The sequence below is a fragment of the Nicotiana tabacum genome, chromosome 1, assembly GCF_000715075.1.
Source record: "Nicotiana tabacum cultivar K326 chromosome 1, ASM71507v2, whole genome shotgun sequence".
Lineage (NCBI taxonomy): Eukaryota > Viridiplantae > Streptophyta > Magnoliopsida > Solanales > Solanaceae > Nicotiana > Nicotiana tabacum.
This window is the reverse complement of record NC_134080.1, coordinates 199478819-199550907: the sequence shown is the minus strand read 5'-3', so window position 1 is coordinate 199550907 and position 72089 is coordinate 199478819. Positions and strand designations below refer to the sequence as shown.

The 72089-nt window shown below is 40.9% G+C and overlaps 1 protein-coding gene across 1 annotated transcript; it reads left to right on the top strand.

The window, feature by feature from the left end:
* Positions 1–36993: 36993 nt before the first annotated feature.
* On the top strand, positions 36994–39524 carry LOC107816925 (protein CURVATURE THYLAKOID 1B, chloroplastic). The gene is made up of 6 exons (XM_016642672.2): positions 36994–37387; positions 38281–38414; positions 38511–38597; positions 38706–38768; positions 39145–39182; positions 39290–39524. The coding sequence occupies exons 1-6, from the start codon at positions 37219–37221 to the stop codon at positions 39345–39347; spliced, it is 549 nt and encodes a 182-aa protein (XP_016498158.1). The 5' UTR covers positions 36994–37218; the 3' UTR covers positions 39348–39524.
* Positions 39525–72089: the final 32565 nt, after the last annotated feature.

Below are 72089 nucleotides of genomic sequence, written 5' to 3'. Positions count from 1 at the left end.
TTGAGGCAAAATCATAAGTGAATTTTCACTTGAGGCATGATTATAGGCTTTCCTTGATCCAAATGATAGTTTGAACAATTCCATAGCATACCAATGATATGATCCTTAGTTAACCCTTTCGAGCCTTAGACCTTTTTCTTTCAAGAACCATGATACAAGCCTATACCCGTTCTAAAAGATATACTCTCTTTGCACCCGATCTTTCCTTTAGCACATAGAAAAAGTATAAGTTTGGGGAGAGAGATAAAGATTGCAACAAAGTGGTAAAAGGGAACAAGTGAAGAAAAGAAAAGGTAATGAAAAATAAAAACAAAAAAACAAAAAGACAAAAAGAATGTTCAAAGTGAAAAAGAATAAAAAGGGATTCAAGATAAAACAAAGAAAGGTGTGGAAAGTTGAGAAAGGAGAAAAAGGTTTGAAATGCATAAAATAGAGTGATAGTATGTCTCTCTAACCCCTTCAAAAAGAAGTGAAATAACTCAAAGAGTCAAGAGAATGTGTGCCAAATGAATCAAAAGAAGTGCTTAAGGGAAGATGGATACCTACTTAGACCAAAACATGTCTTACCCTGAACCAAAAGCCTTCACAATATCTCCACAAAAGCCCTATATGATCTTGAGTTGAATGAAGCTTACATTAGTGGATACTCACATAAGGGGCAAGCATATGGTACTTAGAGCCGGACTTGTGACTTTTTCTTGAGAGAGATGAGTGAATTTCCATTAGCCTCATTTTGCGTGCCAATATTCTAAAGGTGAGGTTTGCTTAGGGAGAGTTGAGGATGTGTGAGTTTGGGTTCCACAATGACCAAAGTAATTGAGAGAGTTCTTTGATGTGTTGAGTCAACTCTTGAAGCTCTTGTGTCGCACTTGATCCATGGTTTTTCAAAGGTTAAATGTTGTTAATAACTCATTTGTATTGAGGGAAATTGTTAGTCCCAATTGATGCTAGTGAGGTTGCTTTAGAACATCTGAAAATTTCATGGATTTTTCCTTAAGGGGTGGGTCTTATTTTGTTTGCTTGAGGACAAGCAAAAGCTTAAGTTTGGGGGAGTTGATAACTAGGGATTTTGATGCATTTTATACTCCTTCTTGCTTACGCTTTTATTATAAATTCATACAAAATAGTTCCAAAAGGCTCATAAGTTGTGCTTGATTGCAGGTTTGATCAATAAAGTGACAAGATGTCAAAGATCAGCTCAAAAGAAGTGAAACTTGCACAAGTACCAAAGACAAGACAAACTCAGGAAAAAACAGGCCTAGTGCGGCCGCACTACACTTTGTGCGGACCTCACTAGGGAGATTCAGAGAGCTGGTACTTCAGGAATTAAAGCGGTGTGGCCGCAGAAGGTTTTGTGTGGTCCGCACTGAAGGCAATGTCGTCGCACTACAATTCTGTGCGGTCCACAAAGCCAAGGTTCAGAGAAGGTGAAGTTGGAGCTTTCAAGCCTGTGCGGTCCACGGTCCAGTTTGTGCAGACCGCACTAGAAGCCTCTGCGGACGCAATCCATTATGTGCGATCCGCGGAGCCGGAGTTCAGAGGGCCAAGTTTTCAAGTTCAAGAGCCTAGTGCGGCCGCACACTATTTTGTTGTGCAGTCCACACTGACCCTGTAGGGGCATTTTTGTCCAGTTTTTTCAGCTTAGTATAAATAGAATCGTTTTCCATTTTTAGGGCATCGGACATTTTAGAATAGCTGCTGCGCTCGTGGGAACGTATCTTGTAGCCATTTTGGGCATTTTTACTTACTTTTTATCATTGAATCTTTGTATTTAGCTTAGCAATTAATTAATATGTGTTCATCTTCATCTATTTCTCTATTTTTCTCTTCAAGCATGAGTAGCTAGACCCATTAGCTAGGGTTATGGCTCAACCCTAGTGTGGGTAATTGATGGGTGTTGTGATTTAGGTCTAGATTGATGTTGGGTGTTTGTTATTTGGGTCAATATCATGGTGTAATTTATGAATTAGTGGTTGCAAACACTAGTTTGTGCTAAGTTGACTTGGGCTCTTCTTGAGAAAGAGAGCCTAAGTCTCCAAAATTGATCCAACAAGGAATTGGTAAGGACTCAAGAGAATTGATAGTCCCAATTAAAGGGTTAAACCTCGAGAGAGTAATACCCGACTTGAACCCTAGTTGCTTGAGCAAATATGCATACCCAATTGGTCTTGAAAAAGTCAATTGGGCAAAATCATTCTTTCTACCGAGAGGTGTGAGAGTAGGTAATATCGAGCAACGGTTATAACACATTCCCCAATCATGTCAATCGTGTCTCAGATATAATTACCTGTCAATTGGCCACCTAGGTGAAAGTCACTACCCTAGTACCTTTTAGAATATTTGAATAACTTGTAGCATTTTACTCTTATCTTAATCTAGTTGTAATTATAATTTGTAGTTTGATAATAGTAGAATTATAAAAGAAAACCCAAAAATGAATAGAAGTGCAATTTGGAACCAATACGCAATCCCAACCTAAATAGATACTCAACTTCGTTTCTAGCTCTCTATAGAAATCGATCCCGACCCAAAATCGGGTAAAAGCTATTGCGACCCTCTCTCGCTACTTTTTAGTAGTACGGAGTAGGCAGTGATTAGCTATGTACGCACGAGGTGATAAGAGTCCGTACGTAGCTAGATTCATGTTATGTCCAGGTAGACTTAAGTTCACGCCATGCGATAACTGTACCATTTGAGTTGTCCCTTGCCTATTAAATTCATTTATTTTACATTACAACTTGAGACTGAGCTTGCGTACAGTGATAGACTTGCTATTGTAGAGATTTAATGAGCTACATGTTTAATCGCGGAATAATTGTGCTCCTCTTACGAATTTCTCCCGCGATATGTGTTCTCATTGAAAAGTGTTCCTTAAAAATTCATAACTAAAATGAGTAATTAAGTTGATCAATCACTGTTGGCTTGCCTAACGACGACGTTAGGCACGATCACAACCTATAGTGGATTTTGGGTCGTGATAGGCGACTGCTGGCCTGCCCCGTAGAAATAAGTTGTACAAGTTATCCATATGTATTGGTTGTTTCTTTTTTTTTTTTGCTTTTAAATATAAAAGGAATAAAATAATAAAATTATTTGGTTTTTATCATGTTTCTTGTCCAAATAATGAGTTGATTTTATCATTTAATAGTTAACAAAAAACTTCAAATGCTTGTGCCGAAATAAACAGGAGATAACCCCTTCAAGAGCACTGTAAAGATAAGAGGGCCCTCTCTTATAAAATCCTTATAGTAAAGGGTTGATTATGAAAGAGCTTATGCCCGAAATTGGATGCTATTGGACGAAAATATACCTGAAGCTTTTTTCTAATTCAACGCAAAAGGAATAAATTTTGCACAATACTTAAGCAAAAATCATCTTCTTTTATCAAAATTCCAAAATCAATGAAACGTTTGGCATAACTACAAATTACAACAAAAAAACACAATGAAGAAAAAATCTAAGCATTGTCGTTGTCGGAGCCCAAAGCGAGAGAAGGATCTGCGTCTCCCCCGATGAACGAGGGACGATCAGATGCCAGTTCTTCACCTTCATCCTCATATTATTCAATCTCTTCCCCAGTACCCGAGTACACGAAATCAATACTTAAAGAATCAGCTACAGCAGCAGGCAGACGTTCTCGAGTAGTTAGCTCTAGTTCTCAGGCCTTGACAATACAATCATCAATATCAACGATGCTCGCTTTGACCTTATCTAAGGTTTTCCTCCTCATTTTATATTTGCATACGTCTTCTCAAATATGAGGAAATCCTTTTGGAATTGGAGTTTTGCCTTAAGACTATGAACCTCGACCTGAAGGTTGTCCCTTTTGGATCTTATGGCACCGAGGCTCGAGTCAAGATCACGAGTTGTAGATAGATGAATATGGTTTTGCTCGATGACCCTCTTGAATATTTCTTCCATTTTAGCCCTCTTCTCCTTGGCGGCATTGGGCTCCTCGGTTTGGAGTTCAAGGCTGCCTTCAAGTTATTTACTTATTCCTCAGAGGCAGACTTGTGCTCGGCAGTAGCAAGTACAGTATCTTGGAGCTCGGCCCACTTAGCCTTAGCCTCTTTGGGTTGTTCGTGTAATGAAATGATTTCTTGGCTATGGGCCATTATCTATTGTTCATTTTGCTGCAGTAGGGCCTTAAGCTCACCCGCCTCAGCAACCTTTGCCTCCAACACTGGAAGGCATGCAGCAAGTTGGTCCCTTTTGACCAATAGTTGATCCCGCTTGGACGAGAGTCCTTGCTTATCGAGGATTGATTTTTATAGGTCCTATGAAGCAAGGAAGATGGCCTGTAAAAATGGAATATCAAGATTAGAAATCTCACTGTAGTAGATAAATGGAAGGGAAGTTGTAAGAAGACAAGTACGGTATTGTTGTCGTGTTGTGCATGGCATTATTCAACAAGCACTCCCTCGAGAGGGAACCTATTTTCTTCTTATCTTTCTCTAAAGCCAATGACTTCAGATAGTTCGCAAGTTCTACCGGTATGTACAGCAGATGGCACTCCTTCAAAACCAAAAGAGTAGCACTCCTCCTTCCTTGGGTATTTAGGAAAGAGGGTAAGTAATTATGCCCCAAATTCCCATGGTCGGGAGATTCGGGAGGAGAAACACCCTTCTCTCGAGTGTTTGGTGCCGGTGGAGGAGATGTAGTGGGTATTGGTGGCGAAGGTACAATTGGTGTTGAGGGGTGTGAAGTTATTGGTGTTGAAGGTTGAGACACAGCTATGACATGGGCAGTGCTGGTTGTTGGTTTCTTGGTGGCCGAAGGTAGGAGAGGCCCGAGGTCCGAACTTCTTGGACCAGAGATGATAATGGGTGCCAAAAGCGGGAATCGGCATTATCTACCAGATTTGTCTCACCCCAAGTACTTAGACCTCATTTGCGGACGGACTTTGAAGCTCTCTCGGTTGAGCATTTGGTTGAGCTGATGAAGATTTTCTTTCCTTTGAAGGGGAGCCACTTCATCACCGACTTTCCCGTCCTCTACAACAATTACTATGACTTGCTCAGTCGCTGCGTTCTTTGCTTTTTTATTTTGAGCCTCAGCTGAGGAAGAATGTCTCCTTTTTTGTTTCTTGTTCTCTGGATGGGGACTCCGAGAGGAAGAACCCTCACCAGAAGTAGGTCTGCATGGACTACTTCGAGCAAGGGTACTTTGTAGCATCCTCTTAGCCTCCTCGGGGTCAATTAAAATGTCAAACTCGGGGAAGGTGACGTAGCCCTACGAAAGTCCAGAACCAAGAAAAATGGGAGTTAGTAAAGTTATCAAAGTTCATACAAAGATAAAGTGAAGAAGGACTCGGTTTACCATGGTTCTTGGACTTCTACCCATATTTGGGGGTCATTTCCTTCTATCGGCGGGATTCTGGTGTTGTAATTTCCAGAATCTTCTGAACCTACTGGTCCAGGCCTTTAACCCGTGTTGGTTTTCATCGAGTAGCTGAAACAAAAGAAACTAAGAAGTTAACAATAACAAAAAACAATCCTTTCACAAATGAAGAAAATAAATAAAATAAACTTAAGAAAACGGTTCCACGACTTTGGAAAAAGCAGAGTTGCGGCCGGGATGATATCCTTGGTGGCGATGCTGACAAATCGCTCTATCCACCCGCGATCATTGTCATCGTCCATGCTGGTGAGAAGGGCGTGATGGTCGTGTTTGCTGAAATTTATTACTTCCCTACAAAACAATTGGGGGAGTAGAGGTTCATCATGTGTGCAAGGGTTAGGGTTTCTCCAGTCTCCATGCACAACTGGTATAGGCAAACCACCGTTTCCATATAGACGGGCCTACTTATGCCAAGAAGGTCCGGTACCGGTGGCAAAACTCCAAAATTACAGGGTGGAGCCCTTCACTCATCTTCAAGAAAAATGGACCCAATGTAAAGGGATACGTGTAGACATACGTAAAACCCTCCTTGGTAAAGGTAACTCGCTCTATCATATCTGGAACGAGGATGTTGAGGTTAGGGCAGTTGCAGTCCTCCTTCACTATAAGGATACTAGAACGGCGAATGGAGGAGTGCTACCTACTAACGACCCAAGTTCGTGAAGACGCAGCTGGAGCCTTCTCTTAGAAGTCATTAATAGTACTCTTGTGTTTGGGTATAATGGTGTTTACAGTAGGAGGCTCAGACTCAACGCCAACTTCTTTATCTTTGTTTCTTTTGGGGCCTCCACCGAAGAGAAGACCAAAGTTTTTACAAGTTGCAGTAGAAAAAGCCATGGTAGTAAAAAGGCAATAATTGTTTTAGAAAAAGATAGAGAAGATGAAAGTTTCTAAGCATGAGGAGATTGAGTGCAAAGAAGATGATAAACTTATGAAAATTTTTGAAGTGAAAGAGGTAAAATGACGAGAAGTAGTAAAGATATAGATAGTAAAAAATCGTGGTCATGATTACCTCAAGAACCAGCAAAAATATTGTTAAATCATGAGGTAACACGTGTCCGGAGTATTAAATTCGAGAAGACGTGCGTCCTTTCAAGCGTCAGAGTCTTTTAGGAGGTTTCCTGCCAAGAAAGGGATCTTCACCAACTTTCTAGTGACATATTCAGGGGGACTATCTGTATAGAGAAAAATTAGTTTATAATATATGGTCGAATAATAGTATGATACGTGGAATCGAAGACAAGTAAAAGGCGAATCAAGTAACAACTAGGACCGGGAATAACAGTTGCAGCTGACATCGGATAAACCCCGAAGGGAGCAGGCCAATGGGAGTAGGTCGAATATTTGTCATCGGATAACATCAGTGAAGAATATTCTCTAATATTAAATGGGCAGCCGTTGCAGAGAATATTTACATTCATGGCCTGCCGTTACATATTCATCAATGACTCCTTTATTATCATTCAAGTGGGGTTTGATCATAGGATCTTGTTTTCCTTGATATAGCTATAAATAGCAAGCTCAATAGCCATTATAAGACACGAAAATTCTTGGAAAAACTTAGTTTGTTTTTCATCTTCATGCTCAATTAGATAATTTCGTTAGTTCTTTACATTGCTTTCATCTCTGTCCTCGAAGACACTGCACTCGAAGTCAGGCTTGCCATCTTCTTCAATTTCAATTGCTAAGTTTTATTTTCAATCTTATTTCTTTGCCATTTTTTGGATCAAATTAGTTCGCTTGTCTATAAATCACGTAACAAATTTAATTGTACCATTTTACGGGTAAACAGATCCTACGATGAAAATCATGACCGAATAATTCAAGAAAGGCCTATGAAAAAATAATTTCCAAGCAATCTTCTAAGATCACAAATAATGAGAATATTTTTCCAAATATGTGATACCTTGATTATATGAGTAGTAAAGTAAGAGTTTGATTCATATTCTAATATTTACAAATTCGAGTTTTTTTTTAACTCATTAAGTTATATTCTTATGGCGAGTGTTTTTATATATGCTATAAGTAAACTCGAACATATCACTTTTTCTATTAGCCCGAAAATAAAAACTTGTGTACTTGAATATCTTGGAGTTGGAGAGACTTCTGTAAAAGAAATATTGATAGACGGGATTAAATACGTGCGTATCACCACGCCACAAATACTAAAAAGAGAAAGATCACTGATATTTTGTATAAAATTTATTAATATATAATATGCAATTAATTCCTAATTAAATTGATACTTCGTACCAAGTTTCCTTTGCAAGCACATATTCTTCAATCTCGTTCCATCACTAAGTTTTCCTTTTCAAGCTCAGATTGCCCAATTATGTTAATATGCAATTAATTCCTAATTAAATTGAGAATCCGTGCAAAGTTTCCTTTGCATGCACAAATTCTTCAATCTCGTTCCATCACAAAGTTTTCCTTTGCAAGCTCAGATTGTTCAATTATGTCAGTACAAAATTTGTAGTAAAATTTTAATTGATTTTAAAGTCCTTAATATTATAAAGTAACGTTCTTAATTTTACAATTTTATCCAACATGGAGTTATTTATAAGAAAAAATAATTTTGTTCTGAAGGGTATAAAAGTCGATCAATATTGTAAGGATATTTTGGTCTTTCAATAGTTAGCATGAAACATTCATGCTTTTATAATAAATATAGATAGATATATATAGATATAGATGTTGTGAGTACGTGATTTTTACCCTATATGAATTACTCCCATAATATCAAAACAAAATAATTTCTTTTCATTATTTGCAATTTTATGAATTTTCTTGGCATTTTATGTTAAATGTTTGCATTTGTCTGTGCATATTTATTTTATTTAACTAATGAAAAATACAAAAATACGTACATTTGCATTTAGGATTTAATTTGATATTTTAGGATTAATTAATTAATTAAGTTATTTTATAAAAAGGAAAATCACAAAAATAGTTTATTTTTGAGCGTTTGAATTTCGTCGCTTGCTTTAATTTGGGAATTAAATAGTTGTGATAATTATTATTTAGAGTTAGTTAATTTAATTTGATAAGGATTATTTGATTAGGGATTAATTTAGGTTTTATTTTTAAATTTTAATTTAAAAGCATTTTGAAAAATTGAATTGAAAAGGAAAAGGGAAAAAAATAAGAAGAGAATCAGATCTGGGCCATTAATTCGAAGCCCAAATGTTACCCATCATGCCTTACCCGGCCCAAAACCACCCTGACCCGGTCCAGTCTCCCCCTTAATCAAAACGACGTCGTTTCATTAGCTTTGATCTGAGTCGTTGATCGTTCCCAATCCAACAGACGAGAACTGGGTTCCCGTCAATATTTATAGGTCCGAACCCCTTTCCCCCCTAGCTCAGTCGTCTCTCTCACACTAGAGACCAAGCGTAAACCCTAATAGTTGCCACCTTTTCCCACCGTCCTCCGGTGGCGGTGCCAACACCTTTCCCCACCAAATCAATACCCTAGTGCCTCTTCGACCCCCTCTCCCCAAATCTGTGACCAACTCCCCTCGAATCTGTCTGGAACTCGTCGAATGTTGAATCTGAAGCCCGAGCTTTTGAAGCCAAATCCAAACCCGTACATGCAGAGTTGTTCCTTGATAAAGAACAAGTACTTGACGTCATTTAGGAGTGCCAAGCCCTAGGTTCGAGTTTTAGTCGGTGAGTCCTTCCTTCATTTCTTGGTTTACCTCTCCTCCTTTTTCTGGTCGATTCAATTGAAACTCGGTTAATTGTGTTGTTTGAGAGTTGGTTATGTTCTTGTGCTCTTCGTTAAGTTTTATTTTCCCAAATTGGTTTCTTTAACTGTTTTGATCCATTAAGCACGACTTTGTTAACACCTCTGTTTAATTATTCCAAACCCGCTAAGGGTTGATTTTGCTGTGTCAACTTTGTTATTATTGATCTTGTCTCCTTTTAATTCATAATTGTCAAGGTAATAGTCAGCACAGAGTCAAATTGTTTATTCGTGTTACTGTCACATAGTTTTGTTGGGGATTTTCGGTCAGAATTTGAGTTTCTGAATGTTCATTTGGACTGATTTTGAACCAGCCTTGGGCTTTTTGAGTCATTTATGACCCAATTCAAGATGCCCGGTTGTTTTGAGCCCAAGTTTGTTTGGTTAGCAAGGTAAATAACAGGGGCATGGGGGTAGTTTGGGTATTAGGTTGAGGGAATCTTTCTGATAACAGAAATATGAAGCTTCTAGTAGGGGTTTTAATTTGAATTTCAGATTGTTAGTAAGTTAGCTTGGTTAACAAGTCAAAATTTTAGGGATCTCTAAGCTAAAAGCAAATTTGAAAAAGGCTTAAAGGGTAGAACTAAAATCTAAAAGATTGCCCTATTTGCTTGCCTAGAAAGGCACCTTTTCTTGACTCAGAAGGCAGACTTGAAGAGATAAAATTCTGAAAATACTCACGGCTGAAACTCTGAACCTATTCCATTGATTTCTCGGCTTTGAGTATTGAAGTTTTCAGTGATTGAAATATTTTCTAATTCTTTCTAGGTTTGAGATGGCTTAAATTTGGATTTCTTAAAATTTTGGGTTGAATTCTGTTGGGTAGCTACTGTTCCATTGGCTTTCGTTGGCCATTTTTGTTGTTTTATTGAGTTTGGGTGTTGAATCCTGTTGCTGCTCTGCTGCTATAGAACACTGACCCCTTACATTTTGATTTCTTTTCAATTTCCAGGTATTGTTCATTCCTTTGACCTATGAAATGAAGAAGCCAAGAATTTGTTTGAAGATGGAAATACATGAGAATTAGTTTTCAGCATATGTTTTGTTTTTTTAAACTTCTGAAAATCATCCCATTTCAATTTTGAGATCATTTGCAGTGTTAAACAAATCAGGTGCTCCAAATTATTAGTGATTGGCATGAATCTTAATGTTCAGATTTGTATAAAAGGACTCCAAAGGACTATTATAGTGTAACGTGGATCAGAATGCTTAAGCTCTGGGTATTTTTTTTTTGCTTATTATCTATTGATATCAACATCAGTATGAGTTCCATTTGGAGAGTGTAAATCAGACTCTTATTGTTTCTTAGATTAACCTATAGGATTGATATTTACCATTCACATTTCTTGAGCAAAAATGCCCAAATAGCATGAAACTGTCTGTTAAAGAACAGCTCCAGAAATTTGAGTTAAGCCTATGGTTACTCGATGCTTGTTTAATTCTGAATCTCAAAATGCTTCTATGTTCTTCCTGTTGTAATAGTTAATAGAAGGTAAATGGGAAATTTGTGTGCATGTTTCATGGGACTAATTTTAATTCCATGCTTGCTAAAACAAAATCAGATTTTCTTTCAGTTAGTTAATTTTTGCCAATTGTTTTAAGCCATGGATTAAGTTGTTCACGCGGCTCAATGGTCTATGGTGATATTATGTTGATCATCTCTTATAGCTAACTAGACCAGCTTGGCAATCTCAGGGCTGCTAAATTTGGGGCCATATTGGGCCTGAATCTGAAAGCTTGCCCAGAATTAGAATTCTGCATATGGCATCATTTGGGTTTAGCTCAATGTCGCTGGTCCGTTTCTCTTGAGTGTTGATTTGTGGGTGTCAAATTTGGTTCGGGCCTTTGGCATAATATATATTTTGAACTGCTGGGGGTTGATTCTTTTCCTTAATTAATTAGACTCTATTGATATTTTGAGGTGTGCCATTCAAACCAATAACGACTTATGACCCTCATGTATTAATTTAGAAATGCTCTAATTAGAGTAAGTTGAGGTGCGTCATGCCAAACAAAAATGACAATTGCATGGCCCTCATCTAATTCATTTTTTTTATCCTTAGAACTCGAGGCGTGCCATTTAGTAAATTTCATGGCCCTCACAAAGTTGCAAACGCGAAATTTCTTTAGGCGCGTTAGTTTAATAATATTACTTTCCTAAATTCGGGTGCGCATTTATGTGACCCAAATCCAAATCACTACGATGTTAAAATATGTCAAAGACCACGGGTGCATTTATGTGACGCGGTTTGAGACGTGTTTTAATGAAGTTGCAATTTTCTCTAAAAATGAATAAAAGCGGTTAAAAAGTTAAAATTTGCGTAGGTTCATAATTGTTTAAAATCATATAATTAAGCCGAATATAATAGTTGAGCGACCGTTCTAGAACCACGGAACACGGGAATGCCTAACACCTTCTCCCGCGTTAACAGAATTCCTTACCCGGATTTCTGTGTTCGCGGACTGTAATACAGAGTCAATCTTTTCCTCGATTCGGGATTTGAACTAGTGACTTGTGACACCATAAATTATCCTAAGTGGGGACTCTGAATTTAATAAATAAATAATCCCATTTCGATTGTCACTTTAAGTTGGAAAAAACTCTCCTTTATACCTTCCCGGGGGTGTAGGAAAAAGGAGGTGTGATAGCTCTAGCGACTCTGCTGGGGATCAAACCTAGAATCTCTGGTTCAGGGTTCAGAATTCGAGCTTAGATGAATTGCTGTATTTTGTTTATCTATTATCTGATTTTATTACATGTTTGGGCCTAATGTGCTAAATGTTATTTTTACCACTTTGATATTATCTGAACTGTATATAAACTGCTACGAAACCTTCTCTTCTCATCTTCGGGGATTTGCTCGCTGGTCGAGACTCCCTATTCTGTTAGTGTCATACCTTGAAATAAGAAAGAGGGTCGGACAAGTTACTAAGCCGGATGGCCTTTTGGTTCCCGGTATGTAACCCCCTCCTCGGCTCGAGTTGTCCGCTCAGGTACACAAATCTAGAACAAATACCCAGGTCTTGAACCTAGAATAACTCAGCCTCATGCCGGATCCCTACTAGGAAGGTATGTTTGCATCATGTGCATTTGACTTTGGAGACTCAACACAAGGGTTGGGTCTGTCTAGGACAGGTGCACCCGAGACGAAAAGATCATCCTGATGCATCTTACTTGCTACTTGTGCATTCATTTGCTTCGGATTTGCATGTTGACCGATTTATAGGGAAATTTAGAGAAAATTAATGAGGTGGTTGAGAGGGATAAGTGCATGTTTTGAAAAACCGATGTCCCAAAACATACCGAAACTCTGCCAAAATTCCGAAAAAAAATTAAATTTTGTTGTTTTTAAAGAAAAGAAAAAAGGGGAAAATCTTTTTAGAAAAAAAAACTAGTTGATTTTATTTTTGTCAAAATTGCCCGAACTACGCCAGTTTGATTCTCACCGGATGTGGGATACGTAGGCAACCCCCATCGGGTCCAATGTTCCTTTTGCAAAATAGCCTAAAAGAACAAAAATCTTATTTTATTTTAAATAAGTAAGGTGATGCCATTCTTGTCAAAAATAGCCGAATGTCCCCAAAAGGAAGCCGAAAGGCTGTTCCTACAAGGACATTCACCTTTGGTCTCTTTTTCAAATTTTGGCCGGTTAGCAAGCACAGCCTTAAAATCTCCCTCCGGAAGTGCTGAAAGCCCGTATTTGCAAAGCCGGGTTTTTACTTTTGAAATGAAAATCTAAAAAAGTGTTAGCTTTGTTTTTGAGTCAATTGAATCATGATTTTTGCTTAATCACCCTAATAAATGTGCAGAATGAGCACAAGTCAGAATTTGCCAATAACAATCGTGAACAAGATCCCATTGGAGTTGCATATGTGGGGGGATGATCTGGGTAAATCGGGACAAGACACGGTCAATCTATACCTGGGAAGCCTCACTAGGCTGCTGAAGATCAATCCTAGGGGAGACATCATAAAGGCGTTGGTTACATTCTGGGACCCGGCCCACAACGTATTTCATTTCTTAGATTTTGAACTTACCCATATATTGGAAGAAATAATCGGATATATTGGGGGTCCCAAAGTTCCTCTGAGACACCAGTACCCGATTGCTCCAAGGGTAAAGAGAACATTGTTATACAGCATTGGCACAATTAGAAATGGATTTGCAACAACTTCAGGAGCAGAATCATGTGGCCAAGCAAACTTTGGAAGCTAGGGCCCAGCAGATCGGGTGTTTATTGCAAGAAAAAGGTGTCATAAGAGAGAGAATTAGAACCATAGCCGATTACATTGTTGTGAAGTGCCAAGCCGGTGAGGATTTGACTCGCACCACCTTCTTCGCGGTAGTGATGACATTTATTAAACAGATAATGAGTGACTTGGATAGACTTCAAAGGGATCTTCCATATAGGCCCGCGACGAGACCGAATGATGTCCCGCGGGTACCAGGAGCATTAATGTATTCATGATTTTTCATTTGAGTCTGTATTTCCTTTTCCGTTAGAGTTTGTTAGTTGTTTTGAGTCTGTATTATCTTTCTGCTGGAGTCTGTCAGTTGTTTTCGGGTATGTATTTTCTTTTGTTAGAGTATGATAGTTTATTTTTGAAGTCTGTATTTCGTCTTTGCATCAGAGTCTGTTAGTTTCTTTTGGAGTCTATTAGTTTTGAATCATTGCAATCAAAGCATTTGCTTTTTATAAAAATTAAAAATCCCAAAATGTTTCATTATTTACTTTCACACTTATCTCCCAGAACTACGTTCGACCTGATTCCTTTTAAGGATACGTAGGCAGCCTCATGGTTCGGTCCCATCAAAACAAAAATCCAAAAGTCTCCAAGTAAAGAAACTAGGGCAGAATTTGTGGTTGTTGGAAGAAATCTGATTCCAAAGGTTCTAATTTTGAACCCATTTGAATTGTTTTGAACCTTTGAGACCCAGTCTTTCTAACCCTATCCAAAAACCCACATTACGGTCCAAAGAAAGACCTTCCAGTCAATCTTCGAAAAATGTCAAGTCAAGCAAGTGGAGGCGATTCATATCAGAGGCAACACTTCGGCCCAAGCAGGAAAAATAATGATAAAAATGAGAGTCTTATTGGTGAAAACCTTCACGGGCACCATAAGGCGATGTGAGCTGAGAGAAATCAAAAATGAGAGAGTCTTATTGGTGAAAACCCTCACGGGCACCGTAAGACGAAAGTGAGTTAAGAGATGAAAAAATGAGAGAGTCTTATTGGTGAAAACCCTCATGGGCACCATAAGGCGACGGGAGCTGAGAGAAATCAAAAATGAGAGAGTCTTATTGGTGAAAACCCTCACGGGCACCGTAAGGCAAAAGTGAGTTGAGAGATGAACAAATGAGAGAGGCTTGCTGGTGAAAACCCTTCAAGGCATACAAGGCCGAGCAAGGTCAAGGTTTTGTCGAAGAATTCGGGTTGTGGAAGCTCCGGGGCAACAAAGTATGGTAACTAAAAGTTGATTGGTTGGACAGATTGGGCCGATTAATCCGAAATGCATGTCATGGTCATTGGTGCCAGCTGCTCCACTCAGATAAGTCTCTTTTATTTTTCCCTTCAGATGGTCTTCCCGTTTTGGGCTTTGTTTATCCTTAACTCTGAAAGTCATTGCATTTAATTCTTTTGGGTTTATTTCTCCAAGATGTTACCAATGTCAGCTCTGTTTAAGAAAATAAGAAGGAATTTCAAAGTTTACTACCAACTTCCAAAGTTGCATAAGGCGCAGGGCAGACAAGGTATTGCTAGAGGTAGTATGATGTGAAATGGGGTATAAAAGGTCAAGTGGAAGTTCCATCGGTGAAATGGTTTAGCAATTTCGTGGGAAATGCAGAGGGTCAAACAGATGGGTAAGAGATGTAACACAACGGTTTGGGTATAAAACACTCGGGTCATCCAAGGTCATGGGGTTTGAAAGTCAGTTGGGAAGTCAAGCGGTTCTTGGCTAGTTCAAGGGAAAATCAGTCGAAATAGAAGACCTTCAACAAGAATGCCATCAACTAACCACCACATCTTAAAATGACAAGATTTTTCTTTGGTTGAAATAGGGGCAGAAAATTTCATTTGTTCTGGAGAAATCCTCCGCATAGGAAAGGCAAGCATCAAACAGGTTTGATTTTTGATTCCCAGGACCCACCTGGATAATGGGGTTTAATTTAAAGTCTTCAGGACTCTCCTAGAAAATGGGACCTAGTGTAAAATTCAGAAATAGCATAATCTAGCATAAATGTACCCCAAAGGAATATAAGTTGCCTTAGAAGTTTGCACGTTCAAGATAGGACTCAATTAGGAATTTTCAGGACCCTCCTGAATAATGGGACTTAGTTTTAAGATTTCAATTAGATAACAACAACTCTGTCGTAGGGTAGTCTAATTCGGCCGTAAAAGTTGTCACTCTCAAGATAAGACTTGATGTTTGATTTTCAGGACCCTCCTGGATAATGGGATGTAGTTTTAAGACCTTCTTGCATAACAAGATTCAGCGGAAGTCACACCTTTAGAGGATATAATTTAGATTTTAAACCCATCATTTAACTAGGAGTTTTCAAGACCCTCCTGGATAATGGGATTTAGCTTTCAAATTCATAGAGATATTTGGTAACATGATTCAATTAACACACACAGATGCGCCTAGCACCAAACTGGGGCATAAAATTTTCTTTGTTTTTGTCTATTTTTGTTGAAATCAGGCGTCCACCTGGAGAACAAGGGAATACATTTCAAATTCAACAATCAGGCGCCCACCTGGAGAACAAGAGAATACATTTCAAGTTCAGCAATTAGGCGCCCACCTGGAGAACAAGGGAATACATTTCAAGTTCAGCAATCAGGCACCCACCTGGAGAACAAGGGAACACATTTCAAGTTCAGCAATCAGGTGCCCACCTAGAGAACATGGGAATACATTTCAAGTTCAGCAATCAAGCGCCCACCTGGAGAACAAGGGAATATATTTTAAGTTCAGCAATCAGGTGTCCACCTGGAGAACAAGGGAATACATTTCAAGTTCAGCAATCAGGTGCCCACCTGGAGAACAAGGGAATAAATTCCACCTGGAGAACAAGGGAATACATTTCAAGTTTAGCAATCAGGCGCCCACCTGGAGAACAAGGGAATACATTTCAAATTCAGCAATCAGGCGCCCACCTGGAGAACAAGGGAATACATTTCAAGTTCAGCAATCAGGCGCCCACCTGGAGAACAAGAGAATACATTTAAAGTTCAGCAATCAGTTGCCCACCTGGAGAACAAGGGAATACATTTCAAGTTCAACAATCAGGTGCCCACCTAACAAGGCAATACATTCAAGTTTCAGCAAACGGGTGTCCACCTGGAGAAAGGGAAACATCTCAGATTACAATTCAAGGCGGCAACAAGGGGATGCCACAAGGATAATACAAGTCAACAAGGCAACAGGAACCACAAGGGCAAGTGTGAAGATATAGATAGGATCTTGTAAACTCACAGATCATAGTCTAGTCTAGCTTCTTTTATTTTTGACATGCTGTAATAAGGGGGTTTAGTAAGCAGTAGCAGCAACAACAGTGAAATCACAGCTTTATGATAGTCCTAGCTACCAGACATTCCTGAACTACACTGACCTGATTCCTTTTTAGCCAAGGATATGTAGGCAACCTCAGAAGCAGGGCGTGTCAACTCTTTCAAAAATGCTTCCCACGGAGTATTCAAATGGGCAAAAATCGCTCGTATCCGCTCACTTTATCTTTTCCCGAAAACTCTGCGTGTTTCCGAGCAAAGAGGGGCAGCTGTGAGCACGTAATTTTTGCCCTCTATGAATTACTCCCATAATTTCAAAACAAAATAATTTCTTCTCATTATATGCAATTTTATGGATTTTCGTGGCATTTTATATTAAATGTTTGCATTTGTTTGTGCATATTTATTTTATTTAACTAATGAAAAATACAAAAATACGTACATTTGCATTAAGGATTTAATTTGACATTTTAGGATTAATTAATTAATTAAATTGTTTTATAAAAAGGAAAATCACAAAAATAGTTTATTTTTGCGCGTTTGAATTTCGTCGCTTGCTTTAATTTAGGAATTAAATAGTTGTGATAATTATTATCTAGAGTTAGTTAATTTAATTTGATAAGGATTATTTGATTAGGGATTAATTTGGGTTTTATTTTTAAATTTTAATTTAAAAGAATTTTGGAAAATTGAATTGAAACGGAAAAGGGAATAAAATAAGAAGAGAGTCAGATCTGGGCCATTAATTCGAAGCCCAAACGTTACCCATCATCCCTTACCCAGCTCAAAACCACCCTGACCTGGTCCAGTCTCCCCCTTAATCAAAACGATGTCATTTGATTAGCTTTGATCTGAGCCGTTGATCATTCCCAATCCAACGGACGGGAACTGGGTTCCCGTTAATATTTATAGGTCTGAACCCCTTTCCCCCTAGCTCAGTCGTCTCTCTCACACCAGAGACCAAACGTAAACCCTAATAGCCGCCACCTTTTCCCACCGTCCTCAGGTGGCGGCGCCACCACCTTTCCCCACCAAATCAATGCCCTAGTGCCTCTTCGACCCCCTCTTCCCAAATCTGTGACCATCTCCCCTCGAATCTGTCTGGAACTCGTCGAATGTTGATTTGAAGCACGAGCTTTTGAAGCCAAAGACAAACCCGTACATGCAGAGTTGTTCCTTGATAAAGAACAAGTACTTGGCGTCATTTAGGAGTGCCAAGCCCTAGGTTCGAGTTTTATTCGGTGAGTCCTTCCTTCATTTCTTGGTTCACCTCTCCTCCTTTTTCTGGTCGGTTCAATTGAAACTCGGTTAATTGTGTTGTTTGAGAGTTGGTCATGTTCTTATGCTCTTCGTTAAGTTTTATTTTCCCAAATTGGTTTCTTTAACTGTTTTGATCCATTAAGCACGACTTTGTTAGTACCTCTATTTAATTATTCCAAACCCGTCTAGGGTTGATTTTGCTGTGTCAACTTTGTTATTATTGATCTTGTCTTCTTTTAATTCATAATTGTCAAGGTAATAGTCAGCACAGAGTCAAATTGTTTATTCGTGTTACTGTCACTTACTTTTGTTGGGGTTTTTGGGTCAGAATTTGAGTTTCTGAATGTTCATTTGGACTGATTTGGAACTAGCCTTGGGCTTTTTGAGTCATTTATGACCCAATTCAAGATGCCAGGTTGTTTTGAGCCCAAGTTTGTTTGGTTAGCAAGGTAAATAACAGGGGCATAGGGGGTAGTTTGGGTATTTGGTTGAGGGAATCTTTCTGATAACAGAAATAGGACGCTTCTAGTAGGGGTTTTATTTTGAATTTCAGATTATTAGTAGGTTAGCTTGGTTAACAAGTCAAAATTTTAGGGATCTTTAAGCTAAAAGCAAATTTGAAAAGGGCTTAAAGGGTAGAACTAAAATCTAAAAGTTTGCCCTATTTGCTTGCCTATAAAGGCACATTTTCTTGCCTTAGAAGACAGACTTGAAGAGATAAAATTCTGAAAATACTCACGGCTAAAACTCTGAGCCTGTTCCATTGATTTCTCGGCTTTGAGTATTGAAGTTTTCAGTGATTGAATCATTTTCTAATTCTTTCCATGTTTGAGATGGCTTAAATTTGGATTTCTTAAAGTTTTGGGTTGAATTCTGTTGGGTAGCTACTGTTCCATTGGCTTTCGTTGGCCATTTTTCCTGTTTTATTGAGTTTGGGTGTTGAATCCTGTTGCTGCTCTGCTGCTGTAGAACACTAAACCCTTACATTTTGATTTCTTTTCAATTTCCAGGTATTGTTCATTCCTTTGACCTATGAAATGAAGAAGCCAAATATTTGTTTGAAGTTGGAAATACATGAGAATTACTTTTCAGCATATGTTTTGTTTTTTTACACTTCTGAAAATCATCCCATTTCAATTTTGAGATCATTTGCAGTGTTAAACAAATCAGGTGCTCCAAATTATTAGTGATTGGCATGAATCTTAATGTTCAGATTTGTATAAAAGGACTCCAAAGGACTATTATAGTGTAACGTGGATCAGAATGCTTAAGCTTTGGGTATTTTTTTTTGCTTATTATCTGTTAATATCAACATCAGTATGAGTTCCATTTGGAGGGTGTAAATCAGACTCTTATTGTTTCTTAGATTAACCTATAGCATTGATATTTACCATTCACATGTCTTGAGCAAAAATGACCAAATAGCATGAAACTGTCTGTTAAAGAACAACGCCAGAAATCTGAGTTAAGCCTATGGTTACTCGATGCTTGTTTAATTCTGAATCTCAAAATGCTTCCATGTTCGACCCTGTTGTAATAGTTAAAACAGAAGGTAAATGGAAAATTGGTGTGCATGTTTCATGGGACTAATTTTAATTCCATGCTTGCTAAAACAAAATCAGATTTTCTTTCAGTTAGTTAATTTTTGCCAATTATTTTAAGTCATGGATTAAGTTGTTCACACGGCTCAATGCTCCATGGTGATATTATGTTGATCATCGCTTTTAGCTAACTAGACAAGCTTGGCAATCTCAGGGCTGCTAAATTTGGGCCCATATTGGGCCTGAATCTGAAAGCTTGCCCAGAATTAGAATTCTGCATATGGCATCGTTTAGGTTTAGCTCAATGCCGTTGGTCCGTTTCCCTTGAGTGTTGATTCGTGGGTGTCAAATTTGGCTCGGGCCTTTGGCATAATATATATTTTGAACTGCTGGGGGTTGATTCTTTTCCTTAATCAATTAGACTTATTTTGAGGTGTGCCATTCAAACCAATAACGATGTATGGCCCTCATGTATTAATTTAGAAATTCTCTAATTAGAGTAAGTTGAGGTGGGCCATGCCAAACAAAAATGACAATTGCATGGCCCTCGTCTAATTAATTTTGTTTATCCTTAGAACTCGAGGCGTGCCATTTAGTAAATTTCAAGGCCCTCGCAAAGTTGCAAACGCGAAATTGCTTTAGGTGCGTTAGTTTAATAATATTACTTTCCTAAATTCGGGTGCGCATTTATGTGACCCAAATCCAAATCACAACAATGTTAAAATATGTCAAAGACTACGGGTGCATTTATGTGACGCGGTTTGAGACATGTTTTAATGACGTTGCAATTTTCTCTTAAAAATGAATAAAAGTGGTTAAAAAGTTAAAATTTGCGTAGGTTCATAATTGTTTACAATCACATAATTAAGCTGAATATAATAGTTGAGCGACCGTGCTAGAACCACGGAACACGAGAATGCTGATAAGTTAGGATTTTAAAGTGTTTATGTCCCTACTTGCCTATGCTTTGAGTATAAATTGATACAAAAACTATCCCAAAATGCTCATAAGTTGTGCTTGATTGCAGGGTTGATTGACAAAGTGATGAAATGTCAAAGATCGGCTCAAAAAGGAGTGAAACCTGCTCAAGTATTAAAGACCAAGAGAAGTGAAGAAAAAGGGCCTAGTGCGGACCGCGTAACAATGACCGCAGCCGCACTAGGAGGTTCTGAGACTGGACATTTTCAAGCTTAAGGTCACGCGGCCGTGGTAGGATTCACGCGGCCCAAGGAGAAGCTTCGCGGTCGCACTTCTGCTCTGTGCGGTCCGCGTTCATAGGGTTCAGCAAAGGGTATTTGTCCTCATGCGGTCCGCCGTCACGTCTGCGCGGACCGCGCCAGTTGCCTTCGCGGCCGCGGTACACTCCCACGTGGTCCACATCCCCCAGTTCAAGTCATCAAACAACTGAAGCCCAAGAGCCAGTGCGGCCGGGTCCATTTTGTGCAGCCCGCACTGACCCCACAGGGGTATTTTTTGTCCAGTTTTTCCAGCCTAGTATAAATAGAACATTTTACTATTTGTTTAAGGGGTGGTCAGATCTGAGAACAGAAGAATAGTTGCGCTTGGTGTTGTAGCCATTTTTGGCATATTTGCTTCCCATTAACAATAGATTATTGTAGTTTCTTCTTAGTAATTAATTAATATGTGTAGTTCTTCATCTATTTCTTCAGTTTCTTCTTTAATTATGTGTAGCTAAACCCATTAGCTAGGGTTGTGGCTCAACCCTAGTGTGAGTAATTGATGGGTGTTGCCATCTATGGTTAGATTGACTATGTGTGTTTGTTATTTGGGTTGATTTTATGATTTAATTTAGAATTGGTGGTTGCAAACACTGATTCAAGCTTTGTGGGTTTAACTCTTCTTGAGAAAGAGAGTCTATGACCTCAAAATTGACCCAACAAGGAATTGGTATGGACTCATGAGAAATGATAGTCCCAATTAACGGGTTAAATCTCGAGAGAGTAACCACCCTACTTGAACCCTAGTTGTTTGGTCTAATTTTCCAACCCAATTGGTCTCGAGAGTGTCAATTGGGCAAAATCACTTTCTCTACCGAGAGGTGTGAGAGTGGGTAAAATTGTGCAACGGTTATAGCATAAGCTCCAAATAAGTCAATCGAACCTAAGTAACATCTACCCGTCAATTAGCCACCAAAGTAATGCCACGACCCTAGTGCTCTTCCTTCCCATTAATTACAACTTAGCAATATTCTTCTAGCATAATCTAGTTTTAATCCGTAGTTTTATAATAGTAGTTATAAATACCAAACTCAAAAGATGCTTGAAGTGACATTAGAAGCACAACCGCAACTCTAGGCTAGACAGAAAATACAACTCCACTACTAGCTACCAAATCAAGGATACGCCAGTGCTATTGTTCCTCCCCGAATCCGGGCAGGGAACTTTCAAATCACAAATGTTATCCTGACCTTGCTCGAGCAAAGAGGGTATTTCACGGGTGCCTCCGATCAAAATGCCTACAAGCACTTGAAGGGGTTCGTAGATACATGCTGGGGTAGCAAGCAGACAAACGTGTCCGAGGATGCATTGAGATTGAGGCTTTTTCCGTTTTCTCTTCGGGGTAAAGCGTTGGATTGGTTAGAAAGGCTCCCCAATCATTCTATTACAACATGGGAGGAATTGGCGGACAAATTTATTTCCAAGTTCTTTTCTCCAAGTCATATGGCAGTTTTTCTGGATGAAATTATAGCTTTCAAGCAAGAGCCAACGGAACCTTTGCACGAGATATGGGAAAGATATAGAACAATGGTGAAAGAGTGCCCTAATAACGACATGACCAAGGCTATGATTCAACAAACCTTTTATCGGGGCATCAATACCACGAATCAATGCATTGTTAACCAATTGGCCGGAAGGAACTTTATGAAACTTTCTTACCAAGAGGCATGTGATGTACTTAATGAAATGGCCGACACCTCTTCGGCATGGCAAAGCCGAGAAAACGTGCCCCAAGGTGACCCCACGATCATCCATTTGCATAAGGAATTGCACGATCATGGCCAAGCCATCGCCGAGCTTACAACAACTATGAATCAATTGGCAAAGGCGCAATTGCAACAAGTCCAAAACCCGCGCCAAGTCAATGCAATGGAAGGTGTTTCTATGTTGAAAAGGAGGCAAAGAGGACAACAACCTCAAGGTAATTGTGAATAGTATGACAACAACAATGATGGTGGTGATTATTCAAATGAGTGCTATGATGATCAAAGCGAAGAGGTCCAATATGTCAACAACTACCAAGGGAATAGAGGTAACTCTTCAAATCAACAATGGCGTCCTCAAGGAAATTAGGGCAATCAACAACAAGGCGGAGGTAATTGGAATAACAACAACAAAAACAACAATTGGGGTAATCAAAGAAACCAAAGAAATTGGAATGGTAGTAACAATAATTGGGGTAACAACAACAATCAAGGAGGTGGAACAATAGCGGGAACCAAGGTAATCGGGGGCAAAGCTTTCAAAGGCCTCCCATGTACCAACAACCGAACAACCCACCCCCCTTTCCTTCTCAAGGTCCGAGTTCGTCCGGAAGTGATATGGGGAGAATTTAAAGCATGTTCGAGCAAATGATGAAAAAGAACCTAGATTCTGAGGCCCAACTAGCTTCACATAACACATCTATCCGGAACTTGGAAGTGCAATTAGGCCAAATCTCTCAAGCATTGAATACTCGTCCCAAGGGTGCGCTACCAAGTGATACGGTGGTGAATACGAAGGGTGGGAATAATATTCATGTGATGGCGGTTACAACAAGAAGTGGGAGAGGCGGTGATGTGAATGCCTCAATGCAAAAGCAAGTTATGGATGAAGATGTTGAGTTGCGGGATGATGATGTACCTTTGATTGTTGATGATGTGGTTAATCAAAATGCTAACAATGATGTGCGGATTGATATTAATGATGAGGCCGAGGTAGAGACTCAAGATGTCGTGAACCCGTCTAGGGAACACGTGATTGACATGCCCGAGCCGGTTGTACAGAAAGCCAAGGCACCTTTTCCTAGGCCACCTCCACCTTATCCTCAACGGTTAGCAAAGCAAAAGAGTGACAATCAATTCAAAAAAATTCATTGACATGATGAAGAGCCTCACAATCAATGTCCCTTTGGTTGAGGCACTTGAGCAAATGCCGGGGTATGCAAAGTTCATGAAAGATTTGGTTACAAAGAAGAGGTCGATGGGGTGTGAAACAATTAAGATGACTCATCAAGTGAGTGTCATAGTGCATTCAATGGCACCCAAGCTTGAGGATCCCGGAGCTTTTACTATCCCATGTACTATCGGAAGTGCGGATTTTGCTAAAGCCCTTTGTGACTTGGGGGCTAGTATTAATTTGATGTCATACTCGGTCTTCAAGACTTTGGGAATTGGGCAACCTTAACCTACCTCAATGAGACTTCAAATGGCGGCTCGATCGATGAAGCGACCCTTGGGCATAATTGATGATGTTCTTGTCCGTGTTGATAAATTCATATTGCCGGCCGACTTTGTCATATTAGATTGTGAGGTGGATTTTGAAGTGCCGATTATTCTTGGAAGACCTTTTCTAGCTACGGGGAAGGCATTAGTTGATGTTGAAGCGGGTGAGTTGACATTCCGAGTGGGAGATGAGAAGGTGGTATTCCATGTTTGCAAATCAATGAGACAATCAAATAGCACGGAGGTGTGTTCTTTTGTGGACATTGTCACAGCCGTGATAGTGGATGACACAAGTTCCATGATCAATGTTGAAGATCCTCTTGAGGCCGTGCTTCTTAACATGGATGTCAATGATGATGCTAGTAGAGTGGAGTGCGTGAATGCATTGCATGGTATGGGTTCATATTCTTATGAGCCTAGAAGGCTATCTTTAGATCTTGAAAACCACAAAACTCCACCAACGAAGCCATCGATTGAGGAGCCACCGGTGTTGGAGTTGAAGCCACTTCCTCCACACCTCAGGTATGAATTCTTGGGTTCAAATTCTACTTTACCTGTCATTCTTTCTTCTTGCCTTACTAACATGCAGGTTAAGGCCACCTTGGCAGTTCTTCAAAGGCGAAAGAGGGCAATCAGATGGACTCTAGCTGATATTCGGGGTATAAGCCCTGTATTTTGCATGAATAAAATCATATTGGAGGAGGATGTGAGGCCTTTCCTTGAGCATCAAAGAAGACTAAATGAGGCTATGCAAGAAGTAGTAAAGAAAGAGATTATCAAGTGGCTTGACGCAGGTGTGGTTTATCCTATTTCTGATAGTTCATGGACTTCTCCGGTTCAATGTGTACCGAAAAAAGGTGGAATGACTGTGGTGACCAACGACAACAATGAGCTTATTACGACTCGGACAATGACGGTTTGGAGAGTTTGCATGGATTACCGGAAGCTGAACAAGGTGACTAGAAAAGATCATTTCCCATTGCCATTCCTTGACCAAATGTTTGATCGTCTTGCGGGTCGCGCTTTCTATTGTTTTTTGGATGGTTACTCGGTGTATAATCAAATTCTCATTTCCCCGGAGGACCAAGAGAAGACGACTTTCACATGTCCTTATGGCACATTCACTTTCTCCAGAATGCCATTTGGATTATGTAATGCTCCGGCGACCTTCCAACGTTGCATGATGGCTATTTTCACCGACATGGTGGAGGATATCTTGGAGGTCTTCATGGATGATTTTAGCGTGGTTGGGGATTCTTTTGAGGAGTGCTTGGTAAACTTGGATAGAGTGTTGGCCTGGTGTGAAGATACCAACCTTGTTCTAAACTGGGAAAAGTGCCATTTTATGGTAGAAGAGGGTATAGTGTTGGGTCACAAGATCTCGACACGAGGAATTGAAGTTGATAAGGCCAAGATCGAGGTTATTTCAAGGCTTCCTCCCCTACTTCTGTCAAAGGGGTGAGGAGCTTTCTTGGGCATGCGGGTTTCTACCGGAGGTTCATCAAAGATTTTTCTAAGGTAGTTAACCCGTTGTACAAATTGCTAGAGAAAGATGCCAAGTTTGTTTTTGACGAGAAATGCATGGAGGCTTTTGAGCTCCTTAAACAAAAGTTGACAACTACCCCCATCATCACCGCACCAAATTGGAGCTTACTATTCGAGCTATGTGTGATGCGAGTGATGTTGCGGTAGCGGCGGTTTTAGGCCAACGGATCAACAAGATGTTCCATCCGGTGTACTACTCAAGCAAGACCATGAATGAGGCTCAAAGGAACTACACAGTCACCGAAAAGGAGTTGTTAGCTATTGTTTTTGCTATGGAAAAGTTCTGTCCTTACCTTATGAGGGCTAAAGTTATTGTGCACACCGACCATGTCGCCCTTAGGTATTTGATGACCAAGAAAGATTCAGAGGCAATATTGATGAGATGGGTTCTGCTCCTTCAAGAGTTTGATTTAGAAAATTGTTGACCGGAAGGGTAGCGAGAATCAAGTGGCGGACCACTTGTCCCATTTGGAGGAGGAGGGGAGGCCTTGTGACGGCCTTGAGATCAATGATACATTTCTCGACGAGCAACTCCTTGCGGTGTCAATGAGTGGAATACCGTGGTTCGCCGATATTGCAAACTATCTTGTTACCGGAATCATCCCGTGTGAGCTCTCTTCTAACCAAAGGAAGAAGCTCAAACGGGATAGCTTGGATTATTATTGGGACGAGCCCTATTTGTTTAAGATTTGCACTGATGGTGTGATTCGATGATGTGTCCCGGAAGAGGAGAAATTGGGTATTTTGGAAGCCTGCCATTCCTCACCCTATGGTGGCCATCATGGCGGGGCGAGAACGGCTTCTAAAGTGCTTAGTTGCGGATTTTATTGGCCTACTTTGTTTAAAGATGCCATTGATGTGGTCAAAAGATGTGATGAATGCCAACGAGCCGATGGAATTTCAAAAAGGGATGAAATGCCCCTCAATACAATTCTCGAGGTAGAGATTTTTGATGTTTGGGGCATCGACTTCATGGGGCCTTTCGTGAGCTCTTGTGGAAACACTTACATTCTGGTGGCGGTAGATTATGTCTCCAAGTGGGTTGAAGCCATGGCTTTGCCCAACAATGAAGCCCAAAGTGTTGTGGCATTTCTTAAAAAGAGTATCTTCACGAGGTTTGGCACTCCCCGTGCTATCATTAGTGACGGGGGATCTCACTTTTACAACAAAGCTTTTGATTCATTGCTAGCCAAATATGGAGTTAATCATAAAGTAACCACCCCCTATCATCCTCAAGCTAGCGGTCAAGTGGAAGTCTCCAACCGATAAATTAAGAGTATTTTGTCTAAAACTGTAAATGCAAATAGGACCGATTGGTCGAAAAAATTGGATGATGCTCTTTGGGCCTATCAGACAGCTTACAAGACTCCGATTGGTATGTCCCCGTACCGATTGGTGTTTGGGAAATCTTGCCATCTTCCGGTGGAATTGGAGCACAAGGCTCTGTGGGCCTTGAGGAAGTTGAATTTAGAATGGGATGTTGGTGCAAATCTGAGGGTTGAACAACTTAATGAGCTCGATGAGTTTAGATTCCATGCATACTCCAGCTCGTCCTTGTATAAGGACAAAATGAAGTACTTTCACGACAAATATTCTCGGGGCAAGGAGTTCAATGGGGATAAGGTTCTCTTGTTTAATTCTTGGTTACGTCTGTTTCCGGGTAAGCTCAAGTTCAAGTGGAGTGGGCCATTTGAAGTTGTGTTCGTGACCCCGTTCGGTGCACTTAATCTAAAAAACAAAAATGGTGAAGTCTTTAGAGTCAATGGTCACTGGGTCAAGCATTATCTCGGAAAGTTCAATGGTAGCCACGTACTGGTGCTTCTTCATCTAAAGTGATGTGGTGGTAACATGCGTCGTGCCGCGACGTTAAATCAGGTGCTTCTTGGGAGGCAACCCATGTGTAGCTTAGGATTTTTGAGCTAACTGTTTATGAGATGTTGCAGGGATTATGTTGAAGCAGTGCAAAACAAAGTTGGAAAATCGCATAGACTCTGAAGATTGCCAGCATGGCCGCGGTGCATTTTGTGCGGTCCGTGCTGGCATGAGTCAAAAGGGGGACTCTCTGAAGTTCTTCACCACGGCCGCGGTCAAGTTAGTGCGTTCCGCGGTGGGCTGACGCGGCTGCGGAACACGTTTGTGCGGTCCGCGTAGGTTTCATCATGAGGGGTCACACAAATAAACCCAGTGCGGTCCGCGGTCACTTTTGTGCGGCCGCGCTAGTAGGTAAGCACGGGTCCTACTGGGGCTCTATAAATAGAGACCAAGGGTCTCATTTTACCCTTTTTGCAAATTGAAAACCCAGAACCCTAATTCTACTATTCATCCCCGTCCAAGACTGCGATTCTTGCTTGTGTGGATAGATTGCATTCATTCTTCATAATCCTGGTAACATTTCATACATTTTTTATATTACTCTTTTATTTTTATTTTAATTGCTTGCCAGTAGTCTGTAGCTTCTTTGCCTTTACATTGGTCTTCGAATTGTTAGTCTAGGGTAGCTTCCATGTTAGTTTGAAATAACTAAGGATTGGGTACATGAGTAGGGACAAGTAGGGGCAAAAAGTTGAACAAAAATAGAACAAAACCATGCAATCCCTAGCTTACTCACTGAACCTAACCCAGTGCGGCCCGCGGTCGCCTTAGCGCGGTCCGTGGTGCCCTATCGCGGTCCGCGTTACGCTTCCACGTGGTCCGTGATGCTTGAATGACTGAGGAACAACTTGTGTCCAGCGCGGCCGCGGTAACTTTTGTGCAGTCCGCGCTGGCCCACCGCGGCCGCGACCCCATTTTGTGCGGACCACGGTGTGAGATTCAGAGAAGACCCTTCCTAGGGTTTTGTTCAGTGCGGCCCGTGGTCGCCTTAGCGCGGTTCGCGGTGCCTCCAACGCGGCCGCATTCCTGATGGTGCGGTCTGCGGTGCCTGGTTCTGCTGCAGTGTCTGCAACTTTCATTTTGCTTCTGCAATTTTAATTCAGTCACATGTTTCACTGTCTGTGCTTCAACTAACAATGTTAGATGTGTTTGTTTGCAGACAACGGTAAAACAACGAGGAAGAGTTGCTAAACAACCCGGCCGAGGTGACTCCTCCCGGGGAGGAAAAGGGAAACAAGTTAAACTCACTTCCCGACCTAAACTGAAAACAAGGAAACAAATTGTTATAGACGACCAATCGGGGAGTGAGTACGTACCCTCTCAGGACCTCTCTTTTGATTCAGGGCCAGCTACTGCAGTCCCGACTTCATATACGGCCCAAGCTCCACAACGTATACCTTCTGAGTCGTCTAATGGCTCAGCAGCAGGCAGTGGTGAATACTCCACCTCCCCCATAGCTTCAGTATCTAGGGAGAGTGCAGAAGGCGAGACTAATAGTGATAATGAGGTATCGGACAGTGGGGTGCCCCAGGTTGGGGGTGTTGAGAGAATTAGAAAACCTGAAGTTTGGGAAGATCGATTTGTCAGCCAGGTGGTGTTCCACAAATTTAGAGAATGGTGGTCGTCATGGAAGTTGATACTTGAGCGGAGCTTTATTGACAAAGACCTTCTACCCCTAAAACACAATGTGCATAGACAGTTCCAGGCTCGAGTGGGTTGGAAATTCTTTAAAGACAATTGTTTGAAGGTAAATGAGCATATGGTCAAGGAGTTTTACAGCAATGTAGCTCATATCTTGAAAGGCACTAAAGTGACGAAAGTGAGAAACAAAAATGTGGTTTTCACCGGGAAGGCGTTGAATGAGTATTTGGGGTTCATTGACGAAGATGAGTCCTTGTACAATGAAATGTTAGCAATGGGAGAGGAGGTTCTTCCGTGGTTAGCTTCGTACCTGGAAATCCCGGGTACGGTTCCAGAATGGTTACAAGTAGGGACCAAAATACTTCGGAGAACTTTCAACTTCGAGGCTAGAGGGTGGTTGGCCTTTGTATGCAGTCGGCTTGACCCGACTACTCATGATCAGACTATTCCACTTGCTCGGGAGGTTCTTATTGCTTTTATTATGGCAGGTTATCCTATCAATATGGGCAATGTGATGTCCCGCACCATTTCTGCAGTAGGGGTTGAGCATGACTGGAACTACCCTTTTCCCAGCACCCTTACTATGTATTTCCGGGACTTGGAGGTGGAGAAGAGACCGTTTAACGTCAAGGTAAAACATGTGGCTCCATTCTCCTGGTATAGTTTGAAGGGGCCAGACAACCCCAAAGACAAAAGTTACAAGCCGCCTTTCTCTACTCCAGCTGGCCAGTCTGAGGAGCCAGTGGCGGTAGTGTCTTCGGTTGAGCCCCCCACAAAGCCTCCCACCATGCCTACTATCACCATTGATGATGATTTGCCTCCATGACCCTCCTCTTCTGCTGGCCCCAGTACTTCAGTTGACACGGGGGTCCCTTCTTCCCGGACTCATCCTTTTACGGCCCAGCAGTTGAGCCATACACTAGCCAGTTTGAACAACTGGATGTCAGCTGCGACATCCAAGATGTCTACATTGTCTGCTACAGTTGAGGCCCATTCAGCACCTTCCCCTACTCAGATTCCTCAGTCCATTGAGGACACACTGAAGAAGCTCCTGGAAAACCAGGAGAAGATTATGAGGACTCAAGACGCCTTGACTATGGCGGTGGATTCACATGGCAAGGCTTTGAGGAGCTTGCCAAGGAGAATAAGAAGATGAGGAAGTCAAGGGCGTCCAAGGAGTCGGTAAGAGTGCTACGGAGTGATGTGGACAAGCTATTGCCAGACCAGATGCCTTTAGACTTGTTATTTGGGGATCCATCCCCAGTAGCAGCACCAGTGCCATAGCCATAGCAGGAGCAGGAGAAGGCACCCAGGCCCCCAAGAAAGAAGAGGAAGCTCCCCAGTTCAGTTGGTGCAGTTATTGAGCTACTAGACTTACAGGAGACCCCCTCTTGTGATGCACCTATCAGTCAGCCGGTTCAGGAGCAGGCCCCAGTCCCAGTAGCTAAGCAGCAAGAGATCGGGAATCAGTCCGAGGTTCCCGTACATACAGAGGACTTGGGGACCACTGATGATCCCATGCTGACGGACCAGGCCTAGGGAGATCCTATATCCATTCTTTTGTTTTGATATTTATTTGATACTTGGCATTGAGGACAATGCCAGCTTTTATTCGTGGGGGTGCGCCCTACTTTTTTTTTCTAGATGACTGTATATATGTAGATTCTTAGTTTATTTTTATTGATTTTGTGTTTTTTTACTTTGGGCTGTATATAACTTTACATTTCTGTATATATTCACCCCCCGTTGTATATTCTACTCCCCTACTGTACATATTCATTCTATTTTCTATTTTCGCAAAATTTTCATTTTTAGCTTTGTAGTTAGGCTCATAGCCTCTTGTTTTGATTTTGGCATTTCCAATAAGCCCTTGGATTTCTTAATGCCACGGTTCTTTCCAAGGGTGAAGTATTGTGCGAACCGGGTGGCTCTTCCCAATGATAGATGGCGTGACAACCTTCTTAAGGGTTTGAGTCTATTTCTTTGATTTTTCTTTTGTTTTTGATAGCGTAATTAAAGGCACCTCAAGCAAAGCTTCACTTGGGCCTAGCACACTTGCCTTTGATCCTATGGTCAACGACATAATGTTGTGTTCAGGATGGTGAAAGTCGTGTCTTTGAGACTCTTGCGTTGACCAAATGATCATTATGTGGTCTTTTTGGACCATTGTGTGTTTAAATCATAACTAAGGTCATTGTGGGCCCTCGACTCGATGTTTTTAGGAAATCCCTAGCGTGTGTGGTGAGGAATTGAAATTTGAGTCAAAGTCCCGAGCCAATGGTCTAGAACTTGCCCTGAATGTCTGTTGAGGCGAAATCCTAGGTGAAATTTGACTTGAGAAATGATTATAGGCTCTCCTTGATCCAAATGCTAAGTTGAACAATTTCATAGCCTTCCAATGAAATAATCCCTAGTTAACCCTTTTGAGCCTTAAACCTTTTTCTTTCAAGAACCAATGCTACAAGCCTATACCCGTTCTAAACGATTACCCTCTCTCGGCACCCAAATATTCCCTTGATTAATGGCAAAAATCTAAGTTTGGGGGGAGAGACAAGAAAGGAAGCAAAGCAGTAAGGTACAAAATAAAGAAAAGAAGGCAATGAAAAAGCAAGAAAAGAAAAAGGACAAAAATAAAGTCCCATGTGAACAAGAATAAAAAGGGATTCAAGGAAAACAAAAGTGAAAAAGGTGTGGAGAAAGTAGAAAAAGGAGAAATGTTTTGAATTGTATAAGAAAGAGTGATAATGTGTCTCTCTAACCCCTTGTGAAGAAGTGAAATCCTCAAAAATAGCCAAGAAAGTTGCGCCGAAATGAATCAAAAGAAGTGTTTAAGGGAAGATTGAACCCACGTGAATAAAAATATGTCCTACCCTTGCCTAAAAGCCTTCACAATGACTCCACAAAAGCCCTATTTGATCTCAAGTTGAAGGGAGCTTACATTAGTGGATACTTACATAAGGGGCAAACATATGGTACTTAGAGCCGGACTTGTGACCTTTCTTTTTGAGAGAGATGAGTGAAATTTCATTTGCTTCGATTTGTGTGTCAATATTTAAAAGGTGAGTTTCGCTTAGGGAGAGTTGAGGATGTGAGAGTTTGGGTTCCACAATGACCAAAGTAAATGAGAAAAGCTCTTTGATGAAATGTGTCAACTCTTGATGCTCTTGTGTCACACTTGATCCATAGTTTTTAAAGTTTTAAATGTGTTAATGATGCATTCGTATTGAGGGAAATTTTTAGTCCCAATTGATTCTTGTTGAGGTTATTTTAGGATAGCTGGAATTACTTGGATGTTCCTTTAAGGGATGGGTCTTATTTTGTTTGCTTGAGGACAAGCAATGGTTTAAGTTTGGGGGAGTTGATAAGTTAGGATTTTAAAGTGTTTATGTCCGTACTTGCCTATTCTTTGAGTATAAATTGATACAAAAACAGTCCCAAAATGCTCACAAGTTGTGCCTGATTGCAGGGTTGATTGTCAAAGTGACGAAATATCAAAGATCGGGTCAAAAAGGAGTGAAACCTGCTTAAGTATCAAAGACCAAGAGAAGTGAAGAAAAAGGGGCCTAGTGCGGACCGCGTAACAATGACCGCGGCCGCACTAGGAGGTTCAGAGACTGGACATTTTAAAGCTTAAGGTCACGCGGTCGCGGTAGGATTCACGCGACCTGCGGAGAAGCTTCGCAGCCGCACTCCTGCTCTGTGTGGTACGCGTTCATAGGGTTCAACAAAGGGTATTTGTCCTCATGCGGTCCGCGGTCACGTCTGCATGGACCGTGCCAGTTGCCTTCGCGGCCGCGGTACACTCCCACGCGGTCTGCATCCCCCAGTTCAAGTCATCAAACAACTGAAGCCCAAGAGCCAGTGTGGCCGCGGTCCGTTTTGTGCGGCCCGCACTGACCCACGGGGATATTTTTGTCCAGTTTTTCTAGCCTAGTATAAATAGAACATTTTACTATTTTTTTAAGGGGCGGTTAGATCTGAGAACAGAAGAATAGCTGCGCTTGGTGTTGTAGCCATTTTTGGCATATTTGCTTCCCATTAGCAATAGATTATTGTAGTTTCTTCTTAGTAATTAATTATTATGTGTAGTTCTTCATCTATTTCTTTAGTTTCTTCTTTAATTATGTGTAGCTAAACCCATTAGTTAGGGTTGTGGCTCAACCCTAGTATGGGTAATTGATGGGTGTTTCCATCTATGGTTAGATTGACTATGAGTATTTGTTATTTGGGTGGATTTTATGATTTAATTTAGAATTGGTGGTTGCAAACACTGATTGAAGCTTTGTGGGTTTAACTCTTCTTGAGAAAGAAAGTATATGACCTCAAAATTGACCCAACAAGAAATTGGGATGGACTCATGAGAAATGATAGTCCCAATTAACGGGTTAAATCTCGAGAGAGTAATCACCCTACTTGAACCCTAGTTGCTTGGTCTAATTTGCCAACCCAATTGGTCTCGAGAGAGTCAATTGGGCAAAATCACTCTCTCTACCGATAGGTGTGAGAGTGGGTAAAATTGTGCAACGGTTATAACATAAGCTCCAAATAAGTCAATCGAACCTAAGTAACATCTACCCGTCAATTAGCCACCAAAGTAATGCCACGACCCTAGTGCTCTTCCTTCCCATTAATTACAACTTAGCAATATTCTTCTAGCATAATCTAGCTTTAATCCGTAGTTTTATAATAGTAGTTATAAATACAAAAACTCAAAAGATGCTTGAAGTGACATTAGAAGCACAACCGCAACTCTAGGCTAGACAGAAAATACAACTCCACTACTAGCTCCCTGTGGAAATTCGATCCCGGACCTCTATTCGGGTAAAAACTATTGCGATCCGCTCTTCCTACCATAGTGTAGTGTCGAGTCGGCTCCGATCAAATGCCTAACACCTTCTCACGGGTTAACAGAATTCCTTACCCGGATTTCTGTGTTCGCGGACTGTAATACAGAGTCAATCTTTTTCTCGATTCAGGATTTGAACCGGTGACTTGGGACACCATAAATTATCCCAAGTGGCGACTCTGAATTTAATAAATAAATAATCCTATTTCGATTGTCACTTAAGTTGGAAAAAACTTCCCTTTATACCATTCCCGGGGGTATAGGAAAAAGGAGGTGTGATAGATGTAGATATAAAATATAGATATATAATGATATGATTTACTTAAGGTTGTTGATTCATAAATTTCAAATCCTGGATCCGTCTCTCCTTATTTAAAGTTTTTTTTTTGTTGTGAGAAGAATTATGATCTCTTGCAAAGTAGAGCACAACATTAGATGTTAGATTGTACTCATTTGGGGGAGAGACCGAGAGAGTATACAAGTAGAATGAGATAAAACAAAAGGAATAGAAGTGATAGGCTAGGGGCTATATGAGGCAAAATAGAAGATCACATGGCTATCTAACGCATTTAAAACCTTTACCCCATTTTTGGTCCTTATTTTGGGGATTTCCTTATTTTGTGGACAATTTACTCCAATCATTCTCCCATTTTTCCTCCAAAAGAGAATATTCTTTCTTATATTCTTCTCTCTCTTCTATATTATATTATATTATTATCTTTCATTTTAATTTTATTTTTTAATTTTCATTAAACAAATTCAATCTTTCATTTTCATTAATTTGTAACTTCCATTAAAACAATTCCATAAAATTTTAAATAATATAATTTGTAAGCAATTATTATAGATTAACTAATAATTCAAATAAAAGTGAAATCATTGCGATACAAGATTAATTAAATAATATTACATAATGATAAAATTCATTCGAAATACTACATCAATATTCAACTTCAACCTCTAGTATTCTCCCATAAATGATCTATTAATGCATTATGAAGTACAAAATGAGCATCTTTGTCCTTAATTCTTCTATGTCGAGCTAAAAATTCTTGAAATGAAAGAAGAAAACAAAGTTTTACGAAGTTTTAATTCTCAAAAATTAATTTATCATAATTATACGCCAAAGTTAAGATGTAAAATTAATATTAAAATGATATTACATAAACATAATTCGGTATATATAAAGAGATAAATTAAAAGAGTTAAATAATAAAATAATAATAAATAAAACATGAATAGTAATTGGGAGATGAATAGTGTAACCCCATATTTGAGGGAACACTATTCGTCCCACATTTTGGGGGCAAAAATAAGGGAGGATTGGAGCTTCATTACCCTAAAAATTGCCCCCACTGCTAGGAAATGGGGTAAGGTTGGAGATGGCCTAACCAATGGCCTTCTTAGATTTCTGCCTTCATAATAGGAGTAAGTAATTATCAATATCCGCCTTCTTACTTTCATCGAGGGGAAAAGAAATTAGGTTTTCCAATTTGTCAGGACACACCGTTTTCAGATTTCACTATAGCGTAGCGTAACTCAGCATAAGCATTTAAAAAATAAAAGTCCCGATATGCAATTCGATTTTCTATATTCAAATTTCTTAAATTTGACCGTAAAATTTTAAAATATTGGCAAATAAAACATCTACAAAAAAGTACCATAACACAAAATAATTAACAATTTAAAGCATTTTAAACACGTCTAAAAATGAACACGGTAAAAAGAATTTGCTTGACTCTTAAAATCCGGACTGTATCACATAAATTGAAATGGATGAAGTATTGTAGTGCGGTAGGGAAAGAATAACGAAAATTGAACCAACACTTATTGCGTACACGATTAATACAAATATCACTAAACTATATTAACTCCTTTGTGCTATCACCATAATAACTTGATATTGAGATGAATAAGATCCATCAACCCTAAATCGAACGTCTCAACTTCGAGCCCTGCAAATAAAAAAATATTAATAGGGAGTATTGTATCTTAAATGAACCCTACATACACAATAAAAATTTGAATTAGTCAAGTGAGTGCCAGAGGCGGCCCAACGAATTCTGTGGCCTAAAACCAAACTTTATGAGGGGCCTTAACTTTAAAAAAAAAATATTTATTTATTTATTTGAAAGCCTATTTTTCTAGCGGTTCTTAAGTACAAAGTTATTAATGATTTTCTTATAATCAATAACTCCTAATAAGTCTTTCTTAATTGACAATATAGCTAATCCATTTAACCTTTCTTGAAACATTGTTGTTCTTAGGTAAGATTTCATCAATTTTAATTTTGAAAATTTCTTTCCGCAGAAGCGACGATAACAAGAGTTATTAACATTATTCCATAAGTAATATATGCATTGGAAAAAGAATCAAATCTTTTTATTTCACTGAGTGTATCAATTAAACTGTTATCTTCTAATTGTACTATTTTTCGTAATAGTTTATTCTGAAAATAAATATAAATCATCAATATCGAATTGATTATTATGCTTTAAGGAACATTCAAGATTAAGGTAATATTTTTTCAAATTTTCACGATCTAGTGATCTTAATTTTTACCGTTAAATAGAAAATCAAAAGTATTTTCATATGCTTCGAATTGATCAAATCTATTTTGAAGTGAAAAAAATAGCCTTGTCTACTATATATAAAGCAATCAACTCCAAAAGACTTATTCGAAAGATTTTGAGATTTTATTATCAACATTCTCATCAAATTGTTACTTTTTATATATCATACGTTTCTTACGAAATTCGGGTTCGATATTCATTTCAAGTGCAATTTTCGTGGCAGAAATCATAGCAGTTGTAAATCCTTCTTCTCTATACTTGTTAAAGAAAGAAATTAATTTTTTTCACTTCACGTAACCTTTTTAAAAACTTATACATAATCTATTAAGTATAACAAAAATTAGGACCCAATAAATGTGGGGCGTAATTGCGTTACTTGCTTTATGTTACGGCCGCCCTTGGTGATGAGTGCCATATGAATACCATATAGTAACAAAAAAGAAGCACTAGATTAAGGCATAGGAGCGATTTAACAAAGACCAAATGTCCAATGAAAGAGCACCATAAAAGCCCTATCCAGAGAGCCATGTCAGCGACTAGTTACTGTCCAGATGGATGATGAGAAAGGCAGAATGGCAGATGATGATAAGGGTTCATCCCTGAAATGGGTGGTTCTTATTACTTTTGAGAGGTCCAAGAAATCTTAAATTTCACGATTGACAATCAGAAAAAATATCCCAGATTGAGAAAAAACCATCAACAGAATAATTCAATAAATATTTTCTTCTTTAAAATTCTAAAATTTTAATCTTGGCCATTTATTTGGTTATCAAGAAAAGCAATCTAACTTAGTTTTTTTTCAACAAGAACTAAACTTAGGAACTTGAAAGGGGAGTTCAAAGCAATGGCCTCAACTACCTCCCCTTCACTTACTCTTTCCTCTTCATCGACTTTGGTCGACGGCAAGACAACTCGTCAGTCAGCTGCTGCTGCGTCCTCCCAATGTGTCACCCTACCGACCCTCCCTCCCCCACCTGCCGTCCAAAGCCGTGCTGCCAGAACCACTGCCTACTGTAAGTGACTCTTTTCTTGGATGCCCACTAATTTCTTTCCCCTTTTATCTTGTTTTTTCAAGTCTTGAATTGCCTCTCTGTTCCCCTTGCCATTATATTTGATCGAACACAACAACAACAATAATGTACCCAGTGTATTTCCACAAGTGGGGTTTGGGAAGGGTAGGGTGTACGCCGCCTTACCTGAAGCAGACAGAGAGGCTGTTTTCGATAGACCTTCGGCATTTGATCGAACACATAGTGTAAAAATGGTAATTTGTATCATACATTACACAACAACAAAATAATTACTTACTCGCAAACAAATTAAGGTTGGCAATATGAAATCATCATTGTTCATGTCGTTCCATTGAAGATGTGTTGTGTGTCTAGGTCAGCACGTTTCATCGTGTTTTATATTGTCGAAATTGACTAGTTTTACTAGTCTGTTAACTCACCGCACCACTCCTCCTTATCTGTGGGACTAGCAATGTGAGCAAGTTCACGCACGTGAATTTATGTTATATCGTACAATGATGGTAAAAAGATACTCCATTTATTTTTATATATAGTCATGTTTGACTGAGCACAGAGTTTGATGAATTAAAGAAGACGTATAGCACATATCAAAAGTACCGTTATAACTCATTGTCCTAAATATTACATGACATTTATGTTGCTATAAGAACATGTCGTTTAGGGTAAAATGAGAAGTTTAAAGTTAAATTGATTCGAAATATAAAAAAGTGTCATTCTTTTTGTAACAGACTAAAAAGGAAAAAATGTCATAATTGGTCATACATTTAGCAAAAAAGTATATAAATTAGAACGGAAGAAGTAATGCACACTATACTTCATACTAAAAAGTTATTGGTGCCATTGTAATTTCTTGCCTCGGATGCGCTGTGATGCAGGTCGTAAGATTGCAAGGAATGTAGTCGCAATGGCAACGTCTACTGGAGAGGTTGCAACTACTACAGAGGCATCATCAGCTGATATGGCAACCACTGAGTTACCATCTGAGCTTCTCCAAAAAATTCAAGAAGCTGTAAGGACCTACTGATATATTAATAGCTTTTTCACTTCACTTGGTTCTTGACTTGCTCCGCCTGATTCTTGATACCAACCAAATTTCTTCTTTCAGTGGGACAAACTTGACGATAAGTACGCAGTCAGCTCACTCGGTGTTGCTGCACTACTTCTACTATGGAGCTCCACTGGAGTTATCTCGGTACTCTTTTATTCTAACTACTTACTATTTGCCAACTTAGGACCTTTTGGTTTCCATTTTAGTTCAACTATTACAAGCTTGACAAAAGGATGTGCTTAATTGTTGCAGGCAATTGACAGGCTTCCTCTGATTCCTGGTGTTCTTGAGCTTGTAGGAATTGGTTACACCGGTGTAAGTTGAAACATTCATCACTTTTGGTCACTATAATGTATGCTATGTAATTTTATATAGTCGAATGATCAACGACAATTAGTTCCTCCTAGATCTCGTAGCCTTTTCTTTTGGTCTTATAACTTATATAAACTTATAATGTCAAAAATTTTCAAGTATTTAAATGTCAGTGTAATTGTCTACGTCAAGTACCCTATTATAACTGATAATTACATGATAGGTAAATAAAGGTCTTAAACTGTTAGTTAGTGTATATAAGTTAAATCCTTTCTTTTAATCTGGTAAAGCTTTGAACTATGCAATCAACCACCAAATTTTTTGAACTCAAATTCACTTTATTCTTCTTTAATTTTCTTGGATCTGTCTTCCTCTGCAGTGGTTTGCTTACAATAACTTGGTCTTCAAACCAGACAGGTAATCCCATTTCGTTGAAATACGAATTAGTGGAAGCTAAGTTTATTATTCATACGTCGTGTTCGTCACTACTTACCTCTCTTCTTATAACATTTTGCCGTTAACAGAGAAGCTTTGATATCAAAGATCAAGGATTTGTACAAGGAAGTAATTGGGAGCAGCTGAAAAGAAAGTGTCCTAATGCTGCCGCAGAGACATGATCAAAATAGATTTCAGTTGAGCAATCTTGCAGCTTTGCACTTCAAAATGTAAACTCTGCTTTGTTCTTTCGCTGTCTTAATATTCTAACAGAATAAAACTCAAATAAACTATGTCTATATATTGCTTATTTGTACATTGTAATTTCATTCTCTCATCTTTATATGTTTTTCTTTAGCAGTTGGAAGTTTATGTATATCAATACTTTCAAGTAGATCCATGTTTTTGGTAATTAACGGCTTAAAAGAAATTGTACAACAAACATGTTACCATATGGTTTTAATGACATAAGCGCCTTCTCAGTTCATTCTTCAACTTTCAACTTTAAGTGGGCGTTTGGACATAAGATTTGTGAAATTACATAAAAAAGAGGGGAAAAATTCAAGTTGAAAATTAGGGTTGTGTTTGGATATGAAAACAATTTGGAGCTATTTCTGAATTTTTGAGAGTGCTTTGAAGTGGAAATTTTGAAATATAGCTTTTTGGAGTTTTTCAAATTTCGAAATTTCTGAAATTCAACTCGAAGTGAAATTTGAAATTTTCATGGCCAAACACTAAGTTCGCCAAAAAGTGAAAAAAAATTCCGAAAAAAAAGAAAAACTTCTAAAAGGCGAAATATATAAACGACCCCTTTAAGTTTTCCCAAACGATCAGTTGGACACCTTAACTGAGCCCATTTTCAGCTAGACATTCCATTCATTCACAAAAGTGTGTCTTTAAACACTCGAGTCCAATAAACATCATGCGTGAGGTGCAATCACGGATGACGTGACAAACATACCAATCATTAAATGACATGTGGATTTTTAGAAACAAATATTCTTATTAAAAAAAATCAAACCTTCTTCTTTCCAATAGCCGCTGGCTGGATCTTCGCCAACGGGGCTATCCCAAAACCACCATGAAACCACCTTGAGTCACTCTCCCTATCCACTGTAATCTACGCCGCTACATCAACGTTTCTCCACCAAACACTAATGAAATTTCTTAATTTCAGTCAAGAATCTTAAGCGCCGCTCAAGCTCCACCGTATCTCCTCCCTAGTCACCGACTAATATCTCTTTTTATCATCTTAAATTCTTTTATTGTGCTTTGAAGTGCAACAATGGAGGAAGAAAGAGCCATCCATGTGCGAGTGCGGAAATGAATATTCCCACCATCTTCAATATTTTATGGTCTTTTACATAGAGGATTTTCTATGATTTTTCAGTTTGAAATTCAAGTAGATGAGAATATTGTGAAATTCTTAAGCACGCTCCTTCTCCTCTCTGTTATCCACCAGCAACAGAAATTACATGTCCTTCCACATTTGCTTCGATTAAAGGAAGAAAGAAAGTGGGTGAAAAAGATTGGAAAATTTTCCTAGGTCGAGATCTAACGGCAGAGCCGAAGGTCCTGCTCGATTTGTAATTTTCTTGATTGGTAGTATAAAAAAGGTAGTTTAATGTGAGGATTTTGTATATTTTCGTTGGTGTGTAATAATGGTGGTTTGAGTTGGAGGTGGGTGGAAAAGACTTGAAGAAGAAGGTTATTTAGGGTGGGTCCACATTGTTTTTAGGAAAAGAAAATGATAAACCTAATTTTAGGTAGGCAACTCGCGTGTTAGAGAGCGCATTTCACGTGATGGGGGTTAACAGTGTCAGGTGCTTAGTTGATCTTTTTTTGTGAATAAATGAAGTGTCTAGCTGAAAATAAGCTCAATTAAGGTGTCCAGCTGATCGTTGGGTACAACTTAAAGGTGTCGTTTATTTGCGTCGATAAAAATAATCGAGACCAAAAAATATTGCAACTATCGAAGTATTTTATTTTAAATAATTTGAGCGTTACAATCTCTATGATTCTTCTAATTCTACTTTTCAACAGTTAATAAAAGAGCCTTCGAGCTAAATTTTGAATTTTATTTTATTTTAATCCAAGTGCTTGAGGCATGATCTTCGTATTTTTAATCCAAGGGCTTGCAGCTTGTTCTTGGATTTTTGTCTTGATCTTTTAATCCTTAGAACACTTAAATGCTTGTAGCTTTTAAAGAAATCTGCAGTGTCTGATCCACGAGCTCTCTCTTGCTTCTTGCTATAACTTCTGGTGTCTTTTTTGGGTTATGAAGACCCCTATTTATAATTGTGAGAGGGACACGTTATCATAAGAACAAACTCTTTTCGACCAATCAAATTGAAATGTGACAAGGCCGCATTTGATTGGCCAGAACATATCACTGTGTCACAACCTAAATTTCCTTCCATTGGGTATCATGATGGCACCTAGGGACTAGGTAAGCTGAACATTTAACTGAAATAACAACAATATATAACTAACATCTAACAATTTCAAATTTGAAGTCTCTATACAAATTTACAATCCCAAAACCGGTAGTACACGTCATAAGCTCTACAGAGTTTCCTAGAACCTCTAAATACAACTGTTTCGAAATAAGGATAAACAATCTAATACAAAATCAAAAGTGACTCTGAAGCCTGCCTTGAGTCTCCACAGCAAGATCTGTACAACTAGCAAATGATCGACTGATTCCGAAATACCTGGATCTGCACAAATATTGTGCAGAAGCGTAGTATAAGTACACCACAATGGTACCTAGTAAGTATCAAGACTAACCTCAGTGGAGTAGTGACGAGGAGCAGTCAAGACACCTACTGGACTAAATATCCTGAACAAAATATAAGTGTAGTACTAACAGAGTACGATATCTCTAGGAAACTACGCTGTCACGATCCCAAACCGGACCCAGTCGTGATGGCGCCTTTCATGAAGACAAGGCCATCCGACACAATTCTCAAATCAACCATTCTTTCATTTAAAAGTGGGTTTTATACCATTTATAAACCATTAATCTCATAATGATCATTTAAAAGAACAATGCGGAATAATTACACATGCCCGACATCGGGGGTGTCACTAGTCATGAGCATCTACCAAGGTCTGAATACAACAAAAAAGTCAAGTGTACTAAGTACATAAATGGAAATGAGATGAAGAAACAGTGCTGCGAACATCGTACAACCACCTTGCTAACTCTGATGACTCCGCATCTGAGCAATCAATACCCGCTATCGGGTTCTGAAATACCTGAATCTGCATACGAGGTGCAGGAAGTAATGTGAGTACTCCAACCTAGTAAGTAATAAGAGTAAATAAAGACCGAGTAGTAGGAAACAATGAATCGACATTCATGATAACTCAATAAGCACACAGGCTGCTAATTCAGAATACGAGTCGATCGTCTTATTAAAGTCCAGCCTTTTAGTAAAAATCATTTGAAAATGCTTTCCAACAGTTTCAGTAGGGGTTCAATACCATTTATAATAAAAGAGATGAAAAACCATAATCGGCCCCTCGGGCAAAACATAGTTCGTAAACAGCCCCTCAGGCAAAACAGGAATCATAAACACTTCATAACAGGAAAATCTCAGTGGAAGTAACAAAGCCAAATCAATGATTAAATTCTGAACATCTCATAAACCCCAACTTAAATGAAAGTTGTTTTAAAACATTTGTTCAACACTTTCGACAGAGACGCAATTTAAAGATGAGTGAAAACAGTCAATAAATCAACATATTCGATAGAAACTCAATTTAAAGAGGAGTGAAAATCAATAAGTTCATAAATAGGCCCCTTAGGCAAAGCATCACTCATGTGCATGTATATATCTATCGCCCCTCGGGCAAGCCTCTCAGTCACTCGTGACTTAACTCTTACCAATCATCGCTCACACTCAGCACTCAATAGGTACCATATAGTAACCACTGCGGCGTGCAGCCCGATCCAGATATCTCGTCGACGGCGCTCACTGGGGGTGTGCAGACTTCAGAGGGGATCCTATAGCCCAAGCGCTATATCGCTGCGGCGTGCAGCCCGATCCAACATATCGAAAATTGGTTAGAGGCACTTACCCAATGATTTGATACGAAAATCCTCTCTCAAAATCGCCCACTCTCGGACCAAGGGTTCAAAATATGATAAAATGAAGCAAAATCCAAAGTTAAATGGAAGGGCTGGAAAATGTGGCATTTGCAACAAAATTTTGCAATTGCGAACTAGGCATCACAATTGCGATTGAGATGTTCGCAATTGCGATCATACCAGAAACCAACAGTTTTTCCCGACACAGAAATGAGCGTAACTTCCTCATACAATGTCCAAATTCGACGATTCTTTTTGCTATGGCTCCGTAATTAAGATGCAGATCTAATGTTTAATAAAAACTTAATTTGGAGCTCATTTGCTTAATGTGGTACCCTTTATGCCCATAGTAACGATGTTGAAACATCAAATAAGAGCGTGATACAATCCGAAACACACCCGAGGCCTCGGGACCTTGTCCAATCACACTGACTCACTCCATAACATAACACAGACCTGCTCGAGGCCTCAAATCATACCAAATAACATCAAAACTATAAGTTTCACATTGATTCAACCCTAATAAACTATTGAACTTCTAACTTCCATATCCGATGCCGAAACCTATTAAATCACGTCCAATTGACCACAAATTTGCACATAAGTCACATTTGACATTACAGACCTACTCCAACTTTCGGAATCGGTATCCCACCCAGATATCAAAAGGTCCACTTCCGGTCAAACATCTCAAAAACCTTCAAATTTCTAATTTTCGCTAAATGACCCCAAAATGACCTACAGACCTCCGAATGCACTTTCGTACACGCTCCCAATACCGGAATCACCATACAGAGCTATTCTCAGACTTGGAATCTTAGACGAACATCGATAACATTGAAATGCACTTAAACCCAAATTTATGAAATTCTTCTAAAATGTTAACTTCCAACAATAGGGATTGAATCGCTCCCTGGTCATCCAAAACCCGATCTGAAGATACGCCTAAGTCCGAAATCATCATACGAACCTGCTGGAACCATCAAATCTGGATTCTGAGGTTGTTTACTTAAAAATCCAATCTTAGTCAATTCTTCCAACTTAATGTTTCCGAAATGAGAATTCTCTTTCCAAATTGATTCTGAACTTCCCGAAATTCAATTCCGACCATGCGTTCGAGTCATAATACCTAAAATGAAGCTGATTGTCACGACTCGGATTTCCCACCATCGGGTGTCGTGATGGCGCCTACTATCGGAGCTAGGCAAGCCAAAATTTAAAACACCTTTCCTGCTTTCTTTCAAACAATATAATAAACGAGACAAAATCTAAGCGGAAGACTTTAAATCTAAAGCAACTAAAAACCAAAAGTGCGGAAGTTTGAACCAAAATGCTACCCAGAGTCTGGTGTCACTAGCTCACGGACTACTACAGAATACTACAATCAATGTCTGAAGGGAAAATACATCATGTTTGTCTGATACAAGATAAACAAACAAAAAACATGGAAAGGGACTTCGGCCTGCGAACGCCAGCTAGGCTACCTCGAGAGTCCCTGGACTAAAGATAGCTCCCAGAAGTCCTACTGCTGCGGTCCGTAAGCTGCTCCCTGATCTGTGCACCAAAAATGCACAGAGTGTAGCATCAGCACAACCGACCCCATGTGCTGGTAAGTGCCTGGCCTAACCCCGACGAAGTAGTGACGAGGCTAGACAGTACCTACCACAATTAACCTGTACAGATATATATACAACAAGTGCAAGAAAACAATAACAAGATAATACCAAGTAAAACTGGGAGGGGACATGCTATCGGGGAGTAACAGATAAAAATGAAATATCGGAAATATATATAAGTGGACGGCGTGCCACACGATCCCATAATATCATATATAAGTGGACGGCGTGCCACACGATCCCATAATATCATATATAAGTGGACGGCGTGCCACACGATCCCATAATATCATATATAAGTGGACGGCGTGCCACACGATCCCATAATATCATATATAAGTGGACGGCGTGCCACACGATCCCATAATATCATATATAAGTGGACGGCGTGCCACACGATCCCATAATATCATATATAAGTGGACGGCGTGCCACACGATCCCATAATATCATATATAAGTGGACGGCGTGCCACACGATCCCATAATATCATATATAAGTGGACGGCGTGCCATACGATCCCATAATATCATATATAAGTGGACGGCGTGCCACACGATCCCATAATATCATATATAAGTGGACGGTGTGCCACACGATCCCATATTATAGTTCATAATATCTGACTTCATATAGTAGACCCCTTCAGGGTTGAATAACAACTCAATACCTTTAACCCGGCAAGGGTAGAACTAACAGCCTAAAATATCCCAACAAGGGAGAGTATATATATCAGTCTACACATCCCGGCAAGGGAGTATTCACAACACATTCTCCTTTTTAAAAACATTCTTCCTCAACTAAAACATTCATGTTCAAGCTAACGCTCCAAAAGTACACCAATCACAATTTTACCTCAACCGTTCACATTATATGAAACTCATCAAATAAACAAGGAGCTCGTGTCACATTATTCGAATTAAAAGCAATCAAGACTCACGGTCATGCTAGACTCTGGTGCATAGATAACCGTCACCATGCCTATACACCGTACTCCACATTAGCAAGTAGCAAATATCATCCTAATCCTATTTCCTCAAGCCAAAGTTAGAACAAACACTTACCTCGAATGCTCCAAACTCAACTCACGCTTCTAGTATAGCTTTACCTCTTGATTCCACCACCAATCCGCTCGAATCAAGTCATAAGTTACTTAATCACATTAATAATTACTAAATGAATCATCCCCAATGCATGTAAATAGATTTTTCAAGGTTTTTCCCAAAAAGGTCAAAAATACCCCCGGACCCACGTGGTCGAAACTCGAGGTTCGGACCAAAACCCGGTTACCCATTCCCCCATGAATCCCAATATATGATTTGTTTTTAAATCGGACCCCAAATTGAGGTCCAACTTCTCAATTTGTAGAAAACCTAGGTTCTATCCAAAACACCCAATTTTCCCCATGAAAATCTTTGATTTGAAGTTGAAATTATGTTAAAAGATGTTAAGGAATAAAGAAATTAAGTTAGAAATCACTTACCAATCGTTTTGGAAAAAAAAAGTTGTTTGGAAAATCGCCTCTTAGGTTTTGGGTTTTTGAAAAGTGAAAAAATGACTGAGATTTTCCGAACTTGTATACCTTTCTGAGGACCTAGCGTGGACCGCACAAAAATGTGTTGCGGCCGCACCGAGTGGGAGAAAAGTGGGGCTTCTCTGACCCCTTCCAGCGCGGACCGCACTGTTTTGGTGCGCGGCCGCGCTGGTTAACCTGAAACTCTAGCCCTCAGACTCAGCCACGCTGACCGCACAAAAATGCATCGCGGCCGCGCGGCAACAGCGTGGACCGCACGGAAATGACCGCGGCCGCGCTGGTGTCTGCAACACCTGAACCTGCATTTTCCTAAGTCCAAGACCTCCCGGGCCCCATTCAAAACTCATCCGAGCCCTCGGGGCTCCAAATCAAACATGCACACAACCTTAAAAACATCTTACGGACTTACTTGTGTGATCAAATCACCAAAATAACATCATATACATAGGATCAAGCCTCAAACACATGATTTTCTTTCTTCAACTTTCATAACTCAAATTCTCCATTTTTAGTCCGAAACACGTCATATGACGTGCGTTTTTAGCCAAACTTTACAGATAGTGCTTAACACATATTTAAGACTTGTACCGGGCGTCGGAACCAAAATTCGAGCCCGATACCTATATTTTCTAACTTTTTTTTCATTTCAAATTTTCATATCAAATTTCAGAAAAACAATTTCTTTCAAAAATTCATTTCTCGGGCTTGGGACCTCAGAATTTGATTCCGAGCACACGCCTAAGTCCCATATTTTCCTACGGACCCTCCGAGACTGTCGAATCACAGGTCCGAGTCAGTTTACCCAAAATGTTGACCGAAGTCAACATTATGCATATTAATACCAAAATTCATCAAATATTTCACAAAATCCACATATTCTAACATAAAAACTTTCCGGCTACGCGCCCGAACTGCGCATGCAAATCGAGGCGACTAAAAGTGAGGTTTTCAAGGCCTCGGGAGCGCGAAACAAAGAAGAATTACGGTGATGACCCCTTGGGTCGTCACATTCTCCACCTCTAAAACAACCGTTCGTCCTCGAACGGACAAAAGAAAGAAGTAACTAAGTCGGGAAATAAATAAGGATAACGGCTCCGCATATCGGACTCGGACTCCCAGGTCGATGCCTCAGGAGGCTGACCTCTCCATTGAACACGCACCGAAGGAAAACTCTTCGACCTCAACTATCGAACCTGCCGGTCTAGAATAGCCACCAGCTCCTCCTCATATGACAGATCCTTGTCCAATTGGACAGTGCTGAAATCCAACACGTGCGATGGATCTCCGCGATACTTCCGGAGCATAGATACATGAAACACGGGATGCACAGCTGACAAGATAGGTGGCAAGGCAAGTCTATAAGCCACCTCTCCCACATGATCAAGAATCTCAAATGGACCGATGAACCTAGGGCTGAGCTTGCCCTTCTTCCCAAATCTCATCACGCCCTTCATAGGTGATACACGGAGCAATACCCGCTCACCGACCATGAAAGCAACATCACTGACCTTGCGGTCTACATAACTTTTCTGTCTGGACTGAGCTGTACGAAGTCTATCGTGAATAATCCTGACCTTGTCCAAGGCCTCCTGAACCGGATCCGTACCCAATAATCGAGCCTCTCCCAGATCAAACCATCCAACTGGAGACCGACATCGCCTATCATACAACGCCTCATACGGAGCTATCTGAATGCTGGACTGGTAGCTGTTGTTGTAGGCGAGCTCTGCTAAAGGCAAAAACGTGTCCCACGAGCCTCCAAAATCAATGACACAGGCTCGGAGCATGTCCTCAAGAATCTGAATAGTCCTCTCGGACTAACCGTCCGCCTGGGGATGAAATGCTGTACTCAACTCAACCTGGGTGCCCAACTCTCGCTGAACCGCTCTCCAGTAATGCGAGGTAAACTGCGTACCCCGATCCGAAATGATAGATAGCGGCACCCCATGAAGGCGAACAATCTCCCTGATATAAATCTCGGCTAACCTTTCGGACGTATAGGTGGCTGCAACAGGAACAAAATGCGCTGACTTGGTCAGCCTATCAACAATGACCCAAACTGCATCAAACTTTTTCCGAGTCATCTGGAGTCCAGTAACGAAATCCATCATAATCCTCTCCCACTTCCACTCGGGAAGTGCAATCCTCTGAAATAGACCACCGAGTCTTTGATGCTCGTACTTAACCTGCTGACAATTCAAACACCGAGCCACGTGCGCAGCGATGTCTTTCTTCATCTTACGCCACCAATAGTGCTGCCTCAGATCCAGATACATCTTTGCGGCGCCCGGGTGAATAGAATACCGAGAACTGTGGGCCTCCGCTAAGATCAACTCTCGAATCCCATCAATATTGGGCACACAAACTCGCCCCTGCAATCTCAATACACCATCATCATCTAAGGTTACTTTCTTGGCACCTCCACGCTGCACCGTGTCTCTCAAGACACACAAATGGGGATCCTCAAACTGCCGCTCGCAGATACGCTCTAATAGTGAGGAACGAGCAACCGTGCAAGCTAAAACTCTGCTAGGCTCAAAAATTCCAACCTCACAAGACGATTGGCCAAGGCCTGAACATCCAAAGCAAGCGATCTCTGACTGACTGGAATATAAGCAAGACTACCCATGCTGGCAGACTTCCTGCTCAATGCATCGGCCACCACATTGGCCTTCCCCGGGTGGTATAAGATAGTAACATCATAATCCTTTAGCAACTCTAACCACCTCCTCTGCCTAAAATTCAACTCTTTCCGCTTGAACATATACTGAAGACTCTTGTGATCAGTGTAAACCTCACACGTCACGCCATATAAGTAATGCCTCCAGATCTTCAAGGCATGAACAATGGCTGCCAACTCGAGATCATGAACCGAATAATTTTTCTCGTGGATCTTCAACTGCCTCGAAGTATAAGCAATGACTTTGCCTTCCTGCATCAACACTGCACCAAGCCCAATACGAGACGCAACACAATAGACCGTATATGGCCCTGAACCTGTGGGAAAAACCTATACTGGTGCCGTAGTCAGAGCCGTCTTGAGCTTCTGAAAGCTCGCCTCACACTCGTCCGACCACCTGAACTGGACACCCTTTTGGGTCAATCTGGTCATAGGGGCTGCAATGGATGAAAACCCCTCCACGAACCGACGGTAATAACCTGCTAACCCCAGGAAACTACGAATATCCGTAGCTGAAGCTGGTCGAGGCCAGTTTTTGACTGCCTCTATCTTCTTCGGGTCTACCTGAATACTTGCTGCTGATACGACATGACCCAGGAATGCGATCAAACTCAACAAAAACTCGCACTTTGAGAACTTAGCATACAACTGACTATCCTTTAGGGTCTGAAGGACCACTCTGAGGTGCTGCTCATGCTCCTCCTGACTGCGGGAGTATATAAGAATATCTTCAATGAAGACTATCACGAACAAGTCCAAATAAGGTCTGAACACTCGGTTCATCAACTCCATGAACGCTGCTGGGGCATTAGTCAATCCAAATGACATGACCAAAAACTCATAGTGCCCATACCGAGTGCGAAATGCTGTCTTAGGGACATCAGACGCCCTAATCCTCAGCTGGTGGTAGCCCGATCTCAAATCTATCTTTGAAAATACCCTCTCACCCTGAAGTTGGTCGAATAAATCGTCGATCCTCGGTAGTGGATACTTATTCTTAATTGTAACCTTGTTCAATTGCCGGTAATCGATGCACATTCTCATCGAACCATCCCTTTTCTTAACAAACAACACCGGCGCAACCCAAGGCGAAACACTGGGTTTAATGAAACCTTTTTCAAGCAAATCCTGCAGTTGTTCCTTTAACTCTTTCAACTCCGGCGGGGCCATACGATATGGCGGGATAGAAATGGGCTGAGTGCCCAGGGCCAAATCAATACAAAAGTCGATATCCCTGTCGGGCGGCATACCCGGCAAGTATGAAGGGAAAACCTCAGGAAACTCCCGAACAACGGGCACTGAATCAATAGAAGGGGCCTCCGCGCTAGAATCGCGAACATACACCAAGTAGGCCAAACATCCCTTCTCGACCATACGCCGAGCTTTCACATACGAGATAACACTGCGGGTACAATGACTAGAAGTCCCCCTCCACTCTAAACGGGGTAAATCCGGTAAGGCTAAGGTCACGGTCTTGGCATGGCAATCCAAGATAGCATGGTACGGGGATAACCAATCCATCTCCAATATAATATCAAAGTCGACCATGTCCAAAAGCAACAAATCAACACGAGTCTCAATACCCCCAAACACTACGATACAAGAACAATGAACTTGGTCGACCACAATAGAATCACCCACCGGTGTTGACACATAAACAAGAATACTCAATGAGTCACTAGGCATAACTAAATAGGGTGCAAAATAGGACGACATATATGAATACGTAGATCCGGGATCAAATAGCACAGAAGCATCCCTATCACAGACCAGAATAGTACCTTTAATCATAGCATCTGATGACTCAGCCTCTGGCCTGGCTAGCAAAGCATAACAACGGGGCTGGGCCCCACCTCCCTAAATCATATCCCTGGGACGATCTGCTGCTGGTTGACCCCTACCTCTAGCGGTCTGAGCTCTACCTCTAAGACCTCTACCTCCACCTCTATGTCCTCTACCCCCGCCTCTAGCTGGCTGGGCAGGCTGTGGGGCAACTGGTGCCTGGATCATCGGGCGAGGACCCTGCTGCTGCGAGCTACTGGAAGCTCGAGGGCAGTATCTGTAAATGTGACTCACATCGCCGTAAGTATAACAAGCCCTCGGCTGCTGAGAATAACGAAGTGGTGGTGCACTGATAGGTGCTGATGGTGAACTGAAGAGCTGCTGGTTAGAATACTGCGGCTGAGAACCACGACCACCTGGTGTACCATGAGAAGCCTGGAGAGCTTACTGAAAGGGCCTCGAAGGATGGCCTCTACCATAAGAATCCCTACCTCCAAACGAGGTACCACTGAATCTACCAGAATGACGGGGCCTCTTATCAGACCCATGACCACCTCCCTAAGCAAGTGCCATCTCTATCCGGCGGGCACCATCTGCCGCCTCCTGAAATGAAATCTCACTACCGGCACTCATGGCCATCTGAACACGGATCGACTGGGCCAACCCATCAATAAACCTCCGCACCCTCTCTCTATCGGTGGGGAGTATCACAATGGCATGACGAGCAAGATCAATGAACCGGGTCTCATATTGGGTGACCGTCATAGGATCCTGTTGGAGACGCTCAAACTGCCTGCGAAGAGCATCTCGCTGAGGAACTGGAAGAAACTTCCCCAGAAATAACTCTAAAAACTGATCCCAGGTCAATGATGGCGACCCTGCTGGCCTGGCTAAACAGAAATCCCTCCACCAAGTCTTGGCGGATCCTGCCAGGCAAAAAGTGGTGAAGTCGACCCCATTGGTCTCTACAATGCCCATAGTCCGTAGAACCTCATGACAGCTGAATATGAAATCCTGAGCATCCTCTGAGGGAGTGCCACTATATGTAGTAGTGAAGAGCTTGGTGAAACGATCAAGCCTCCACAAAGCATCCGCGGACATAGCCGCACCATCACTGGACTGAGCCGCAATACCTGGCTGGGCTGCCACAGCTGGCTGAACTGCTGGAACCTGAGCCTGAGGAGCTACCGGCTCTGGAGTACGAGTATCGGGAGTCTGAACTCCTCCCCCAGCCTGAGATGTGGCTGGAGCTGCGGGAAGTAAACCCGCTCTAGAAATGCCCTCCATAAAGCCTACCAGTTGGACCAAAGCGTCCTGAAGCACTGGAGTGGCTATAAACCCTCTGGGACCTGAGCTGGGCCCACCGGAACAGCTGGGGCCAGAACCTCCTCCTCAAAATCGACCTGAGGCAACGTCGATGGAAATGCTGCTCGGGGCTGAGCTCTGCCCCGGCCTCGGCCTCTGGCACAGCCTCGGCCTCGCCCTCTGCCCCTAATAGGGGCTGCTGCTGGGGGCTCAGGCTGTTGCGTGGTAGAAGAGGAAGCACGTGTCCTCGCCATCTGCGAAAGAACAGAGTGGAAAGACAATCTGTACTCGAGAAACAGAATCGCACAACAAGAATGAACAAGGTGAAGTTTTTCTAACTCAGTAGCCTCTGCGGGATAAATACAGACGTTTCCGTACCGATCCTTCAGACTCTACTGAGCTTGTCCGTGAGTTGTGAGACCTGAGTAACCTAGTGCTCTGATACCAACTTGTCACGACCCGGATTTCCCACCATCGGGTGTCGTGATGGCGCCTACTATCGAAGCTAGGCAAGCCAAATATTTAAAACACCTTTCCTGCTTTCTTTCAAACAATATAATAAACGAGACAAAATCTAAGCGGAAGACTTTAAATCTAAAGCAACTGAAAACCAAAAGTGTGGAAGTTTGAACCAAAATGCTACCCAGAGTCTGGTGTCACTAGCTCACGGACTACTACAGAATACTACAATCAATGTCTGAAGGGAAAATACATCATGTTTGTCTGATACAAGATAAACAAACAAAAAACATGGAATGGGACTTCGGCCTGCGAACGCCAGCTAGGCTACCTCGAGAGTCCCTGGACTGAAGATAGCTCCCAGAAGTCCTACTGCTGCGGTCCGTAAGCTGCTCCCTGATCTTTGCACCAAAAATGCACAGAGTGTAGCATCAGCACAACCAACCCCATATGCTAGACAGTGCCTACCACAATTAACCTGTACAGATATATATACAACAAGTGCAAGAAAACAATAACAAGATAATACCAAGTAAAACTGGGAGGGGACATGCTATCGGGGAGTAACAGATAAAAATGAAATATCGAAAATAAATAGAAGAAACTCCGGTTTCCATGATATATATATATATAGTGGACACACGATCCCATAATATCATATATAAGTGGACGACGTGCCACACGATCCCATAATATCATATATAAGTGGACGGCGTGCCACACGATCCCATAATATCATATATAAGTGGACGGCGTGCCACACGATCCCATAATATCATATATAAGTGGACGGCGTGCCACACGATCCCATAATATCATATATAAGTGGACAACGTGCCACACGATCCCATATTATAGTTCATAATATCTCACTTCATATAGTAGACCCCTTCAGGGGAGAATAACAACTCAATACCTTTAACCCGACAAGGGTACAACTAACAACCCAAAATATCTCGACAAGGGAGAGTATATATATTAGTCTACACATCCCGGCAAGGGAGTATTCACAACACATTCTCCTTTTTAAATCCATTCTTCCTCAACTAAAACATTCATGTTCAAGAACGCTCCAAAAGTACACCAATCACAATTTTACCTCAACCGTTCACATTATATGAAACTCATCAAATAAACAAGGAGCTTGTGTCACATTATTCGAATTAAAAGCAATCAAGACTCACAGTCAAGCTAGACTCCGTTGCATAGATAACCGTCACCATGCCTATACACCGTACTCCACATTAGCAAGTAGCAAATATCATCCTAATCCTATTCCCTCAAGCCAAAGTTAGAACAAACACTTACCTCGAATGCTCCAAACTCAACTCACGCTTCTAGTATAGCTTTACCTCTTGATTCCACCACCAATACGCTCGAATCTAGTCATAAGTTACTTAATCACATTAATAATTACTAAATGAATCATCCTCAATGCATGAAAATAGATTTTTCAAGGTTTTTCGCAAAAAGGTCAAAAATACCACCGGACCCACGTGGTCGAAACTCGAGGTTCGGACCAAAACCCGGTTACCCATTCCCCCATGAATCCCAATATATGATTTGTTTTTAAATCGGACCCCAAATTGAGGTCCAACTTCTCAATTTGTAGAAAACCTAGGTTCTACCCAAAACACCCAATTTTCCCCATGAAAATCTTTGATTTGAAGTTGAAATTATGTTAAAAGATGTTAAGGAATAAATAAATTAAGTTAGAAATCACTTACCAATCGTTTTGGAGAAAAAAAGTTGTTTGGAAAATCGCCTCTTAGGTTTTGGGTTTTTGAAAAGTGAAAAAAATGACTGAGATTTTCCGAACTTGTATACCTTTCTGAGGACCTGGCGCGGACCGCACAAAAATGTGTTGCGGCTGCGCCGAGTGGGAGAAAAGTGGGGCTTCTCTGACCCCTTCCAGCACGGACCGCACTGTTTTGGTGCGCGGCCGCGCTGGTTAACCTGAAACCCTAGCCCTCAGACTCAGCAACGCAGACCGCACAAAAATGCATCTAGGTTATTTCCGCGCAGTCCGCGCTGTTGCCCCGCGGCCGCGCTGGTGTCTGCAACACCTGAACCTGCATTTTCCTAAGTCCAAGACCTCCCGGGCCCCATTCAAAACTCACCCGAGCCCTCGGGGCTCCAAACCAAACATGCACACAACTTTAAAAATATCTTACGGACTTACTCGTGCGATCAAATCGCCAAAATAACATCATATACATAGGATCAAGCCTCAAACACATGATTTTCTTTCTTCAACTTTCATAACTCAAATTCTCCATTTTTAGTCCGAAACACGTCATATGACGTCCGTTTTTAGCCAAACTTTACAGATAGTGCTTAACACATATTTAAGACTTGTATCGGGCGTCAGAACCAAAATTCGAGCCCGATACCTATATTTTCTAACTTTTTTTTTATTTCAAATTTTCATATCAAATTTCAGAAAAACAATTTCTTTCAAAAATTCATTTCTCGGGCTTGGGACCTCAGAATTTGATTCCGGGCACACGCCCAAGTCCCATATTTTCCTACGGACCCTCCGGGACCGTCGAATCACAGGTCCGGGTCCGTTTACCCAAAATGTTGACCGAAGTCAACATTATGCATATTAATACCAAAATTCATCAAACTTTTCACAAAATCCACATATTCTAACACAAAAACTTTCCGGCTACGCACCCGAATTGCGCATGCAAATCGAGGCGACTAAAAGCAAGGTTTCCAAGGCCTCGGGAGCGCGGAACAAGGAAGAATTACGGTGATGACCCCTTGGGTCGTCACACTGATCATGGCCTCAAACCACCTAACGACATTCTAGATCTGTAAATGACCGGTCGGGTCATTACTACACAACTCATCATTAAATTGTTGGGCGTTAAATGCATCAACCTTCGTACTCAAATCTGCATCCAAGTTGTGCAAATCTAAGCCAAACTTGTCAATTTTCATGTGCAAGATAAACTCTCTCCTTTGACCAATCATTCACCAATTTTGTTAGAAGAGAACGTCATTTCGCATATTCCCTTAATCGTGAATATCCATCCCAATACCAATCCTTACTCCCATATTCAAATTTAAACCTCCCAGAGTTCATGTCATGACAAGCACAAAAAGATGAGCCATAAAAGTCTTCCATCAACGAATCGTCTTCATCAATAACCTTACCTCTGCATATTTTATCCTCATATGTCATGTTGAGAGAACTATGAACACACTAAGAGAAAAATCAAATTGTTATAAAAATAAAAAAATTAACAAATAGAAAAAATAAACAAAACCTATTATGATAAAAGTAAAAGTCTAATCTAGAAAAATAACAAAATAGAAAAATTAAAAACTTGAACAAAAATCAATTAAAATCTTAACTTAGATAAACAATCAATAACTAAGTCCCCGACAACAACGCCAAAAACTTGTTGTGACCAAACACACATGCAAGTATACGTGACTGTCAAGTAATAAAGTGACTCCAAAGTTGGATGTCGAACCCATATAGACTTAAATTAGCCATTAACTAAGCAAACTAAAATTAATTTAATATCCAAGATAATCTAAAGTTTAATTTTTCTATTACAACTACTATTGCGAAATTTAAACACGTAATCAAGGGAGATATATATTCCAGGGTTGTGGTCGGTTTATCAATCCTATTGAGTTCATAATTACACATATTAATCCGAATTATCTATGATTGCTAGTTGACCGGATCGTTTATATAAATAGCATGTTCCCACAATACTATCCGTCTATCTATAATATATCAACTATATATTTCTCTGGCCTTGAATCTATCATGAAAAAATATAATACGATATTCAACTAAGCAACACTGTTAGGTATATTCCTATCCTAACCACGAAATCTTTCCCCGAGCCACTGGTTCAGAAACAAACTCTCTCTAATTCTACTCTAATCTAAATACGGCTTTCCCAAGCATAGCATAGATAGTAAATAGAACTGAACTGCTCGCCAAACAATTAAGTAATTATGCACATATTTAGAGAAACAACCAAGGATGATAACTCGAATTAACGGTAATATAATTTACAAAATTCAATATTCATGAAAACCACAACCCTAGAACGTGAATTTTAGCTCCTCATAGACATGGTAGCGAAACAACAATTCATCAAAAGAAATGAAAAGATTACAAAGTTCGATGGAAGAAAGACGGATCTGATTAATTTCGGTCTCCACGGCGGCTCCATGCTCTCCTTTGGTCAATAGGCTGCCTCCAAAAATTTCCTTCTAAAGACCCAAATCCTCATCGGTCTTGATGGATCCTATCGATGGTACTAGGCAAGCCAACCTTTTCAAAACACTTTCAATATCGTGCAACAAATAAATCAAAAGTTCGTAAATAGATGCCAAGTTCCGAAAATAGGGTTTAAAAAAAATACAAGTGCGGAAAGATAGCCCAAAACATCGAGCTGTCACCAAGTCATAAGTATCTAAGCAACCAGTCTAGAAGTAGCGTCTACAAGAGTCAGTGACAAAATACAAATGCAGAAAAGAGAAGATAACAAGGAAGGAGAGACAAGGACTGTGAACGCCGGCAGCTACCTCTTAAATCTCTAATACTCAACCACGCACGAGATCAACATCCGCCGTGACTGGTAACACCTGGATCTGCACATGAAGTGAAAGGTGTAGTGTGAGTACAACCGACTCAGTAAGTAACAGTAATAAATAAGGAACTGAAGATAGTGACAAGCTACACAATTATAGTTCACATACTTTCAAATCCGACAATTTAAGTCAAATAAGTTTTATATAGTTTCATGTTCAAATAGAGAAAAACGGATACATAATATTCCAGAATCATTTCAGAAACAAATGATAGATAGAAACAAATGATAGATAGAAACTAAGTGCAACAACTAATGAAAGCAAGCATAGTCTCTGAGCACAACATTCACTCAACTCCCGTCAACAGCTTAATCGCTCGACTCTTAGCCCTCAGTACTCACTCTCAATAGGTACATGTGCTCACTAAGGGTGTACAGACTCCAAAGTGCTACTTCAGCCCAAGCGCTATATCGATGCAGCATGCAACCCGATCTAATATATAAATAGCCAAAAGGCTCATTGTGGTGTACAACCCGATGCATATATAAATAACCATAAGGCTGGATGTGCGTGCAACCCGGTCCATATACATTCAGCCCTCAAGATCGTTGCAGCGTGCAACCCGATTCATATACACTCACATAGCTCACAGCTCGGTACTCATGCCCTATCTCAGTCACTAACCACTCCAGTCCCTCGGGCTCACAAAAATCGTATAAATCGGCCTAAACAGAGATAATAACATGTATCAACAAGAAACAAGAAGAGACAGAGGTGTGATACACAAGTAAAATCATGACTGAGTACAAGACAACAAATAGCAGCAAATTCAACAAGTACACGACCTCAGCGGGTCCCAACAGAGATATCATTTGGCCTAAGCATGATTTCTAACATGAATTGTAGTCAAATTTCCGTAAAACAGAGGGAACATGTAGTTAATAGTAAGCTATTCGACTTTATAGTTTCACGGGACAGACCAAGTCACAATCCCTTCGGTGCACGCCCACACCCCCGTCACCTAGCATGTGCGTCACCTCCAAAATTATCATATGCCACAGTGTCCGGGGTTTCATACCTCAATCAGGGCAGAACTCTACTCCAAAATGCCTTTTCCTCGCAAGTAGGCCTCTAAATATCCCCAATCTAGCCACAAGTTGTACGATACCATTAATATAGGCTAAAGGGATCAATTCCACAAGAAAACTACAAAATTATAGCCAAAATTCGAAATGGGCCCAAACTCGCCCCCCGAGCCCACGTCTCGAAATCTGGCAGAAGTAACAAAACCTGAAAGCCCATTCACTCACGAGTCTAACCATACCAAATTTTTCAAAATCCGGCACCATTTGGTCCTCCAAATCCCCAAAATTCACTCTCCAATTCTCTAGCCCTAAACCCCCGAATTTCAACTCAAAAACTCACCATCTAGGTGTAAAATCACTAAGGAAACATCATATTGAAGATAAATGGGCACAAGGAGCTTACCAGAGTAATCACTTCAAAAACCCTCTCAAAAGCCTGTAAAATCCTAGCTCAAGGTGATGAAAATGGTGAAAAATCTCGAAGTCCCGTATTTATATGTTCTTCCCAGGATTTCCGCATCTGCGGACACACTTTCGCATCTACGATGCCACACTAACGAAAAATCCCTTGCAGGTGCGGATTCCACTCAAAATCACGATTCCCGCTTCTGCGATCAGGTGTTCGTACCTGCGTGTGCGCACCTGTAAACCCTTGTTCGCTTCTGCGTTCCTTTACACTTCTGCGCTCCAGCTTCTGCATTTGTGGATGTGTAGATGTCGTTCCCTTTCTTGCACCTTCACCCATAGAACAAGTTGTCCAAACCGCACCTGTGCCTTACCTTCTACACTGTGAGTCTGCAGTGGTCTCCTCACCGCAGGTGCGAACACCAGAACACCAGAAAACTCTGCAATTGCTTATGTCCCAATTTCGATCTGTTAAGCATCCGAAACCCACCCGAAGCCCCTGGGACCTTATCCAAACATACCAACAAGTCTTCTAACCCATTATGAACTTAGTCGAAACCTCAAATCACCCAAACAACATCAAAATGCGGATTACAACCGGATTCAAGCCTACTGAAATTCTAAACTTTAATTCTATAAACGACGCCGTAACCTATCAAACCACGTCCGATTGACCTTAAATTTTGCACACAAGTCACAAATGACACCACGAACCTACTCCAATTTGTAAAAATTCAATATGACCCCAATATCAAAAAGTCCACTCCCAATCAAACTTTCCAAAATTCCAACTTTCGCCATTCAAGCCTAATTCTACCACGGACCACCAAATCACAATCTAGATGCACTCCTAAGTCCAATATCACCTGACGGAGCTAAAGGAACTATAAAAATTTGAATCCAAGGTTGATTATACATAAGTCGACATCTGGTCAACGTTTTTAACTTAAACTTCCAATTGAGAGACTAAGTGCCTTAATTAACTTCGAAATCACTCCGGACCCGAACCAACCAACCCGATAAGTCACTATACAGTTGTAGAACACAAAAGAAGTAGGAAATGGGAGAACGGGGCTACAACTCTCAAAATGACCAACTAGGTCGTTACATCCCCCCCCCTTAAATAAACGTTCATCCTTGAACATGTCTAGAAATGTACCTGGAGTCTCAAATAGGTGTGGAAATCACCTCCGGATCTATCGCCTAGTCTCCCAAGTAGCCTCCTCCACGGGCTGACCTCTCCACTACAATTTCACTGAAGCTATATGCTTTTACCTCAACTTTCAAACATGTCTCCCAAAAATGGACACCAGCTCCACATCATAAGTCAAATCACCTTCAACCTAGACCGTGCTGAAATCCAAAACATCAGATGGATCACCGATATACTTTCGAAGCATAGAAACATGAAATACTAGATGCATACCCGATAAGCTAGGTGGCAAGGTAAGCTTGCAAGCCACCTCCCCAATCCTCTGAAGTACCTCAAAAGGCCCAATGAACTGAGGGCTCAACTTGCCCCTCTTCCCAAACCTCATAACACCCTTCATGGGTGATACCTTCAGCAGAACTTTCTCCCCGACAATGTAAGACACATCACGGACTTTCCTGTTAGCATAGTTCATCTATCTCGACTACGCTGTGCGAAGCCGTAACTGAATCGATTTCACCTTGTCTAATGCATCATGAACCAAGTCTGTACCCAAAAGCCCAGACTCACCGGCTCAAACCATCCCACCGAAGATCTACACCACCTCCCATATAGAGCCTTGTATAGAGCCATCTGAATACTCGACTGATAACTGTTATTGTATGCAAACTCCGCGAGCGGTAGGAATTGGTCCCATGAACCCCCAAAATTAATGACACAAGCACGTATCATGTACTCCAATACCTGGATAGTGCGCTTGGACTGTCTGTCCTTCTGAGGGTTAAATTCTATGCTCAACTCAACCTGAGTGCCCAACTCTCGTTGCACGGCTCTCCAAAACTGTGATGTAAACTACGTGCCTCTATTTGAAATGATAGAAACTTGCACCCCATGAAGGCGAACAATCTCTCGGATGTAAATCTCAGCCAACTACTCGGAAGAAGAAGTAGTACCAGCCGAAATGAAGTGCGCAGACTTGGTCAGTCGATACACAATCACCCAAATAACATCAAACTTCCTCGAAGTCCGTGTGAGCCCCACTATGAAATCCATGGTGATCTGCTCCCACTTCCACTCCGGGATCCCTAACCTTTAAAGCAAGCCACCCGGTCTCTGATGCTTAAACTTAACCTGCTGACAATTGAGACACCGAGCTACAAACCCAACTATATCTTTCTTTACCTCCTCCACCAATAGTGTCGTCTCAATCTTGATACATATTCGCGACACCTAGATGAATGGAAAACTGCATGCTATAGGCCTCCTCAAGAATCAACTCCCGTAGCCCATCTACATTGGGCACACATATTCGACCCTGCATCCTCAACACCCCATCATCAACAATAGTCACATCTCTGGCATCACCTCATTGAACCCTGTCCGTGAGTACAAGCAAATGAGGATCATCATACTAGCAACCTTTGATGCGATCAAATAAGGAAGACCGAGAGACCACGCAAGCTAGAACCTGACTGGGCTCCGAAATATCCAATCTCACAAACTAGTTGGCCAAGGCTTAAACATCAACAACAAGAGGTCTCTCACCAACAGGAAGGAATGCAAGACTACCCATACTCATTACCTTCCTACTCAAGGCATCGGCCACCACATTGGCCTTTCTCGGTTGGTACAAAATAGTGATATCATAGTCTTTTAGAAGCTCCAACCATCTCCGCTGCCTCAGATTGAGATCCTTCTTCTTGAACAAGTCCTGGAGGCTACGATAATCTGTAAATACCTCACAAGACACATCGTAGAGATATTGCCTCCAAATCTTCAACGCATGGACAATGACAACCAACTCCAAATCATGAATAGGGTAGTTCTTCTTATGGGGCTTCAACTAGCATGAAACATAAGCAATCTCTCTACCTTCATACATTAAAACACAACCGATACCGATCCGAGATGCATCACAATATACTGTATAAAAACCAGAAGGTGATGATAGAACTAGAATTGGAGTTGTGGTAAAGGCTGTCTTGAGCTTCTAAAACCTCTCCTCACACTCGTTCCACCACTTAAAAGGAGCACCCTTTTTGGTCAATTTTGTTAACGGTGATGCAATCGACGAGAAACCCTTCACGAACCGATGGTAATAACCAGCCAAACTAAGAAAGCTCCGAATCACTGTAGTCTAGGATGGTTTGGGCCAACTCTAAACCACTTCTATCTTCTTCGGATCTAAGCCAAAACTCACACTTGGAGAACTTGACATAAAGCTTCTCCTTCCTTAATTGCTGTAATATAACCCTCAAATGCTAGGTGTGCTCCTCCTGGTTATGATAGTAAACTAGGATATCATCAATGAACACAATAACGAACGAGTCAAGATAAGGACGAAACACGATGTTCATCATATGCATGAACGTTGCTGGGGCGTTGGTCAGCCCATAAGACATCACGAGGAACTTATAATGACCATAACTGGTCTTGAAAGCTGTCTTAAGATTGTCCAAGTCCCAAATCGTCAGCTGGTGATACCCAGACCTCAGATCGATCTTGGAGAACACCATAACTCCCTGAAGCCGGTCAAATAGGTCATCAATACGCGATAAAGGATGCTTGTTCTTGATTGTGACTTTGTTCAACTGCATGTAATCAATGCACATTCTTGTAGTACCATCCTTCTTCTTCACAAATAGAACTGGTGCGCTCCAAGGTGACAAGATAGGCCGAATAAACCCCTTATCAAGGAGTTCCTGAAGCTGCTCCTTCAATTCCTTCAACTCAGCCGGCGCCATATGGTACGGAGGAATAAAAATAGGCTGAGTGTCCCTCACAAAGTCAATACCAAAGTCAATACCCAATCCATACCCAATATCACATCAAAGTCAACTATACAAAGCAATAACAGATCAACTCTAGTCTCTAATCCCCCAATAATTACTACACACGACCGGTATGTGCGGGCCACAATAATAGTATCGCCCACCAGCGTAGATACACAAACAGATGAAACTAGAGACTTATAGGGCATGTCCAGATAATGGGAAAATATGACGACACATATGAATAGGTGAAACCAGGGACAAATAATATAGAATCATCTCGATGACATACTGAGATAATACCTGTGATCACTATGTCTGAACCTGTAGCATCTAGCCAGGCACGGAGTGCATAGAAACGAGCTTGACTGCCACCTGATCAGGCTCCCCCTCTAGGGCGACCGCTAGCTGACTGAGCTCCACCCCGAGTTGGCTAAGCGTGTAGTGAAATAACTAATGCTGAAGTCATAGGCTAGACCCTCTGCTGAGCTGGAACTCCCACTAGGCGGGGGATACTGCCCCTTGATATAAGCAAACTCTCCACACTCGTAGCAATACCATGGTGCTGGTGGTAGGGACTGATGGGAGCCTCGAGCACTGGGATAACCAGTAGAAGGACCTGACATAGATGAGCCATGATCCGATAGAGCACATGACGAACTCTAAGCTGGAAGGGCACTAAGAGATGAGTGCCCCTGATGAGAACTATGAGAACTATGGCCAAATGATGCAACACGGTGAACTGAACACGCCGTCTGAGCATGCTTGTAAGGACGACCTCTACCATGATGAAACTGGCCTCCAAAAGGAACACCACCAAAACTACCCGATCCACGAGACCTCTTGGCCTCCCTCTCAACCCGCTCCTAGCTGGGGACCAACTCTATCTACTCATCAATGTAAACAACCTCCTCAAAAGTAGCACCAGACACCCTCTGTCTAGTCATAAAGACCCGCAGCTGAAATGTGAGGCCATCAATGAACCTCTTGATCCTCTCCCTATAAGTGAAACAAACCAACCCGCATGATGTGCTCACTCAGAAAATCTCATCTCGTACTGCATTATAGGCATATCATCCTAATGAAACTGCTCGGACTGTCTACGTAGCTCCTTTCTACGAGACTGCGGCACATACTTCTCCAAGAAGAGAACTGAGAACTCCTGCCATGTAAGTGGCGCTGCACTGACCGGCCTACACCTCTCATAAGCCTCCTACCAGGAGAAGGCAGCTCTAGAGAACTGAAAAGTAGTGAACGAGACTGCACTAGTCTCCCGAATACCTGTTGTACGGAGCATCCTTTGACACTTATCCAAGAAGCCCTGCGCATCCTCTCCCTCTACACCCGCTAAAAGATAGAGGCTGGAGCCTCCTAAACCTTTCCAGTCTACGCTTCTCATCATCAGGTTTTGATACCTAATTTTTTCCAAAATATTTTAAAATTACATATATACCTTCAAAATCATACATTAATAGCAATTGGTAATTTTTCTATAATTTTTCTATATTTTTATTAATTTATCCAGCATTTTATTCCTAATAAATAAGTATAAAATGGAATTATAAATGATTTAAGAAGCATCTCTTGATTTAACTTATTATTTATTGTCTTATTTAAACTAAATCATTTCATAATTAGCCAATTGGCACCTTTTGGCTATAATTGCAATAACTTTGTAATTGTAGCCCAATCATATGATTTCATACTATTGTTTAACCGGAAATTAATCATTTGTATTTTTAAATACTAAGTAATCATTTTAAACTATTTTCTATGCATAAAATTCATTTTGTACAATTATCGGCTATTTTTATAAATTATTCTATTCAATTTAATTGGGTATTTAACAAATAACCCCATTTTATTTCAATTTTAACCCAATTAAACCAACCCCAAAACCCAAATTAAATAAGCCTAATGACCCAGGCCCAAACCTAGATTCTATCCGACCCAAGTCCGTCCAGATCTTGGCCGTTGATCATTTTTGATCAACGGTCCAGGTTAATTCCTTCCTAATTTAACCTAATAGACTACCCTCCCAAACCCTCATTTTCTCTCTTTCACTCCGCCGTCACACTCTCTCATTCTCTCTTAATCCCTTTGTTAAACCTAAGCTTCTACTCGCTGGCCGTTGGCTCGCCGGTATCAATGGTGGTTCCACCACCCCTCCTAGCTAACGTGGCTCCCTCACATGCCGGATACTTGCTACCTTGAGGCCCTCAAAGGAACCAGAAGGTAGTTCACTCACCTCCCATGGTTTTTATATCGTTCTCAGGCCGTCCATAGGCGTCCGTGTAAGATTCTACCGTCTTCGGCTAGAACCTGTGGTTTCTAGGCCGGTTCTCTTTCTTTCTAGGTTGTCTCTATGAATCCCTAACTACTAGCTCCCTATTTATTAGATCTGTGACAGATCTGAGTATATTTTGAGTGATCTTTACTGTTTTCTTGATAATCTTTCCGATTTTAAAAAAAACGTCTCTTCATCTTCAAAACTAGGGTTTCTTAACCCTTTTTCAAAATGACTTCTCCTCTAATTTTCAGTATTATTCTATGATTTCTACTATGTTTAAACTGCTTATTTAAGTTTTATTTTATCTGATTCATTATGTTGAAAACCCTAATTTCTTATTTCTAATCCTGGGTTTCTGAGTTTGTTTTTGATAATATGTTCGACCAATCTGTATGTTTCTCATGAACACTCCGTGATTTTGAGATCTTTACCCTATGTTTTCCTGTTAGGTTTTTTGACTTCGACTATTCCTGCCTATTATGTGTTTATTCCCAAAAAATTTGTGGCTATTTCCTCTCATCAGTACCATCATTTACTTTCTACCCCGGATTTATGTGATTCTTTTACCCTATTCTTATTTGTGTTATGTTTGCTTCGTTTAGTTGTAATACTTTCCTTTGGTCAGTGTTACCTTCTAATGGAATCCATGATTCCTTGTGATTGGTATACTTTATTCTCTGCTAATTTCAATCTAAACATTTTCTTGCCTTATTTGTGGTTGATTATGCTGTCAAATTTATTCTTAGACATTCTCCTTAATTAGAATTTGTCAAACCTAGCCTTTATTACTTGCTCTATACTATGCTTATTTCCTTATTGTGTCATGTTCAGTCTCACATTGATTCTTTCCTTATTTGTTATTTGTCTGCACCGTTTGAAGTTAACTCCCTTAAGTAAGGGCGTACTTATATTGATTTTATACTAATTGATACCTAGTTCCATAATTACTGCTTGACTTTGATTCTTACCTTATTATTCTACCTAGTTTCAAACTATATATATATGCTCTCTCATTAACACGCACACACGAACATATTGGTTTAAAACTCTCTCTCTCTCTCTCTCACTAAAAGCTCTCTGCCCTATTTTATGATTACTTACTACTTTTCTAAGTTAGCCGGCTGCAAGCCAAGGCTAACTATTGTTCTCTCCTATTCTTTACTTTTTTGTTTGTTGTAACTTTACTGGTATGTCCTGATTTCAATTCAAGTTTTAAAACCAATATGTTTCATTTACTACTTCAGCTTATCATGTTTCTGATTTATTTCTATCTATGGTTCTATTGTTCAATGTATAATTGACATGCTTGCATTATGGCTTCATCTAGCATGCTAGTTCTACTACCCTGGTAGTCTGTTTCAATATGACCCTATCCTGCTTTGAATACTTGTCTACTTGTTATCCAGTTTTGACATGCACTTACTTTGCAAATTGAACTGTCACTTTAGATGTCTGATTCTATGATTGCCTCTGAAATCTATACTGTGTTGATATCACTAGCTATTCCCTAATCCAGAAACCCTCACAAGGATTGCTATGCTCCTGTAACTATGTGTTTACCTACATGACCTATGTGTCCCCAAATCCCTTGACCCCTTTTTGTGGTTGCTAAACCTGCCTTGGTTCTATGATCTCTGGCTATGTATGAACCTGCTTTGGGGATGTTGTGTTTGGACTGTTGTTTACTACTTCACTCTCTTTTCAAAACTGTATCTATTGTCTTTTACAAAACTATTTCAAACAAGTCCCTTTTTAAACTGTTTCCATGCTTAAATCTTTTCAAGCACTCTCACATCTACTCTTAGGTTTTTAGTTCTGCCCCTCTAATGTGTGACTGCTTAGGGATCCCTATGAGATCCCTCTGAACTCTGATACATTAGAGGTGGCCCTTCCACACTGCACTTACTCAACTATGACTATGAAATCTGGGTGTGGGCACTGTCCAGGATCCCTTGAGGTCCTTAGTGAACTCTGACACACCCGAATTATATGAAAGGATATGAGGCAGTCTGGCATTGGAAATTTTGGAAATTTGGGCCTATTTGTAGGATCCTTATAGAGTAAATTCTTATTTTCTTATTTACTTATGTAATTCATTCGATATTGGCCTGTAATAATTTGTAAACGAACATTGAGGTTTGGCTAGTGAAAATGGGCGGGTAGATATGCATGTTATAGATATCAAATGGGTAGAAACCATGTTTTAGGTTTATATTTCCTGTATGCGCAATAGAATCCATGCTCAAAGCATATCATGTATTAGAAAGCATATCGGTCTAGAACTCCCTATAGGTAGAGGCCCTAATTCCCTCCAGGACCATTAAGAAGGGACGGGTAACAACACACATAGGGTCATTAAACAACACTCGCTTTAGTTACCACTAAGGGATGGGAATGGGTAGATATGGATATAATGTCACGACCCGAATTTCCCACCATCGGGTGTCGTGATGGCGCCTACTATCGGAGCTAGGGAAGCCAAATATTTAAAACACCTTTCCTGCTTTCTTTCAAACAATATAATAAACGAGACAAAATTTAAGCGGAAGACTTTAAATCTAAAGCAACTGGAAACCAAAAGGTGCGGAAGTTTAATACACATCACTACCCAAGGTCTGGTGTCACTAGCTCACAGACTACTACAGAATACTACAAACAATGTCTGAAAGGAAATACATCATGTTTGTTTGATACAAGATGAACAAACGATAAACATGGAAAGGGACTTCGGCCTGCGAACGCCAGCTAGGATACCTAGAGAGTCCCTGGACTGATGATAGCTCCCAGAAGTCCTACTGCTGAGGTCCGTAAGCTGTTCCCTGATCTGTGCACAAAAATGCACAGAGTGTAGCATCAGCACAACCGACCCCATGTGCTGGTAAGTGCCTGGCCTAACCCCGGCGAAGTAGTGACGAGGCTAAACAAGACCTACCACAATTAACCTGTACAAATATATATACAAGTGCAAGAAAAAAAACAATAACAAGATAATACAAAGTAAAGCTAGGAGGGGACATGCTATCGGGGGGTAACAGGTAAAAATGAAATATCGGAAATAAACAGAAGAAACTCCGGTTCCCATGATATATATATATGAGTAGACGGCGTGCCACACGATCCCATAATGTCATATATAAGTGGACGTCATGCCACACGATCCCATAATATCATATATAAGTGGACGGCGTGCCACACTATCCCATAATATCATATATAAGTGGACGACGTGCCACACGATCCCATAATATCATATATAAGTGGACGGCGTGCCACACGATCCCATAATATCATATATAAGTGGGCGGCGTGCCACACGATCCCATAATATAATTCGAAACATCTGATTTTGTGAGGAGATTCCCATTAGGGGAAATCAACAACATATCACTCTAACCCGGCAAGGGTACAACTAACAACCCAAAATATCCCGACAAGGGAGAGTATATATATATCGGTCTACACATCCCGGCAAGGGAGTAATCACAACACATTCTCTTTTTAAATCCATTCTTCCTCAACTAACACATTCCTGTTCGAGCTAACGCTCCAAAAGTACACCAATCACAATTTTACCTCAACCGTTCACATTATATGAAACTCATCAAATAAACAAGGAGGTTGTGTCACGTTATTCGAATTAAAAGCAATTAAGATTCACGGTCATGCTAGACTCCGGTGCATAGATAACTGTCACCATGCCTATACACCGTACTCCACATTAGCAAGTAGCAAATAACATCCTAATCCTATTCCCTCAAGCTAAAGTTAGAACAAACACTTACCTCGAATGCTGCAAACTCAACTCACGCTTCTAGTATAGCTTTACCTCTTGATTCCACCACCAATCCGCTCGAATCTAGTCATAAGTTACTTAATCACATGAATAATTACTAAATGAATCACTCCCCATGCATGAAAATAAATTTTAAAAGGTTTTTCCCAAAATGGTCAAAAACACCCCCGGACCCACGTGGTCGAAACTCGAGGTTCAGACCAAAACCCGATTACCCATTCTCCCACGAGTCCAAATATATGATTTGTTTTGAAATCGGACCTCAAATTGAGGTCCAACTCCTCAATTTGTAGAAAACCTAGGTTCTACCCAAAACACCCAATTTCACCCCTGAAAATCTTTGATTTGAAGTTGAAATTATGTTAAAAGATGTTAAGGGATAAATAAGTTAAGTTAGAAATCACTTACCAATCGTGTTGGAGAAGAAAAGTAGTTTGGAAAATCGCCTCTTAGGTTTTAGGTTTTTGAAAAGTGAAAAATGACTGAGATTTTCCGAACTTGTATACCTTTCTGAGGACCTGGCGCGGACCGCACAAAAATGTGTTGCGGCTGCGCCGAGTGGGAGAAAAATTGGGGCTTCTCTGAACCCTTCCAGTGCGGACCGCACTGTTTTGGTGCGTGGCCACAATGGTTAATCTGAAACCCTAGCCCTCAGACTCAGCCACGCGGACCGCACAAAAATGCATCGCGGCCGCGCGGAAATGACCGCGGCCGCGCTGGTGTCTGCAACACCTGAACCTGTATTTTCTTAAGTCTAAAACCTCCGGGGCCCTACTCAAAACTCACCCGAGCTCTTGGGGCTCCAAACCAAACATACATATGATCTTAAAAACATCTTACGGACTCATTCGTGCGATCAGATCGCCAAAATAACATCATATACATAGGATCAAGCCTCAAAACACATGATTTTTTTCTCTCAACTTTCATAAAACTCAAATTTTCCACTTTAGTTCCGAAACACGTCATATGATGTCCGTTTTTAGCCAAACTTATAGATAGTGCTTAAAACATATTTAAGACCTGTACCGGGCGCCGGAACCAAACTACGGGCCCGATACCTATATTTTCTAACTCATTTTCATTTCAAGTTTTCATATCATTTTCAGAAAAACAATTTCACTCAAAAATTCATTTCTCGGGCTTGGGACCTCGGAATTTAATTTCGGGCACATGCCCAAGTTCCATATTTTTCTACGGACCCCTCAGGGACCGTCGAATCACAGGTCCAGGTCCGTTTACCCAAAATGTTGACCGAAGTCAATATTATGCATATTAATATCGAAATTCATCAAATTTTTCACATAATTCACATATTCTAACATAAAAACTTTCCGGCTATGCGCCCAAACTGTGCACGCCAATCGAGGCAACTAAAAGCAAGGTTTTCAAGGCCTCAAAAGCGCGAAACAAGGAAGAACTACGGTGATGACCCTTCGGGTCGTCACATTCTCCACCTCTAAAACAACCGTTTGTCCTCGAACAGACAAAAGAAAGAAGTACCTGAGTCGGGAAATAAATGAGGATAAGTGGCTGCAACAGGAACAAAATGCGCTGACTTGGTCAGCCTATCAACAATGACCCAAACTGCATCAAACTTTTTCCGAGTCATCGGAAGTCCAGTAACGAAATCCATCGTAATCCTCTCCCACTTCCACTCGGGAAGTGCAATCCTCTGAAATAGACCACCAGGTCTTTGATGCTCGTACTTAACCTGCTGACAATTCAAACACCGAGCCACATGCACAACGATGTCTTTCTTCATCTTACGCCACCAATAGTGCTGCCTTAGATCCTGATACATCTTCGCGACACCCGGGTGAATAGAATACCGAGAACTGTGGGCCTCCGCTAAGATCAACTCTCGAATCCCATCAACATTGGGCACACAAACTCGCCCCTGCAATCTCAATACACCATCATCATCTAAGGTTACTTTCTTGGCACCTCCACGCTGCACCGTGTCTCTCAAGACACACAAATGGGGATCCTCAAACTGCCGCTCGCGGATATGCTCTAATAGTGAGGAACGAGCAACCGTGCAAGCTAACACTCTGCTAGGCTCAGAAATATCCAACCTCACAAGACGATTGGCCAAGGACTGAACATCCAAAGCAAGCGATCTCTGGCTAACTGGAATATAAGCAAGACTACCCATGCTGGTGGACTTCCTGCTCAATGCATTGGCTACCACATTGGCCTTCCCCGTGTGGTATAAGATAGTAACATCATAATCCTTTAGCAACTATAACCACCTCCTCTGCCTCAAATTCAACTTTTTCTGCTTGAACAGATACTGAAGACTCTTGTGATCAGTGTAAACCTCAGACGTCACGCCATATAAGTAATGCCTCCAGATCTTCAAGGCATGAACAATGGCTGCCAACTCGATCTCATGAACCGGATAATTCTTATCGTGGATCTTCAACTGCCTCGAAGCATAGGCAATGACTTTGCCTTCCTGCATCAACACTGCACCAAGCCCAATACAAGACGTATCACAATAGACTGTATATGGCCCTGAACCTGTGGGCAAAACCAATACCGGTGCCGTAGTCAGAGCCGTTTTGAGCTTCTGAAAGCTCACCTCACACTCGTCCGACCACCTGAACTGGGCATCCTTCTGGGTCAATATGGTCATAGGGGCTGCAATGGATGAAAACCCCTCCACGAACCGACGATAGTAACCTGCTAACCCCAGGAAACTCCGAATCTCCGCAGCTGAAGCTGGTCGAGGCCAGTTCTTGACTGCCTCTATCTTCTTCGGGTCTACCTGAATAACTGCTGCTGATACGACATGACCCAGGAATGCGACCGAACTCAACCAAAACTCGCACTTTGAGAACTTAGCATACAACTGACTACCCTTCAGGGTATGAAGAACCACTCTGAGGTGCTGCTCATGCTCCTACTGACTACAGGAGTATATCAGAATATCATCAATGAAAACAATCACGAACCAATCCAGATAGGGCCTGAAACTCGGTTCATCAATTCCATAAATGCTGCTGGGGCATTGGTCAACCCAAATGACATGACCAAAAACTCATAATGCCCATACCGAGTATGAAATGCTGTCTTAGGGACATCAGACGTCCTAATCCTCAGCTGATGATAACCAGATCTCAAATCTATCTTCGAGAACACCCTCGCACCTTGAAGTTGGTTGAATAAATCATCAATCCTCGGCAGTGGATACTTATTCTTAATTGTAACCTTGTTCAATTGCCTGCGAAGAGTATCTCGCTGAGTAACTGGAAGAAACTTCCCCAGAAATAACTCTGAAAACTGATCCCAGATCAATGATGGCGACCCTGCTGGCTTGGCTAAACAGAAATCCCTCCACCAAGTCTT

What these genes read in the sequence shown, in the direction of transcription:
- LOC107816925 (XM_016642672.2), top strand. Translation starts at nt 37,219, where the DNA reads ATGGCCTCAACTACCTCCCCTTCACTTACTCTTTCCTCTTCATCGACT. An exon ending in TCCAAAAAATTCAAGAAGCT is followed by an intron (nt 38,415 to 38,510) that starts GTAAGGACCTAC and finishes TTCTTCTTTCAG; the next exon opens with TGGGACAAACTTGACGATAA. An exon ending in GCTCCACTGGAGTTATCTCG is followed by an intron (nt 38,598 to 38,705) that starts GTACTCTTTTAT and finishes TAATTGTTGCAG; the next exon opens with GCAATTGACAGGCTTCCTCT.